This window comes from Salminus brasiliensis, chromosome 12 (genome assembly GCF_030463535.1).
Source record: "Salminus brasiliensis chromosome 12, fSalBra1.hap2, whole genome shotgun sequence".
In the NCBI taxonomy this organism is placed as follows: Eukaryota; Metazoa; Chordata; class Actinopteri; order Characiformes; family Bryconidae; genus Salminus; species Salminus brasiliensis.
In genome coordinates, this window is record NC_132889.1 from 6,437,305 (window position 1) to 6,509,393 (window position 72,089).

The window sequence follows — 72,089 nt, forward strand, 5'->3', positions numbered from 1 at the left end:
GATAGACCATACTCAACAGTGTTGTATGGGAAACAATGGAGGGGTCAACCCTCAGGCCCATCCAGTGACTCACATTGGCCCTGCTGGTCTCTCCCTGATGGCAGTTAACTATCCAGAGTCATGTGATTAGTCATGATGCAGTGTTTACCTGCTTACCAGCCTTAGATAAGTTATTATACTGATGCACAGTAAGCATCACAATACTTTGCAGTTGTGGCAAATTTTACAAACTGTTAATACAGTGATGATGATTACTCCAAATTTGCTGTGCTACTTCTAATTAATAGGCCTAATTATGCTATGATTTTATTTTTTTCTTTAAGTCCTGATCATACCCAGGATTGGTTTAAAGAAGCATATTGTGCATCTGAACACATTTTATTGCAATAATGAAAACCCACCTCTGACTGCTTCAACATTGAGCTGCAATAAGATGCTTATGAGAATTATGGCTAGTAGGAGGGTGGCTCTGTGACTTCTCTGTGACGCTTCTTCAGATATGCAAAGCAAACCCACATATATTTAACTTATTAAACAAAATAAAAATACAGCTCTGGAAAAAATGAAGACTTGTGTACAGCAGCCATTATTCCAGATATTTCACCCAACAAAGCTGAGTTACCTGAATCTGCAGACTATGAATGGCATAAAGTCCCAACAGCAATGTGAAAGACTAGTGGAGAGCCTGCCAAGACAAGAGAGCTGTGATTGGCAGTCAGGGTTATCTCACCATAGTGATTTCTGAATGCTCTCAAAGTTCAAATATTAGTACTGTGTTTAAGTTTCAATAATAACTTTGTATTATAATTATTATGATCATTTCTTTGCATTATTTGAGCAGTTGTCATTTCTGCAAATAAATGCTCCTAATAGTAATATTTTTATTAGGAATTTAGGGAAAATGTTGTCTATGGTTTATAAAATACCATGCAAATGTTAATTTCCCTTGAACACATAACTGATAATGTTATGTGACAATGTTCCCCCGGAGCTGTATATGTTTATGTATTTTTTAAAAAGTTATTTTTGTTAAAAATAATATGCGAATACAGTAGCTTGAAGCAAAACATCGGAAGGGACTCTCATGGTTTCATGTTCACCTTGAGAAACCTCAGGAAGGTTAAAGAAGTAAAGGTAAAGATAATTTTGCTAATGCCGTCTCTCTTCTCGTTCTGCTCCTCTCAGGGTGGCTGTGGTGGGGAACGTGGATGCGGGTAAAAGTACTCTCCTGGGTGTGTTGACGCACGGAGAGCTGGACAACGGCCGTGGTTTCGCTCGGCAGAAGTTGTTCAGACACAAGCACGAGATGGAGAGTGGCCGGACCAGCAGCGTTGGAAACGACATCCTGGGCTTCGATCAGGAGGGGCAGGTGGTCAACAAGCCAGACAGCCATGGGGGCAGCTTGGACTGGACCAAAATCTGTGAGAAGTCTTCGAAAGTCATCACGTTTATCGACCTTGCAGGCCACGAGAAATACCTGAAGACCACCGTGTTTGGCATGACCGGCCACCTACCCGACTTCTGCATGTTGATGGTGAGAGTTGGACCAGTACTTGGACCCCCACAGCCCCCTTGACGGGATTGGTCAAGATGCTACGAGGACGCTATAAAACCTAGTAATTGGTTTTAGGGCTCATTTGCATACAGCCTTCTGCAGATGCCAGTAAAGCAGTGAAAACCTCTCAGCAGTGGTTGTAAATGGTAGCGATGTGTAGAAGATCAGGCAAAACTGCAGTTTTCACAATCCTCTTTCCTTCTTACTCTTTTCAGGTGGGCAGCAATGCAGGTATCGTTGGCATGACCAAAGAGCACCTGGGCTTAGCGCTGGCTCTCAATGTGCCTGTGTTTGTGGTAGTCACCAAGATAGACATGTGTCCAGCCAATATTCTCCAAGGTGAGCATCATACATTGCCAGACTACCTGATGATGACAATATAAATAACAGCTTAGGACAAGGACGTCCAGAAGGTGCAAAACTCACGGGTGCTCGTCCCACAGAGACTCTAAAGCTGCTGCAGAGATTACTGAAGTCTCCGGGCTGCAGAAAGATCCCAGTCCTGGTCCAGAACAAGGACGACGTCATAGTCACCGCATCCAACTTTAGCTCTGAAAGGTATGCCATTGCGCCTCTGTTTGAATTTTAAGTTGGGTCGTATGAGGGGTGCAGGAGATGAAATGTTACTCATTACTGGTGTACATTAGCCTGGAAGATGGGTGTCTTTAAAGGCTGCAATATGCAAATTAGTCCACAACACACAGACTTGTTAAAGAAAATCACATCACATTACCAGCGCATGTCTGATGAGGTCTATGTAAGTATTCTTTGATTTAATCAAGTTTGTAATATTAAACAAACACGTAATTTTATCAAAAATAATAGAGGTCTATCTTTAATCGTAACACATCAAGGCCTTTGGAATACACCATCAGAATTACCTGGATTTCTGCACTTAATACTAATAAAATGTGGTCTGATCTTGTGGGATAGGCTGCCCTCTTCAGGTCAGGTCACAGTGTCTCAAAAGTTTGGCCATTCCAAACCACAAATCTTGATTTTGTCTTCTCAGCTTGAGGTCATCTGGCTGTTGCCTGTGCATTCTCCTGTAAAATATTTTGATACACCTTTTACATTGCTTGTTTCCTCAATGATTGCAAAGCTTCCAGGCCCTGAGGCCCAAACCATGATGCTCCCTCCACCATGTGTCATATTTGGAATGAGGTTTATTTTAATTTAATGGGCAAAGCACCTGTGAATCCCACACCTCCAATCTCATCTCCTTAATTAAAACACCTCTTGTCAGTTAGCACGTGGCGAAATCATTAAAACATAGGTTCACTTACGTTTTCTAGCCTGCACTGTGCTCAATAAAAGACCTGAACAGCAAAGGGTTCACTCACTGTTTCTCACAACTGTAGATTGCAAAACACCAGTATGAAATTCTGCCCATGTGGTCCCACTGAGACCTTGTTTCTCTCTGCACCAGCTGGAGTTCATCTCCTTAACCTTTGTGTATGTTTGGGTTTGCTTTGCAGAATGTGCCCCATTTTCCAGATTTCTAATGTCACAGGGGAGAACATGGACCTGCTAAAGATGTTCCTGAACCTGCTCTCCTCCAGAACATCATTTAAAGATGACGAGCCTGCTGAGTTCCAGATAGATGACACTTATTCAGTACCGGTAAGGGATTTAAAAAATGTATATATTTTTAAATAAAGATGTCTAAGTCTCTGATCTCAGAAAATCTGAAAGTGGCTACATTTTGGCCAGAAATTGACCACATGCCTCACTGGTTATAATAATAATTTTGTCATTTTATACCTTTTCCTCCTCATGTGGAGGAAACACTAAAGACTCCCTCTGTTCCTTCTGTTAGGGTGTGGGCACTGTAGTATCAGGAACTACTTTACGTGGATTGATACGGCTGAATGACACCATGCTGCTGGGGCCGGATCCCCTGGGTGCCTTCATCCCCATAGCTGTCAAATCCATCCACCGCAAGAGGATGCCCGTAAAAGAAGTCCGTGGCGGGCAGACTGCCTCCTTTGCTTTGAAAAAGGTATAACAGTGTTCAGAAAGTCCTCTGTTCTTTTGTACAACTGTAGCACATCATCCCCCTTCATTTCACACTCGCAGTGTCTTACTGACCTCAATCAGTCCCCACTTCATTTTCTCTCCCTCTCTTCCTCAGATAAAGCGCTCGTCAATAAGGAAAGGGATGGTGATGGTGTCGCCCCGACTAAACCCACAGGCATCGTGGGAGTTTGAGGCTGAGATACTGGTGCTTCATCACCCAACGACAATCTCTCCAAGATACCAGGCCATGGGTGAGTGAAAACACGCACGTTATTATGGTCTTTAAAAATGGTTGATTGTTTGATTGGGAGTCATCCATCTGTAGTTGGATGCTAATTGGATGCCCCCCCCCCCCGACAGTGCATTGTGGCAGCATTAGACAAACAGCAACTATCCTGACCATGAACCGAGACTGCCTACGAACAGGGGACAAGGCCACAGTACACTTTCGCTTCATAAAAACCCCAGAGTATCTACACACGGACCAGAGACTGGTCTTCAGGGAGGGAAGGACCAAGGCTGTGGGCACCATCACGAAGGTTAGTGTCACTGAAGAAATGCTGCATTTCATTTCATTGCATGATGTGATCCAAGACCGGCTGAAGCTTGATTAATAATGTTTGTGATAAATGTGAGCTAGTTAGCTCGTTGGTGGTTAAAGTGGACCAGTTAGAGGTGTGCATCCTGGAGCAAGAGTCATTGATAGCAGCCCTGGGTGCCACTTTGGCGCTAGAGCCTTCACAGTGGGGCGAATGGGTGACCTGCTGAGGAGCCTGTTAAACTGACTCTGGTCATAGGAGACTCTATTGTTCAACACATGAAAATAGCTAGTCATTTAAGGGCTTCAGCAGTAACCGTTAGCTGTTTACTGTTTTAGCTGTTTAAGTTTTTACATACAGATGGTGGTCATTCTGGCATGATTTGTAATCCAGTATGAATCTGCAGTGTGGGTAGTCTTTACATTCTGACTGTAATAACAGTGGGGTGGTTTTTAAATCCAGTATGAATATGACAGTTATTAGTTAATGTGTAAAGACAATCCACACTGCATCGTTTTAATCCACTATGAATCTGCAGCGTATTATAGTTTTTACATTCTGACAGTACTGGCAAATTCATACTGAATTAAAATCACTCTGCAATGTGTGTACTTTTACATACCAACAGTAATGCCTGCAAAGTGAATTAAATCCAGTATGAATCTTCAGTGTAGGCAGGTGATTATTTTAATAATCTGCCATGTGGGTAGATTTTATATTTCAGACAGTAGTAGTTGGGACATGAGTAGTTTTCCAAAATTTGCTGACTTGGAGCTCCCTCTGCTGGAGCTTTTCACCTCACTCTAAACAATAAGCTTATAGACACTCTTATTTACATTATTATTATTATTATTATTATTACTACTACTACTACTGTTATTACTACTACTAATAATAATGTTGTTATTATTATAAACATCCAGGCTTTGACAATGTGGTATCAGACTGTCACACTACAGACCCTAATTTAAAACCACTCCAGCTCTGTACAAGGATGATAACCTCCTAATCAAATGAGACAAATAGTAGTTGTCAGAGGTCCTAATTAGCGTTAAATTATCTAGCATGATCAGTTTTAGCACTTATTAATAATCCCATGCCTATTGTATAAATCTGCAACATGAAAGGAAAATGCTGGTGTTCTCCAGTCTTTTATTCTGGAGCAGGAAATGAATCTGCACTGTTGAGGTCTGTGATGAGTGACTTATCTTTGAAGCTTCTCTTTCCTTCCCAACAGCTTCTTCAATCAACAAATAATCAGCCTTCAAACTCGAAACCCCCACAAATCAAAATGCAGTCAACAAAGAAAATCCCACCCAAGAAAGAGGACGGCCCAGCACCGGCCAGCGAGGAGGCGGTTAGCCCTGGGACAGTAGCTAGTACAGTAACAGCTGCACAGCAACAAGTAAGTCTGAAGAAGCAGCGTATTAAAACTAGTAATGAAAAGAAAATCAATTTAAAATAAATACTTAAGCATTTTTCAGCCTCATTTCTTATTGCACTTCCCTGTACTGTGTAGATAAACAGAGGTTCCAAACTGAGTCTCTAAAGTGGATAGAATTGGGGGGAAAAAACAGGGAAAAAAGAAAATATTATGAAATGCATCATTTTAAAACCTCTGGATACAGGTGGATGTAGCCTAGGAGTAAGAATAACCTCTTAAAAGTTCTAAAACAAATCTTTTATCATATTTAAAGATTACGCTCTCATATCTCTACTAGAAGCATGGTACCTTATGGAGGTTTGAATGACCTTAATTACAGGATGCTGTAGGAGTAGCACATGGAGATGAGGTTGAAAAACACTGCTGTTCCATAGTTGCATAGCGCAGATTTTTTTTCAGCTATGCTATCTTTTCTCTTTCCTGTTGGTTTAATGTTTGTTGTTGCACCTCTCTCTCTCTTTCCTTCATCCGAAATTCCCCGTTACCAAATTTTATCTCCCGTTTTATCATTTGTTCAACTACCTGACCCCAAATCTTTCATTATCCACCGTTCCTCCACTCCTTTGTTTGCCTTTATGTTCATACGTTCATCCATGCTTTGCCCTTTCCCCTCGTTAATGCTTCAGACAGAGGGGGAGGAAGACCCTCAGACTAAGGAGGGCAACAAAGAAAACAAGGTAAAAAAAAATGGATCACCACAAAACTCCTCACTCGTTCCCAGCATGAGCGAGCAGATAACAATACTGCTAATCTGACTGAAAGACCCCTAACCTTGTCCTTAAAGGGGAACTCCAGATTTTCCAGAGTTCAGTGGTTAAGAAACCAGTCGAGTCGTTCAGAGTGGACTGATGTGAGATTCTCTGTTCTAAAGAAACTGCTGTGTTCTATGGAACCATTTATTAACATTACTTTTTTTTAATGGCACTCTATGTCCAAATGTTTGTGGACACCCCTTCTAATGAACACGTTCAACTAGTCGCACCCATTGCTGACTGAGACCCAGGCGTGGGCTAGAGGGGTATAAAACTGTGATCATCCTGCATTATGACCACACCCGGATCAGAGCTCACAGCAGCTCACTGGAGCCACGTAGCATAGCATAGCTTTGTTTGTAGCACTGTAGCAAGAACGTAATGGTAATTATTTCCAAGTCATAATGGATAATTTTGTGCCCTTGTCCTCTCTATGTCCTTTTGCCGTGTTCTGCTGTTAGCTAGCACCCATTCGCTTCCCAGGGTTTAGCTATCTCTCGCAATGTAATAGAGTTGCCTTGACGAAGGAGCTGCTGTTGGAGAGAGGAGATGGTGAAAGCTGGTCTGCTAGTATTTGCTTTTAGCCTAGCACGGATATCTGTTCCTTTTCCAGGTTTTAGCTGCCAGCTCTACTCTCTGCCAACCCTACTCTTACTGACTGTTTAACCATCAAACCACTCTGAATGGCTTTGTCCTCTCTTAATGAAATATGCAGTCAGGGGTGGGATATTCCAGTCCTGGAGGGCTGGATTCCTGCACAGTTTGGTAGTTTCCTGCTCCAGCACACCTGATTCATACCCTGTTAATTCCCTGGTCTGATGGAGCAGGGAAATCGGCAAACCGTGCTGGACTCTGTCCCCCGTTGTTTACCCCAGCTCTAGAGCATATGGTCAAAAAACAGCGACAGTAATTACGAAGAGTTCCCCTGCCGTTAGAACAACAGATGGCTCATAATTCAAAACTCCCTTCTAATAGAAGCCAGTGCAGGTGCTGAAACCAGCCGCACCTTAGCTTCTATTGATTGAATGTCTCACATCAACAGCTTGCCTGGTATTGTTTGTATGAGAAATCGTCTGTAGCGACTGAGCATACGTTACAGATAGCCCTCAGACGATGCTTAGGTTTGTAGTGTAGTGGTTGGTGTGGCGCAACAGAGAACACCACTACCTGCCAGTGAGCTACCACACCATGTGGGAGACTGGGGTTTGATTCCCTGTCTGGGGGACTATACTGCTGCGCTACACCAATAAGAGTCCTTGGGCAAGACTCCTCCTAACACTACACTGACCCAACGCTGTAATACGAGTAACCTTATAAGTCACTCTGGATAAGAGCGCCAGCTAAATGCAGTGAATGTGAATTTTGATATTTTGAACAGAAATTGGGAGATGAGAAATGATTGCGATGTTTCAGTTTGTTCCGATGTATTAATACACCCTTACTGACCACGCTAACTCCCGAATCTTTACTCAAGTATAGTTAGTGATTTGTCAAGTCAGACTCTGACTCTATGTTGGTGAAAACATGACCTTCAGATTGTTTAAGGTCCGTTTTCTTAGTATCGTTCCTTAATGTCCATTTTCTTGGACTTCCTAAAGAACATACCAGAGTGTTACAACAGAGCTCTCCAACCACAATCATTGACCATCTTCTCAGAAAAGGGCCAGATGTTCAAATGTTTGTGGACACCCCATTCTAATCAATGCATTCAGCTACTTTAAGTTGCACCAATTGCTGATACAGATGTGCAGACAAATGTGCACACGCAGCTCGTCTAGTCCCTGTAGAGAGGTATTTCCGATAGAATAGGACTCTCTGGAGCAGATAAACAAGAACCAGTTGCCACTGGGCTGAAGCGGGTATAAAGGCCCTCAGCATTGAGCTGTGGAGCAGTGGAACTGTGTTCTCTGGGATGATGGATGGTGCTCCATCCAGTACTTTTGGAATGAGTTGAGAATGATCAGGTGGGGTGGTAATTAAATCACCTCGCAGCAATGCTCCAGAATCTAGTAGAAAGCCTTCCCTAGACCACAGAGACTACTCCAATGGTATTAAACTATATACATAAAAAATACACTTAATTTCAGAAAAGAACAATGCAAGTGCAGAGCAAGTGTCCCAATACTTTTGTCCATATAGCGCGTCTGCTGTAGGCAACCAGCATTGATATGGTAGGTGTTTCTGATAAATTGGCCAGTGCATGTAAATACTTTGCTGCTGCTCTGTCCTTTATGCACATCTTCTGGGGGACGCTTCATAGGAGGTCTGTCCAGAGCTCAATGCGAGGACCATCCAATGGAAATGTCTCTTTATGGACAGGCTTGACGATTGGCTCACGTTCTGGCTAACTGATCAGTCCTCCTTTATGAAATCCCCCCCCCCGGACTGTAGATGGAACTTGGCATGATGTGGACACAGTTCAGGACCTTTCTTGTTTTTCTCTTCTTTCAGCCAAAGTCCGGAGGCAGACGACGAGGGGGTCAACGGCATAAAAGCAAATCTCAAGCTAACGCCACAGCGCCCCCTGCTGGTGCAGTAGGGAGCTGCTAACTTTCTCTCACTCGGCCCTCCTCCTCCTCCTCCTCCTCCTCCTCCACTCCCCATCAAGTGTCTTTGTAACTTCCAGAGCATTGAAGATGTTCATGCGAAACGATGTTTTACAGTCAGCTCCACCCACCCTTTTCTTTTTTTCTATTTACTTTTATGCTTGGTCAGCGTGAACGACACACCACTGCTTCTTAAAAAAAAAAACCTGAGGAGTCCACGGGGAACCAACATGCAGCGCCTGGGAGAATTTAACTTATTATGGAAACGTGTGTTCTTAGACGTTTTATGATGTAGTTATTGTAGTAATTAAGAACATGAGAAACCAAGACGCTGCATGATGGTTCTGTTTCTTTTTATATAATTATTTTCATTTTTTTCTGCCTCTGAAAAAGAAGGATAATCGTCGAAACTGTGGTCAAGAGGAAATGGCCTTTTCTTCTCCCATCGAACATTGGCATTGTGCACTGACTAGGTGACTGGGTAGGTTTGTAGATTATCTTGTTTTAAGAGTTTTTAACATTTTAATGCAATTTTTTTTCTCCCATTTTTAAAGACCAGGAAAATCTCAGTCTATAATTCTAGTTCTAAAATGCCGTGAATGATGCAAAATATAAACTGGACTGGAGCGTACATTGGACTTATTGTCATGATAAAAGCATTAAAGTGTGCACCATTGATTGGGTAGCATTACTAGAATCCACAAAGAGCCTCAACTGACCAAATGTCTCCATTATTTTGCCTATTATTATTATTATTATTATTAGTTTTATTCTATTTTATTTTTTTGGGCAGACTTTTACTGATTTAGGGGCCATTTCTTGTTCCCACTATGATCAGAGTGTATTTTACAACTCCCCCAAATGCACAAGTTCAAAAAAAGATGCATCAAAGTGGTGAAATTTGAATTTCAATTATTTTAGCACATTAGTTCAACGTACAGACATTTTGCGAAATTGCTCAATTTAAAAAGACATTAAAAATGCTCACTGAATAAAGAAGGAATTTCATTGTTTCACAAAAAGGCTTGAGGGTTAATACTGAAGACCAAAGGTAGGGGCTGTGTAATAGAAATGTCCCTCAGCTCTTCTCTTATCAGACAGGCTAAATCAAGGCTGGGCTTTATTAGGGCAAGACGTTTTAGCCTAAAATGCCACCAGTGATCCAAGCCGTACTTCTGTGTTTACTAGTAAAAACTCAAATTCTCTGATCTCTAATGCAGTTTTTCTTTGTGCAGATTTCCAGTTCAGATCTGAACTGTTACGACATTTTTACTAGTAATATTATTGACACATCCTTAATGTAATTTTGACCAGATATATTACCACTGATTTACATGAATCTCACTATCTGTAATTATTTTTTTCTAGTAAAAATTCTAATTAATATAATAATATTTACAATTATTTTTACGGGGGGGAGGGAATCTGTCTCTGTCTCTGTCTCCAACTAGTAACATTTCTAGTTTTAGAGCAGTATTAATAATATTAATAGTAATAATATTATTTCAATATTATTATTATTATTTTCTTTTTTTAATTTGTATTTATACTGGGCAGAATTTAATTTACAGATGTGCAGCTATTTTACTATTTAGATTTCCAGTGTCGATTTCCGGAATTACTATTTTTACCCCCAAAAAATAATTGTAGATATTTGAGTGGAGTTTTTCTAGTAAAAATAATAATGATATTCCATGTAAATCAATAGTAACACAAATGGTCAAAATTATAATTGTTCAACATTGTTCATTAACATTGTTCTGGTAAAATACCCAGAGTGGCTTTATAGATCTGTAGGTCAGAGTTAATACTAGTAAACCTTTCATAGTTCATCTAAAATTAAATAAGACTAGATTTTGGACCAAGGGAAAAACTGCATTACAAAGATCTTGAATTTGAGTGTTTTTGCATTTTAGGCTTAAAAAGAGCTAAAAATAAAAATCATACGCACGTCTGACAACACAGACAGTGCTTTTGGTGAAAGCTGTATTCCAGACCCAGTAGCATGTTAACCAACATTGTGGCAAACAGCATTTCTGCTGGCTTACTACTCGTTTAGTTTAAGCCATCATAGAGTTTAATGGATGGATGGATGGATTGGGGGGGGGCCTTAAATGTGCAGTAGCCCAAAACATGTCAGCTGGGATGTTTGTTTACTCACAGCTGCTTTTTGTTTTTGCATTTAAGCTGGAAAGCCAGTGTAGCTAAAGAATTATGCAAATCTGGCAATTTTTATTTTCGGGGTGACAGACTAGTATTATATTAGCCTGAGAGCTCTTGTAGAAACCTACGGAAGCAAACTTCAGCTACCAAACATGTCTGACTGGCCGATTGACTGCTGTTTTGGTAAGGGACGAAGAAGACTCTGTATATTTGGCCATCAGCCATCCAGTCCTTTGAGGAATTTCAAGTACTGGGACCATCACTGATTACATGTTGTGAAGCTGCACACCATTTTTCCAATGATGTTACAGTGTAATAAACTGGTGGTGAACGAGGCTTTTCGTCTGTTTGCTAGTTTTCCCATGGTAATCTGATCTGCAGGTTTCAGGCTGGGACTGGGCTGTTTTCCCAGCTACAGGTAAGTCGGGCCCTTGTTCATACTGCCCTCCTTTTGCAGTCTCTTTCGCATACAGACACGACATGTCAGAATATTTGTGGACACCCCTTCTAGTGAACACATTCAACTACTTTTAAGTTGACACACACACACTTCTTCTCTAGTCCCCATAGAGAAGTACTGTCTGGAGCAGACAAACATGGACCTAGTGGCACCATGCTGTTGCCAGACATGGGCTTGACTGGGTAGGAAGCCCCCCAGCGTTAAGATAAGTACTTTAGGGATGATCACCACCCTCATCCAACATCCTTGCCTCACTGAGGCTCATCGCTGAATGCAATCAAATCCTAACAGTAACGCACTTTAATACCCTTTTTTTTCCAGAAGAAACAATTAATGAGCATGTGTCCCAATACTTTGGTCAAAAACACCTGTTAAGATGCACTTTATAGTTTTGGCCACTAGATGCCACTGTTGTTTATTTATTAATGATTTATTTTCTACCTGAATGGGAAGGCCAATTACCCAATCTCCGATCATGTGAACTCCCCCTATCACCAGCAATGTCCCAACGCTAAGAGGACAAAGACTAGCACACGTCTAAAAGCGCTACCCTTCTATTAGCAGCAAATTAAAAATACAAAATAAATGCTCTCCACAGTGCAGGTGTAGAATGTCCTGAGCCTGCAGGTAGAAGAGGCGCTGTTGTGCCGCCATCACCACCCACGTGGTGTAGTGTTCCGTCCATGCCAGTTGCTCTGTGATGTGAACACCCAGAAACTTGACGCTGCTGACCCTCTTCAGAGTGGTCCCATTAGATAGGGGTGTGCACTTTGTCCTGCTTTCTGAGGTCCACCATCAGCTCCTTGGTCTTGCTGACATTTAGAAATATGCTATTTCGCAAACCTCCCCTCTGCAGGCTGCCTCGTCAGCTTTGGAGATCAGGTCCACAATTTTCGTGTCATCACCAAATTATTGAGGACATTGGGAGAGTACAGGACATTGGTACAGGGAGTACAGCAGTGGGCTGAGCAGGCCTTGAGGGCCAGTGAGGAGGATGTAGTGCTGCCCATCCTTACTACCTGCGGTCAGGACGTTGTGTAAAAGTAGACATTATTGGTATGACCCACGGTGACGGTGCAACAGCAACCAGAACATGCTAGCATGTCAGGTAAAGAGACAACAACAGAAGATTCTCATGTAGAGGTTTATTTAACGTATGCATTGTTCTCCATTTATACACAAGGTGAGAACCATCCAAAGCCCCCCAAACAGTGCCCATGACCCTGTGTGGCAGAACTTTGGTTCAGGGAAGGGGGAGGCGTTCCTCAGGAAAATGCACCCAAAATCAATTTGGAAGAAAGCAACAGCAGCAGCAGCAGCAGCAGCAGCAGCAGCAGCTGGAGTGTGGATCTAGTACCAGCTCTAGTACCAGACATAACTGGTATTCAGTGGAATGTAATAAATAGGGATCATACACTCACTGGCCACTTTACTAGAAACCCCTCCGGTGTCGCTCCACCATTGCTGCTGTGCAGTTAGAGACCATAACCAAACATAGTTTGTGCTGGTCATCCTCTACTGGCGGTTCCTAGTTCTTGTTCTAGAGAGAGTTCTCCAATATCCAGCCCGGTTGCCAACAATTTCCTTGCTCAAGCAAGACCAAGGTTTGGCAGGAGCATCAGAAGCATGGAAACCCCAATCCCGAAGCGTGCTGGATATCGGCTTTCTAGGACATATGAACTAACATTCTAGCCCTGCATCAGTGGTCTGTCCCTGACCACAGTGCCATTCTTGGCTGTATACTTTTTGGGCGGAGGACCTTGCTAAGATTGGAGAGCAAAGGAGGGTGGGTGCGGCACAGTAGATACCTTGCACACCAAAGACAAAGCCCTGGAACAACGTAATTTTATGCTAAAATCTGGTAAACTGTGGCCGTGTGGTCGAGGGGACTGACAAACTGCAGCGACGGGTGGTCTACTTCTGTAACTTACAATCGGGAGGCGGAGCACATGAAGTGTTCAACAGGCGTAAGTACAAGTAGGGGTTTATAATAAAGTGGACAATCACAGTTGGACACAAACCCATAACCCCAAATCACACTCTTAAAAAGGGTCAATCAACTTCTTTAAACCTCACAGCAGTGCTCCTCCAAAATCTAGTAAAGGTCTTTTTTTTCCTGGACATTAGAGACAGTTACTCCAACAAAAGCAGGATGAACCCTTTTTAATGGCCTTGACTTTGAAAGAAACAATGAACGAGCAGGTGTCCCAATACTTCTGTCCATATAGTGTGTCAAAAATGTCAAGGCTGTACTTAGTGTAACTTTAATGAACTCATTTTAAAAATAATAACAAGAAGGAAATAAAGGAACAAAAAAAAACATTACTTTTAATATAAGAATAGATTTTAATTCCAAGTCATTTTGGATCATCTGTTGGTCCATGAAATGTTGACAAGAGGACGAGGGGCACCAGCCGACCCAAAAAAAAAAAAAGAATACAATGGCGACACAATTCTGGTTCTACTCACTACGTCCACCACCAGCTATATTTTTTTTGGTCGTTGTTTTTCAGCTTCTTTAGGCCTACAGGTAATACGGAAGGAAAGTGCAGAGCAAAGCCGGCGGGATGTTGTTGTTGGTCGTTAATACAATCCATCTAAACACTCTTACAGGATCTTTAAAACAGGCTCTTGAAAAGTGGTCCGACAACCGTGAAAGGTGACTGAACACAAAGCGTATAATTCAAACCATATATACACACACGCACTATATACAGTGTTCCTGGTGCGAATCCGAACAACCCAAAAAGAGGTAAATGTGCAAAGAACCAAGGCAAGCACTGGCCACTGGGCTAATCCTACGCAAACACTGGTAGGACTGCTATCTAAGGAGCCGACCAAACTAGGTGTGTGTGTGTGTAGATGTCTGTGGGGAGGTGTATGTATATCCACAGGAGTGTAGAAACTGTATAAACTCATTCATCGCTCTAGGCATGCCCTTAATAGTGCCGTCCCGGCCAACCCTGCGCATCCTGGGTAGAGGAATTTCAAACTCTGACAGAACTCTGTGAAGGTGATTTTGGAGATTTTTATGCATTTTGAAGCAGTGTGTGCGTGTATGTGTGTGTGTGCGCTCCTGAAGTGTTTAAGTCAACGGCAGTCATGCGAGCACACATGGAAGTGGCCACTGGTGGTATCTACACACTCAAATACTCACTATTTCAACATTACCATGGAAAGCGTCTCACTCAATCATTTTCTTTTTAGCCCTGGGTAAAATGAGTGAGTGTGTGTAGCAACTGGTGTGTAACCTCACATGCTGTGGGCTCTAACTAGGGTCTACCCATCGATGTCCCAGCTGAAGAGGTGATGTTTCACCAGCATGTCCTGAACACCCTCTTTCAGAGGCCTTTGCTCTTTTTCCTATAGAAAGAAACAGAGAGAGAGTATGAATGAATGAATGTTCGCTCTTCAATGCAGCCATAGCAGGCTCTGTCCACTTAAGGCTCAGCGATATGGCAAATAATTTACATCACGAAGCTTCAGAACATTTTCATGGTTCATGATCAGCATCACAATACTTGGTTTATTATACTTAGATATGTATAAAGGTATGTGAACCCTTCAGAATAGATTTTTTGGACAGATCTAGACCTTTTCTAGATGTCTACATGGCTTAGATGCTTTACTTATTTACAAGGTCTACCCTTTGTTGATGGTTCTACATACAATCACCAAGCACCGTATTAAGAAGACCTACTCAGCCAATACTGTGGCAGAATGCAATGCATACAATCCTGCAGGTAACAGGTAATGTTCACATCAACCATGGAAACTCAGATCTCTGTGATTCTGAGAGTGGCCTGATTGTTGGGATCAGAAGTGGTGGTTTGAGTATTTCTAGAACTGCTGATCATCTGGGATTTTCAGCACAATCGTCTCAAAGGGTGTCATTTTTTTCTCAGAATGGCGTAGTAAAGAAAAATCATCCAGTGAGCAGAGAATAAGGTCAGCAGAGAATAGCTAGACTGGTTCAAGCTGACAGAAGGGCTCCAGTAACTCCAATAACCACTCTGTACAACTGTGGTGAGCAGGAAAGCACCTGACGATGAGCTACAACACCAGAAGGTTCCAGACCACATCAGATTCCGATACTGTCTGCCAAGAACAGAAAGTGGAGGCTGCAGTGGGTCTCCAGTGCATTGGGCGCACCAAGACTGGAAACTTGATGAATTTTGATATCTGCTGAGGCACAACGGTGATGGGGTCAGAATTAGGTGGCGACAGTGTGAATCCAAGGACTCAAGTGTCCAGACTGGTGGTGGTGTTATGGTGCGGGTGGGGTGCCCCTCGTCTGCCAATCAATCACTGCTTGAATGCCAAGCCTGTTTGATTACTGCTGCTGACCATGCTGACTACTCATCATCTAACTCATCAAAAAAGGCATGAACAGGTCGACTGGTTTCATGAACATGGCAAGGAGTTCTTCAGTGTTCTTCAGTGGCCTTCCCAGTCACCCAGACCTGAATCTAGAACAACACCTTTGGGATGAGGTAAACATGAAATCTGCAGCATGAAGGTGCTCATGAAATGACGGATATAGCAAAGGGAGGCCTTACCCAGTATTAGTATGGTCTTCCTAATAAACTGCTTGGTGAACAGAGCCTTTTAACCAACAATGGTTCCACCATCATTACGAGTCAAACAGCAATCCTACAGTCCACTTTGATTTAAGCCATGACGACCAGTGCACCCGATCATGACAACTAATGGTGGTTTGCTCCATCAGTCAAGCAACGGACCCAAGACACGGTACTGCGACAAAGCCCTTCATTCAACCCAGGCAAGCCAGCTAAGCTAAATAAGCCCCATTGCCTCACAATGCGGATAGCAACCATGGCAGAATGCAGTGCGTTTAGCTAAAGGTCACTATGGAAAGCCTTCTGCTAATGGAGGCGTTTTTGCCTTGACATTTAAAGTTGCCGTTCTCAGGTTTCCCCAGCGGACAATGCTGATAATGTGCTGTCCACATCCCAGCAAGCTTTTCCAGTTTAATGTGTGCTGATCCACATTCCATAGGATCTTTGAAGAGGAGAACCATTCATTATGCATATCTGGTTTTCTAAGGACAAACTACTCTCTTAAAAAAAAAAAAAAAAAAAAAAAAAAAAAAAGGTGCTACAGATGGTTCTTTGAGCGATGCTAGGGAAGGACCTCTTTGTAATGGAGATGTTAGTGTGAAGAACCCTTTAAAAGGTCTAATGAACCTTTGCTCAATGTAAAGGATCTTTACCAGCTTCAAAAGGTTCTTCTGTGATTCTGGAACCAAAATTGGTTCTTTATCACCTTTATATATTTATTTATTCCTTTGTTGGTCAAAAGTTTTCCCTTTTCTTCCAATTTGGTACTGCCAATTAACCCACCCATTCATAGCCCCCCCTAGCACACAGTTAATCTACAGTAGCAGTGCTAGCCAATATATAATCTATACCATGATATGGACATACCTTATTTTAAATATTTTTTATCATCAATCAATCAACTATCAATATTGGTCAGCACTACTGCAGCGCACACAGAAGAAGCTGATATAAGGTACAGCAACCGACCCAAAAGCTACAGCCACTACCACCACGGTTACTATGGCAGCGAGTTACTGAGGAGCAGGCTAACTGGTTGCCAGAGTTACCTAGAGGTCCCAACTAAAGAGGTGATGTTGCACCAAGACATCCACCACTTCTGATTTCAGATAGGGTGACTTCTGGAACAGCAGACACACACACACACACACACACACACACACAAATACACATTATTCTGCGTCCGTGTGTGTTTGTGTGTGTAAAGGACAGAGAGTGTAGACAGGTCAAAACAACTCACCTCTTTTTTGGCAGGCAGTTCACAGTCTTGTGAGAGACTGAAGGCAAACTTGGAGAGAACTCTGAAACAGAATAAACACACATGCAAAGATAAAGTAGTGGAGTTGTGCAGGTTATCGCTTTAAAGGTCACTTTGTAGCAGGTTAAAATCACACACACTGCAAAAGAAAAACAATCTGTGTTGCATATGTAACACTTTATTGGAATGCTCCATTGTAGATGCTTTGTGGATGCTCACCTGCCTTTCAACTAACATTCAACTAAATGTAAACATGCAACTTAACTTTTAGGGTTAGGAGTCAGGGTTGATTCAAGCATAAGGGTAAGGTGAGTTTGCAGTTCAACTGAAAAGGCATTAAGTTGGACATCAGGTGAGCATGTGCGAAACATCTATAAAAGACCATCCAAGTAAAGTGATACCCTTTTTTAAACCCTTTTCTCATCAAAATTGTGACCACTAACAGTAACCCATGCTGAAAAGGAGATATTACTGATATGAGGGTCTTCACCTGAGCTCACACTTGATCTGCACCCAGCCGGGGCTGCGCAGGAATGACCAGGGCTGGTACCACTTCTCTACTGCATTTATACTGGAGCACAGCACCTCCAGCCACAGGTGCAGGACCTGCTCACTGCAGAAGATTCACACACACACACAGGATATCAGAAATCTGGTTGTGCCACACTGACAAGGAGTCATTTATTTTCAATGCGAGCCAGCAACACCTTGCGGCGTTCAGCAGCAAAAGGAGGGCGAATTCAGCAATGCACTCAATCTGAGCTTTGCAGCGACACACGGTGGTGACTACCAATCAGAAAACAGGATCTCACATCCCTTAAAAAAACGCTCCAATGACTTTGGTTCCTACTGAAGATTTGTTCTTTTCAGAAAATGGAGACTCATCATCATTGCTGCGTCTCGACAGAATAATGGTTTCGGGAAGGGTTCGGTATTTATACTCTCCTGCTACCTGTGTCAGACCAGCCGCCAACCCTCTTGCTATTAGCCTATCGACTATGCTGAAGTTTACATTGACTATTTGCTTCTTCTACTACTACTACTATTATTATTATTACCACCATTAACCATCATCATTACTTTCCTATTTTACCGTCTCTATTATGCGCTTATACTAACCGCTTGTCTGGTGCATGCCACAGTTCAAAAGGCAGTGCTCACACTTACTGCAAATAGAGCAGATCACACCAGGGTTCCTATTCATCAAACCACAGCTGACGAATACAAGTATAAAAGACACCCTACATTAGCACAACTGAGCAGAGGAACAGTCTTACATGGTGGTTTGGTGAGGTTTATCAATAATTTTGAAGTAGTTTCGAACTGAGGAGGATGGATCCCCCTTTGTGAGTCTTGGTTCCTCCCAGGGTCTCTTCCTACAGCTCTGAGGGAGCTTTACCTGCCACTGTCGGCTTTGGCTGCTAACTGTTTTTTTATTTTTATGTTTTGTTATTTTGAATCTTTGAAATTCACATCACCTGGTGTTTCCTGAAAATGACAGGGAACAATGAAAAACAAGCGAAAGCACCATAACAAATTAATTAAAGACTGAGCACCTCCCTCGATGGAAATAACATGAGGATCACTTTTAGACATCGCCCAGCTCTTGCATGTGCGTGTGTGAAGCATCAGTAAGCAGTATGAAGACGGATGAAAGGAAAAATCACACAAGAAAGGAAAAGCTTACTTCAGTCCAACACATATGAGAGAGCGGAACTTGACGTCCATCTGAGCGTGAGCGGAGTCGTGGCTCATGTTGACAGACTGCACGGCCTGAGGAGACAGACAGGAGGGAAAGGTTTCATTATGCAGCGTGATACTCATTATGGGACGTGACTGAGATGCATTAGTGAGAATTTGTTACTCACTCTGTACAGAAGTTCCTCAGGGGTGAGCACCTTTCCATCTTCATCTAACCTGCAGTGAGAGAAATCCATTAAACTCCTTTATAAAAATATAAATAAATCATAATAAATGAATAAATAAATAGAGCCTTTATGCTGGTTCTCCTTCAATTCCTTGCTCTCATAACTACCGAACTTATATGCTAGTATATAATAAGTAGAAGTTACTAAGGAGTACAGTATATGGACAAAAGTATTGGGACACCCGTTTCTTGATTTTGGAAGAAGCAATGAAGGGTATTAGAAAAGAGATTATCCGGCTTATGTTGGACTGTCTACGGTCCAAGAAAAGTGTTCTTGATTTTGGGCCACTGTTGTAAAGATCTGACTGCATCTGTGTCAGCAATGGGTGCTCAGACTTAAAGCAGCTGAACACATTCATTAGAAGGCGTGTCCAGAAACATTTGGAAACATAGTGCACTACTGAAAGGAGCGCAATAAGCCAAAAAAAGTGGGAAATGCTAGACTAAAAATGCTGGATTTAAAGTTACGTGAACAAAAACAAACTATACAGGAAAAGTATACGGACACACCTGCATATCAGCCGCATAACATCCCACTTTGCAGCACTATTACGCTTTCACACTAGGTCACAGTGTGCAAAAACGATGAACTAGATGTCCAAATGTTTGTGGATACCCCTTCCAAAGAATGCATTCAGCTACTCCAAGTTGCAAGTACCGCCAATAGAATAGGACTCTCTGGAGCAAGTAAACATGAACCTACTGGCACCATGCCTCCTAATGCCAGGCGTGGGCTAGAGGGGTATAAAGCCCCCCCCCCAGCATTGAGCTGTGGAGCAGTGGAACGGTGTTCTCTGGAATGATGGTTGGTGCTCCATCCAATACGTTTGGGATGCGGTGGGGTGTTAATCACCATCAGCCTGACCTCACTAACGCTCTTGACGCTGAGTGAAATCAAAACCTCACAGCAAAATCAGTCACAAAAGGATGGATCAACAGCCAGTTGGAATGACAAGGAGATGAGCTAGAAGGCTGGCTTAATTGTCTGTTGGGACGCTCTGTAAAAACACTGTCAGTTCTGAATGTGACTCACCTGTACGTCTTGCACAGGACCAGTCTGGAGTAGACAGAGTTAAAGTCCCTCTCCACCTCCCTGCTGGCTGCCTGTAACCAGCAAATACAGATTACTTAACAATAGTACAGCTTCAGCAGAGTCTCCCGAGGTGTCTCAAGTTCTGAAGCGTCTATTCAATGCCAGGCCACCTCCTTGAAAAGCACTTGAATGAACTCATTAAAATCTCTTATTTCTGTAAGGTCTATTTTTCTACCTCTGGGCTCCAGGGTTCTGCAGACTAATCTTTTTGCACTATAGATATAAGGTCTATGTGGGCAACAAAGCATGGTTGTAAGCGGTTGCTCTGTACGTACACACATATTCTATGTAAATATAGTAGTGGAGGAGATGTGAATGTCTAGCCACGGTACCTCTTCAATAAAGAGCCAGGGGTGGCAGGGTCCTCCAAGTATGGAGGGCTTCTTCAGGCCGTGCTGGAAAATAGCTTTCAGTGCTGGACACAACGTCCCCCGGACCAAATCCGTTATGGCCTCTGTCACAGAGTCGTCTCCTGCCAGGGAATACTGACACGAGCACACAGAACCATCGCTGTAATTAAAAACCTACGGTGCAGAAATGCAGCCAACAACCACTCTGCTCTTCTACCGGTACTAAAGCTCAGGAGTGGGCAATTCAATGATGAATATCATCAACCCTGGTTGCTAGGTTGTTGCTATGGTATTCTGGTGGTCGGTAGGATGTTGCAATGCAGTTGCTATGGTATTACAGGTGGTAGGTGTTGCTAAGTGGGTGCCATGATATTGCTAGGTGTTCCTAGGTGGTTGCTAGAGCAGTTGCTCAGATCTTTCAGATGGCTGCTATGATGGTGGCTATGGTATTTTAGGTGCTTACCAAGCTTGATATGATGTGTTTGGTGGTTGCTCAGGTATTCTATGTGGTTGCTATGGTAGTTGCCCAGATATTTCAGGTGGTTGCTATGACGGTGGCTATGGTATTTCCAGTGATGGCACTTTAGGTGGCTGCAGTGGCAGTTGCTATGGTATATTTATATTTTAGGTGCTTGCCAATGTGTGGCTAAATGGGTGAGATGGTGTTGCTACGGTGTGTCTTGGTGGTTACTCAGGTGTTCCATGTGGTTGCTATGGCAGTTGCTTAGATATTTCAGGTGGTTGCTATGACAGTGGTTGCTGCAGCAATTGTTATGGTATATTTTAGGTGCTTGCCCAGGTGCTGCCAAGTCAGTGACATGGTGTTGCTATGATGTCTCTTGGTGGTTACTCAGATATGTCAGGTGGTCGTGAAGACGGTGATGGTACTTTAGGTGGTTGCTGTGGCAGTTGCTATGGTGCCTGTCAAGGTGCTGCTAAGTGGGTGACATGGTGTTGCTACGGTGTGTCTTGGTGGCTGCTCAGGTGTTCTGTGTGGTTGCTGTGGCAGTTGCTAAATTGTTAGTCGCAGGTGGTTGCATGCCTTTGTAAAGCACTACCATACAAATAATTTAAGACGAGGTCTTCACCAACCTCTTTACTCCGTTCATCCAGGACTTCAACAAATTTAGCTGGAAACCAACCTGAACAGAAGGATTGAAGATCAGCAGGTTTACAAGTACGAAAAGTGGTGTTTTCACTCCGAAACCAAAAGCTTGCAGTGAATAGCTCTCACCCCTCAGCCCATTCAGCTCTCCTACCCAACAGTGCTCATCCTTCTGTGAAATTATCTAGAAGAGAGCACAGAGACGGGACGATGAGTTGAGAACACAGTGTGAGATCTGAGAGTGAGGCACACTGTGGGTTTACAAATGAAGCATTAGAATAATAAATATATAACAATCCACAAATGATGCAGTCAGGAGGCACTAATCTGAAGCTAAACTCAATCACTATGGATTATGATCATTTTTTTAAATACAAACAACTGCTGTTTTGGTAGGAGGGATGGGAACTGGCAAACACCACAGAGGGAAAGAAAGACCAAAAATCGAACGGGGAAAAAAAACTTGTTCTGATGTTACTGTAGTCTGCTTTGCACTACGGTGAAGCGGGACAGTAAGGCAGAACCCATCCGCTAGTTATTTTAGACTGAACGTGACCCATACGTGTCAAGCAGTTTTGGCTTGTCTTTACAAGATGTTGCTTGTGTTGGTTTGGGTCAATTTCCAGCTGGAAAAAAAAAAAAATCTCTGTACAATGTGACTACTGTAAACCAGACTAGCCTCCCTAGCACAACAGCATGATGTCAATGCTTCAGCATCTCAACAGAGAGCATCCAGTCAGTCACTGGTTTAAAAAGGAGAGTATTAATTAATATAGACGCGACTTGTCAAGAGGCGTGTTTACTTCGTCCAGAGAGAAAGGGGCTTAGGTTGTACTTCCAGGGCTTTAAGTGTGTTTTTAAAAGTCATTGTTAATTATGTTTTTTTTTTTAGCATTTCTCAAAATATCTTAGGACATTCATTTACAATCTGTCACTGCATCTACTGTTAGATACTATTGTACATACAAGCATACATAGCATACATACAAATAAGTGACCGTAGCTAACCATAACCGCAGAACAAATGCTACGGTTATGCTCATTTTCGGCTGTAGCCTTACCGTGATGATGTCATTCTTCCGAAAGCCCAGTTCATCATCATCGTGCCGCTCAAAATCCAGCAGGGCCTTAGCCCTCCTCCTGCGATTCCGCGAAACAACAAGGAAGTTCTCGTGGTCTCGCTGGTGGCTCTCCATAGAGTAATCTGGAGTCAGGTCCTAGGGGTCGGAAACACAACAGTGCTTCATTATTTACTATTCAAACTGTACTCGATGTTCACTAGGTGATGCTGTAAGTTCCAGTCCATTATACGAAGAGGAACGGAGTGGAAGATAAAATTGTGTGCTCTGATCATCAGTGTTTTTCTGGAATGTTTCCTATGTGCTATACGATCTGCTACCCTAAAGGGTCTCATCTGGCGTGTGGTAGCTTTAGCTGATGCTTGCTTTAAGAATCATCTCTGTGCTACGATGCTTTTGGAAAAGCCACCCACACATCCACCCTCAAATACCCCCCTACTAATTTATTTCAAAAGCTAACAGCCGCCTGTGCTGACCGGTGCTGGGATTTTAAACCAGTGATCCTCGGATCCAAAGCCTTATTGCTTATTACATAGAATCAGAACTGATTCACTCTCTTTACCTTCTTGAAGTTAATGACTGCCCACTTATACAGTCTGACCTGTTGGAAGACTGGGCTCCCCTGCCATCTGCGTCAGACCAGCTGCACACCCAGCAGACTGACCACCAGGCTCCCCTGCCATCTGCGTCAGACCAGCTGACCACCCAGCAGACTGACCGCCAGGCTCCCCTGCCATCTGCATTAGAATAGCTGCCTACCCAGCAGACTGACCGCCAGGCTCAGCACACCCACTACGATATGCTTATTTTGCCCACCTGAGCAGCAGAACAGTCTTATGCAGTGGTATGATGACTTAAGCAATACTTTATAAATAGTTCTGACCAGAGGAGGATGGGTCCCCCTTGTGGGTCTTGGTTCTTCCCAAGGTTTCTTCCTCCAGCTCTGAGGGAGTCACCCCTGCCACTTTGGCGTTTGGCTGCTCACTGGGGGTTTTAGGGTTTGTATGTTTTGTTGACCACTTGTCCTCTTACTGATGACCTTGTCAGTTGTAAAAAGCGCTATACAAATAAATCTGATTTGATTAGATTAGCCTTAGTCTGCTGGACCACTCAGAGCCCCCCCACTTACATCTCTGTTAGAAAAAAAAATGTTTCAATCAATAAAACCAATCAAAGAATCAAAAACACTTCCGCAGCCTTTTTATTTTAGGAGTGTATTTGGGCCCAGTTTCTTAAAAGCATCTCAGAGTCTTGATCATCTTGGTAGAGGGAGTGTTTAATGTGACGCTTGCTCCAGACTAAAAAAATTAGTAATGGTAAATATGTCGTGATGTTATATTTTGGCCACGTTACCCACTTGATCAACTCTGTAGAGAACGAGAGAGGGAGGGAGTGAGTGAGTAAAGTGACATTAGCAAAATTTCACTGGCTGCAAAACGGACAGTAATGATGTGTCTGTGGGCGTATCTCTGGCAGCTGCCTAGCAGTCTAGTCAATTATGAAACCTACACGTTATGTTTAAAGCTGGGGGAGGGGGAGGGTCATATTTGGTGACTCATCTGCACTGACGCTTTGTGGTGACTCACACTGCTGCAGTGGCCAGGGTGCCGCCTGACAGCCGAACCTAGAGCTGGAGGCTGGTGCATTATAAATAAAGAATTCAGTGATTCACTGATTCGGTGTGCTGACTACAAATGACTCACAAACACAAGTGCGTTCTATACCCTTCAGCAGACGATGACGACACCATCCTTTAAAAGCTTGGAATCACTTATACTGAAACATTAAAACCACTGACAGGTGAAGTGTATAGCACTGATCACCTGGTTACAATGGCCCCTGTCAAGGGGCGGGGACTACATATTCGCCTATATTCATAGGATGCCCCTTTGTGGATCAGAATTAGGGCGAATCCAGGATTTTTTTAATGGATCAGGTATCAGCTATTTTAAGGCCATGGTGTTGTAGCAGAGCACCCTCAAGACCAGCAGGGGTGTTTCTGAAGAACTTAGAGGTGCACAGCTGTACTCCCCTGCTTGCCTAATAATATATATATATATATATATATATATATATATATATATATATATATATATATATATATATATATATATATATATTTATTTATTTATTTATTTATTTATAGCACCCTATAAATATTCTGGAACCGATCATACCAGTATCATCCTCTAAAAGGAACTGCAACCAAACTGGTCTAAAAAACATCCCAAACCTAAGAGCGATCGCTAGAGTGGCGTAGTGTTGGGTGTGGGTGGACTGACCATGCTGCAATGTCGTGGGTCCAGGCAGTGGAAATGTTCTGCTGTGCGGGTGATTGCCTCTCGCAGTGCAGCAACCAGCTCTGTCTGTTTGATGTTTTTGGCCTTCAGTGCTTCGGCCTCGTCCTCCCCGAACAGCAGCGAGCTCAGAGTGGACTTCCTACGCAGGCTTTGTCTGCGAACCACCTGCGTATTCACAGTTACGTTCCTTCATTAGAAACATACTGTAGGCAACACATAACATGGAGGTTTAAAGAACACACCTTTTTATCTCCTAAAGCCACACATTTAGTGTGCAGCATGTGTTTCTTCACTTTTTGCAGAGGCTATAAGGCTATTGTGGCTAAAAATCAAGCTTATAAAGCTTATAAACCCCTACTAGTATTGTGTGCCTGAATGCATTCCTTAGAAGGGGTGTCGACAAATATTTGGACAAATAATATGTATGTATAATATGGTTGTTGTTTTTTTGGGTTTTTTTTACAGGTTTATTTACCACCCTGTTATTTTACATCTGAAGGAGCCACTTAACATATCACTGTCTACGCTATGTACATGTATATATACATATTGTATATGCATTCATTCAGTAATTGCCTTATTAAGGTTGGTGTTCAGTGTATGCGAGTTGTTGGAGTTGAGTTGGGCCTGCTCGGCCAGGATGTAGGCCAGGTGTTTGCGTCTGTGGGAGTCCAGCGTATCCTGAGAGAGTGTACCAGCCAGTCTGACTGCTTCCCCTAGCACAGCCGCCCCGTCCTCCAGCTGACTGGGCAGATCAGACAGTGTGTTGAAAATGGACGCTGAATTCTCTGATGACACCAGCTCCTCTTCCTGCAAAGAGAATAAGAAGAGAATTTAAGGTTATTAAGCGTTAGATCAAGTTCCAAAAAAGTTTATGAAATTAAATAAAAAACCCTAATAAAACTAATATGGATGTGCTGCAAAGAACGTAAGTGAACCCTTTAGAATTCCCTGGAGTTCTGCATTACTAACAAAATGTGGTCACAAACTGGCAAACCAACTAAACTAATAACACAGGCAACTGTACTGTTCACTAATTTCATTGAACGCATCGAGTAAACACCCAGTGTGTAGGCTAGAAAAAGTAAGTGAATCTCTGTTTTAGTTTAATTGACAAAAGATGAGATTGGAAGTGTGGGTTTCCCAGGCACTTTTACAGTTACTGACAGATCTGTTCTTGACAAGAAAAGACTGGTTAGGGAGAACAATGCAACTTTCAACCATATTTGTGTCTCCTGAACGACAACTCCAATATAGGGATAAAGACTCTACAGAGTAAAGTATAGTTTTCTGGATTTACTGCAGCTAAAAAGGCAATCCTACAAAACTGGATTACCCCTCGACTTCACTTGGAATCATTCCGCATTGTTAACTTACTTAACATAGCAAAACGTGAATGTACAGCTGCGTGAGTTGACCATGCTAAGCACAGGACTGTTGAAACATGGCAAATCTTTGTGTTACATGTTATGGTATATGGTATATGTTAAATATGGACAACCCTTATTTAATTTTGTGATGTTGCACCTATGATCATTGTAACTGATCACCAAAAAAAGATTAACCCTAAAAGATGTTATAGAGACGCACAACACTGGAAAACAACACTGGAAAAGCTACAACAGCATTTCTAAAATTGTACATCAATACACTGTTAGACAAAGTGTAGCTAGTTTAAGCTGTCTTTCTCTTTTCTCTCCTTTCCCTGCCTTTATCCATCCCTCCCTCTCTCCCTCCCTGTCGACAGGGGCATATAGGTAAAAATTTAAAGCCCTCTGCAGTTTTTTTAATTGGAATTTTTCATGACATTTCATACAATTCTGAAGCAGCCCGGCAGTAATATGGAGCGGGAACTTAGCAACTGATTGTGTGTCATTACTTTAGTAAGATTGTGCTTGTCCATAAATGGGACTCAAATCATATTCAGGCCACATTTTATTAATAGGAATCAATGCAGAAATGCATTGTATGAAATATAAAAGCAAGCAATCAATAAAAGTCACTATTAATCTTTCTGCTTTGCTCTTTGTAAAGTATTTTCCAAGCTATAAAGCCCTACTTGAACCACCAAACTAAAGCACGTGTGGCCTTGGCAGATAAAGACGCATTGTTTTTCATTTTCCAAGGCACTGCCCAGGGGTCTTCTAAATATATGCACTGCCAATGTGGCCTTGAGAGGGTGAGAAGTCCCTAATACAGATACAGACATAGACAGCGCAAAACAAATATGAATAAATAAAAAAAAAATATATATATATAAAAACAATTACTCATTACTTTTCCACTTAACAGACTGAAACTGGTCAAACCCAGATGCTATATAGAAGCCAATGACAGGAGTGCAGTGAAGGCTCACCTTGATTTTGAGCATGCCCAGCGTAACCTGGAAAAGCACAATAGATCCGTCGTAGAAAAGCAGATCCCAGATGCGCAGCAGGATTCGGATGTCCACCACACTGGCGAAGGAGGTGAGGAACCAGTGAAGGGTGATCAGGGACAATTCTGTAGTGAAAAGGAACATAATGAAATGCTTTAAAATAAAGACTGAAGTAGTGTGGTTAGGCCAGCTTTGATAGCCAATGTTAGAACTAACATTCTTCTGTTCTTCGCTGGTCGTTGTGGGCCACTGTTCTGTTGAAACACCAGATTGTGTCCAATTGTGTCCAAGTCTCAACCGTCCAGCTGATGGTTTGAGGTTATGCTGAGGAATTCTGAGGTAGTCCACCAGTTCCAGCACTTGCAGCAAAACAGCCACAGAGCATAATACTACCACCACCATGCTTAACAACTGTACTGTATATTCCATGCTTATACAGATACTGTACTTCTCAAAACATACGCCCGGTCATTGTGGACAAACAACAAGGTTTTCGCCTGATCTGACCATAAAACATTGCTCCAGAAGGATTTTTTTTCTTCAAACTTATTTCACCATCTGCAAACTAACCTCCGTGCTGAATATGAAGATTATAAAAAACTTTGGGAGTCCGCTGCCCACAACAAGCCAAAAACAGCCAAGGACCTATTGGACCGTAATCTGTGACCATCGGATTCTGTGCCCTCAATGGTTTAAAAGTTTCTGAGATTCTTACTTGTGTGCAGATTATGTGACTGTACAGTTTCTGGGTGACAAAATGTGCCGCTGTCAGAAAGTATGACCCGTTTATACTTCTATAAGAAACAGTGCAGTCCCGTAATTTACAGTTTAAGTAAAATAGATTTTGAATGGGTTAAGATGTGTAAACATACATAAAGTATATTTATAAAACTTAAAACCTTTAAAAATGATAATAAATAACATGAACTATAAATATAATGTAATATAAATATAGTATATTCATATTAAATTACAATATAAAAGTGGCAAGACGTTAGTAATGTCAGTAACACTTGCATCGTTGTTGTTTGCATTAATTTTACTCAAATGCTTCAGTTTTAAGTAAATAAATAAAGTAGAGCAAGCTAGTGCGATGCAAAACTTACGAACACATTTTGATGGATGAAAAGTATAATCTAATTATCGTCTAAATATCGCAGAATCCCATAAATCATCAAGATATCATTTTTTGTCAATATCGCACACCCCTATCTCAGGTTCATGGCAGGCCTCTGTCTTGGTGGTTTTTGGTTTGTCCCTAATGATCCCATGCCAATGGTGACCGTTTGGGTCTTCTTCCAGACCTTGGTAAAGTGGCTACACCTTCCAATTACTTATCCACTTACACACATGCTGATCAATCCAAGAATCCAAGAAGCTACCAGTTGTAGCCAATCATGAGCACTAGTAGGAAGTTAAGAGGACTTGGCAGAGTAAAAGACATATTTTTGAACTTCCAACACCACAGAGTTAATCATCAAGTGGGTCTATGTATATTTTTGACCCAGTTCTGATTTCAGAAAGTCCAGGACATCATACAATTTCAACTAATCGGTGTCTGATTCAGGCAAATGACATTAAATTGAGCAATGGTTTAGTGTGAATTGATAAATCACAGAAAAAATGAATCATTTACATGATCTTTCATCCTGGTCCACTATTCATGTGCGACCGTCCCTCTTACCAATGTCATGCTCCTGCAGCAGTCGGTCCAGGCGGGGCAGGTACTGTACTATAAGCTGGCAAAGAACGCGCTGGTCTGTTTGCACACCCAGCAAAGTGGAGGAGAAGTAGGATGGAGGCAGTAGGTCCTCAATCAGTGCACACATCATCCACAGAGCATCCTCCTCCTCCAGAAACAACAGCAAGCACGACACCACCTGGATCAGGAGTGACCAGAGACAGCAGTTAAAAGTGATAAACTGCTGCTACAGGCAAGATCAGATTTTGAGGAGAAATCCAAAGAGAAAGCTCCACAAGACAAACAGTTCTATAAAGAATACTGAAAAGAGGGTTTGTAGAGAAAATCTCACCATGCCTGTTCCTTGGCAATAGCCAATGTCCGGGTAGAGCCACGCCAGCCCTCTCAGTACCCGCCTGAGCCTGGGCACACCAACACTCATCAGTGTGCTGAAACATGCGTTAGTGGGCATGGTCCTCAAAAGATCCTTCTCTATCTGAGGGAATAAAATGAAGCACAATCAAGACAATGAACATTAAAGAAGCAGTATGGGGATCATAATGTATTTTTTAAGGTAAAAACAATATATGTGCTCAATATGATCATTAATTAATCAGGATTCAATTTGTAGTTTTCATTCACACTCTTGTCACAAATAATATAGTGCAGCCACGTGAAAAAGATGATGCTGCAGTATAATTATGTACAGTGGCAAGAAGATTTAGCTGAACCCTTTTGGAATTCCCTACAACAGTGAATACTGATTAGATGTGGTCTACAAAAACATTGCTGAAGATCTGAGTGAAAATTCAGGACTGTTGCTGCAGCTCTTAGGAGTGGGCGTCCTGTTAATATCTCTCCATGAGCACAACGGGCAACCCTGAAAGAGGTGAGAAAGAACCCAAGAGTAACAGCAAACCGCAAAACCAACAGTTTATGTGTCCACTACTAGAAAACACTGATCAAGATTGGTGTTCATGGAAGGACACCATTGGAAAAGCTGCTGCTGCCCCCTCCTGCCCCCTCCTGCCCCCCAAAAAACCCACAAAACTTCAGTTTGGGGCTGATTTGCTGCCTCAGGACTTGGATATCTTGCAAACATTGAGGAAACAATGAATTCAAAGGTGTATCAAAAGAGTATAAGGGCAGCAGTCCATGACCTCAAGCTGAAGAAACACAACAACATCACAATGCAACAAGACAATGACTCAAAGCACACAAGCAAGTCAACAAAAGAATGAAAAAGTCACATTTTGTTAATAATCAATACAGAAACAGATTCACTTAGGGTCTGTTTACACCTAGAATATTTTTTTGTATTCGGATAGTAAACCTGATTCGTTTTACACTTGTCATTTAAATGCGACCCCAATGAGAACCATTTCCGGTATACTTCCCATAAGCAACAGTTTCTCATCAGACTTGCCCTGCTCTGGGAGACTGTGAACAGTTTAGAGGTACAGTGAGGGTTCTTCTGAAACGCTACTTTCTCGTAACAGCTCCATCAGACAATACGACGGACTATTTAAACCGCAAGGGAACAGACTCTGTAATACCGCCCTCATCTAAATTTCCAATATTTCTTTACCCTTATTAAAAGTTTTGGGCTTCTTCCCTTTTTACTTTGCAAAACTGTTCTACAAAAGCAACAGAACACCCGAGGCAATGTGTTATGGCTAATAAAATCATAGCTGTGATGATCCACTGTGACCAAATTACAACTTGATGATACCATAAAGCATCACTTCACATGTTTTATTGCTTTAAAAAGGCTGCGAGAAAAAAACAGCATGACCTGAAGTGTTTTCACAACGCAGAACCCAACAGTGTACTCATTATCCACACCCATTACGACCAGGGTTTACATGTGTTTGTGTCTCTGTGTCTGTCTGTGTGTCTGTGTGAGAGATTGTGTACGCAAGTGCATGAGAGATCAACAGTACCTGTTTGGCTGCGGTAGTGTCATCGTTTGAGCTGTTTTTGATGATTTCTCTGTAAGAAATCTCTGAAGTTCTCTTCTTCTGCAGGGCTCCCGACAGGCGCATCCATAACTAACAGATGGAGATAAAGAAAAAACAAACACAAACAGATCATTACAGAAAAGCCCATCAGCTATTTTTCTGTGATCATGAGCATCAAACCGTGTTCTTATGTACTAGGATTCAAAGCTTGGTATTGCAAGCATCTGTCAAGCATGAAAACGGTTGCCATAGAGAAATTACATGAGCATATGACATGGAGCGGCCCGATTGCCCATAATAAGCTGCAAGCATTGTCAAATCCCTCTTGGATCACAAGCCAGGTAGGTATACTGATGAAAAGGTGAGGCCTAAGCTGATTAGCTGGTTACACCCTATAGATCCACAACAATCCTGTGGATTCCTGCCGATTTCCAGAGAAACGTGTTATTTCTACAAACTGCATTAATGTTTAAGAGTCGGTGGTGGGCAAAACTGCCTCCCCAGTGGCAGACCAGGGTTCAAATCCTAGGCCACACCAATAAGACTCCTAAGACCCTACCTGTGAAATGTTGCCACTACCACACACCACTTTCTGTTTTCTGCAGCGGTGGCAGACCTACACTGCCCTAGCCCCCCTCGCTAGAGCGATAGAAAGACTGGGTTGGGAGTCATTGCATGTCTCCACATCTTGTATCCATCATTTTAATTTAATTAATTTAATTAAATTAAAAGCCCTCTACTCATTCTGAAGCAGAGTGCCCCACCAACTCCGCCTCTTGGCCTCCACCTCCTCACAAAACACAACAGTAGCAGTAACTGTACACAAACAGGTACACACCTGTGGTCTCATGCTGTGTGGTATGCCTCCCAGTACCAGGGATCGGAGTCGCTCGGAGCGCGGCAGGCTCGGAGAAATTTTATCCCAGGTGAGGTCTCCCACTGTGTGGTTGTGGGTAAATTCCAGGTGGGCCTGCCAGCGCAGCCTCTGCTGAGGGTCTTCTCTCTGCGGAGCACCCTCACCCCGGAGCCACTCCCGGGACTCCACACCATCTGTAAAAGCACACAGTGGTAGATGCTTAATGATCCCTGTAAATACGTGTGTCTAATGCCTTTAGAGTATTGATCTGAAGGTGATGACCCAACAGCATCAACAGTCGTAGTGATCGTAGCCATGACGTTACTATACTATGCTACATAAAATGTTAGGTGGCTGCTAGGGGGTAGCTAAATGGTGGATAAGTGGTTACTGTGGTGTTGCTGGGCGGTTGGTATACCTGGTAATTGCTATTGTGTCATTGTGTCTCATGTCATGTTTGCTATGTTTTTGCTAGATGGTTACTTCAGTATCCCAGGTGGTGGATATAGAGTAACTAGGTAGTTGCTAGATGGCTGCTGTGGTACTCCATGTGGTTGTGGTTGGAAACCAATCAAAATATTATAATAATGACCACCATAGGAGTATTTGACTGCAATCAGATGTGCAGCTTTAAAGTCTTCATAGTCTCACACCTACCTTCATTGTCGATCCTGAACCCAAACTCATCATACTGAGGCTCTGTTTCCATATTCTGGTCTTTCTGCAAGGGATCAATAAGAAAACACAGCAATGAATGAAAATATGATCACACCAGCCAATGTAGATATTTAAGTTGTCAAGTGGTCTGATGTATAAACAGAAGTATGTGTCTTATTGGCACTGGGGGGTTGGGGTGAGAAATGCTCAGATGTGGTTTTATGCCTATTTACCGCCCTGTTATTTTTCTTCTTCTAGAGTGAAACACACTGGGGGATTTTCAACGCAAAGTACGACAAGTTCGGACTGGTGTACTTGGGAGTGCGGATTTGGCAAGTTCGACTCCCAGGTACAAACTCCCAAGGACAGGAGAACATGTACTTGGCTAGATGTGAACTTTTGAATGGAGCAGAAATTGGGCAACAACTGATGATAACCGACAAGAATGCACTGAGAATCGGCCAGTGATTTTTCTTTTGTGGCGGGCTTGTGGGCTAGTTCCTGAGTCCTAGCTGAGGGAACTGTAGCTAGCTGGCTGGGTTAGCCTTTAGCCTTTTTGTCCCTCCTCAGTTTCCAGCAAGACAGTACCTCGGCTTCTACGCACCACAACATGATCCCCCAGCTTTCTCCAGTCCGGCTGTCTCCAAATGATGCTTTGCACAATTGGCCTAGCGCTAGTGTTTAACCTTTTTAGTCTCACTTCTATATTCTTGCACTTCTCCTTGAAAAAGACTTTTGCTAGTGGGCTGGATGTATGTAAAATGTAAATATTACAAAACAAGACTGCTTCTGTATTTTTATTTATTTTTTTTAATTTTTTCTTAAATAAAAAGTCACCACTAGGGCCAAGAGACCACTAGGGCCCTATTCTGAGTTCTTACCGGAATTTGTAGACTCCTTCATCAAACCTAGCATTGTGTACCGATAATAATCACAGCAGATTTTAATAATCATTTGGAAGCACGCAATCCACTGAGAACAATATCTGGCAAGTACCACAGCTTGTAAATGCTTTTTGTAGCCAGCAAAGAGTCTCTCTATTCTTCTATGGGGGATTTTCAGTTCTTCTGCACCATTTCTTCATCAAACATGCCTCTGTGTGTGTGTGTGCATGTGTGTGTGCACGCATATTACCTGGCAGTACTTGGCCAGGATGTCCTGGGGCCACATACTGGGTGTGAGAGCTGAAAAGGGCCCCCCAGGGGTCGGAGTGTAGCTACCTGTAAATTGGTAAATTGGAAAGAGGTGAGACCGAACACGTGTGAAGAACGATGATCATTTTAATTAGAATTGATTTACAATCTAGTTACTTATTCTAAGACTTTAGTCAGTAATTACTATAAATAATTCAGCAGCTCAGTAGCTACTGCAAAATACTCAACAGTGTCTTCAAAATACAGAACACTCGGCAGATACTACGAAAAACTCAGCAACTACTACAAAATACAAAATACTCTGCAGCTTCTCTGAAATCCTCGGCAGCTGCCTCGAAATACGCCATCCTCGGCAGCTGCCTCGAAATACGCCATCCTCGGCAGCTGCCTCGAAATACGCAATCCTCGGCAGCTGCCTCGAAATACGCAATCCTCGGCAGCTGCCTCGAAATACGCAATCCTCGGCAGCTGCCTCGAAATACGCAATCCTCTGCAGCTACCTCGAAATACTCAATCCTCTGCAGCTACCTCGAAATACCCATCCTCTGCAGCTACCTCGAAATACTCAATCCTCTGCAGCTACCTCGAAATACTCAATCCTCTGCAGCTACCTCGAAATACAAAATCCTCGGCAGCTACCTCGAAATACAAAATCCTCCACAACTACCTCCAAATACGAAATCCTCCGCAGCTACCTCCAAATACGAAATCCTCCGCAGCTACCTCCAAATACGAAATCCTCCGCAGCTACCTCCAAATACGAAATCCTCCGCAGCTACCTCCAAATACGAAATCCTCCGCAGCTACTACTAAATACTTGAAATAAACAGATGAATGGAGTATACTTCAATTGCCTAGTTTAAATTGGAAAATTTACTGTTACAGATGAAATAAATCAATAATTCAGTAATTCAGATTCCATAGCAATGTGAATCGCATTTTAAATATGAGTGCATGCTCGCTTAGAAACTACTGCAGAGCATCCAACAATAAAGACAGCACAGAGCTTCTTCTATACAGTGATAGCAAACTGTAGAATTCTGATCCATTTTATTACAGCCAACATAAACCGCAGGGCGTTTCAGTCTTTTTGTTTGGCAAATATTGCAAAAGTTTAAGAAGAGTACCTGACATGCTGGCAGAAGCTGTAGAGCGTTCAGGGTTTGGTCAGAGGAGCCGGACTGTAGGTTTCTTCCAGCTCTGCAGAAGAGAGGAGGACAGAAAAAAAAAAATCAAAGAAAGTCAAAGGGAGTTCCACTGACCCACATCACAGATAACACAATCTTACACAAAGAGCTAAATAGGTTAACCAACAGCAAACAAACAGACACACAACTGAGACTGTGCTCTTCTGGTAGAGCCTGAAGGCTGAGAAGAATCTCCACTGCACTGCACAGCACTGTCCCTCAGCTCCTCAACACCAGCAGCAAAAATTGAGAAACTTCTTAACTCTGAACTCTGATCCGTGTAGTTACCATGACAACAGTATTCAGAACTGTAGCTGCTACAGAAGCGAATTATCTTATCCTAATTCCAGATAAGTTAAGAATTACAAGACTTTGACAAAATTCCTTTCAGGAACTTCGGGATAACCCCCGCTGGAGTCTCAAGCTTTCATTTGTACTGCTGGGGTAGGTTCACAATACGGGCTTAACGGTACATCATGGTACACCTCTGAGCGTGGTACGACGGATCTGATCGCAATCCGATCACAGTGCATCTTGGGGGGGGTGTTACATCTTGGTTTTCATGAAATCTGAACGAGATCCAATCAACAAAAATGCATGTTAATGCCAGGCGTAAACAGACACTAATACTTTTAAATCATGACAAAGCAGCAGAGTTACAGTGGCATGCAAACGCTTGGGAACTCCCGGTCAAAATGTCTGAACGCTGTGAACAGCTAAGCAAATAAGCCATTAGGAAAGGCCAGGGGATGAAAAATTCAAAGCTTTATAAACACTCAAATGGTACAAATCCTCAAACCCTGTACCATCAGTCAGCAGTCATTGGCTCCTCTAAGCAGCTGCCTAGCACTAGCAATGATGCCCACAAAGCAGGAGAAGACTATAAGCAGAGAGCAGTGTTTTCAGGTAGCCTTTTCCGTTACAAGAGTTTTTGGGTTAAGAAATGAGAGTTAACAGGAATAGTGGAGTTCAAGTTGAGGTCTGGAAGATCAAGAAAACTGCCCTTCACAGAATTTAGCAGACTCTGGAGTGGTGGTGCACTGTTCTACTGTGCAGCAACACCCGCACCAATATGGAAGCGTCATCAGAAGAAAGCCTTTCCTACATCTCTAAAGCTCTTTTAACCCTCAAATGTGATCAAAACTGTCCTCACTCTACAGTAGGGCTGCACCTAACAATTTATTTTTTTTCTATTAATCTACATTTACATTTATGGCATTTAGCAGACGCTCTTATCCAGAGCGACTTACAAAGTGCTTTGCTATTTACCCAAGAAAAGCCTTAGCTAGTTAGAATAGTCTAATAATTCAAAAGATACCTCTAAGCTTAGACATTGCTAAATACAAGACAATAAGGCGACCATAGTACACTATTCGTCCAAGTACTCTCAGAAGAGGTGGGTCTTCAGTCTGCGTTTGAAGACAGCGAGGGACTCGGCCGTTCGGACACCCAGGGGAAGCTCGTTTCACCACTTCGGTGCCAGAACAGAAAAAAGCCTGGACGCTTGTCTTTCGCGGATTTTGAGGGATGGCGGGTCAAGCCGAGCCGAGCCGTACTTGAAGCTCGAAGGGCTCTAGGTGCGGATCAGCTTTTTATCATTGCCATCAAGTATGGAGGGGCTGGTCCGTTCTTGGCTTTGCAGACCAGAGTCAGGGTTTTGAATCTGATGCGGGGAGCAGCTACAGGAAGCCAGTGAAGAGAACGCAGCAGTGGAGAGACATGTCTGAAATCTAACAATTCAACTAATTTTTAGATTACTTAATGTAAGTGTGTTAGGAATTAAAATAATCCTTTAATATTGCAACATATTCTTTAATCGTCTTTTCTTAAACACAAAGAATGCACTGAAGGCCACTATTCTGTAACAAGAAATACTTTAGTGTTATCAAAGCTTTACAGTCAAACAAAATCTCCACCACAAAAGATATAATTCAAGTCAAAGAAATTAAGTACGACACATTTAACAATCTAACAAAAAAAATAAAACAATGTACAATTCAAGTCACTTCCCAGAGAACCACTAGAGCAAGTTTTATAGTCCAAAAAAATATTTTATATATATATATATTTATTTATTTTTTTTTTTTTAAGTAAAGCCGTTTTTTTTTTTTGTTGTACTAAAACCAGTTCATTCCGACAATATATAGTTCCAGCTAGGGATGCATCGATCCAATATTAGGATCAGATATCGGTCCCGATATTACCCAAATTAGCTGGATCAGGGATCCATGGATCCGATCCTTTCACATTAATTTGTTGGTGTGAGACTGCGCTTAATGCGCTAATAAACAAATGCCAATTTACATCTTTACATTATATCTGTGTGTTAATTTGTTGTATTATATAAAGTAATGTTTAAGTCAATCCTGATGCCTTAAGTCTCTCCACCATGCTGAGGTATACGGTTTATTAATTCAGCAATGGTATCAGACTGGGTATCAGGTATCGACCGATATGCAAAGTTTGTGTATCGGTATCGAAACTGAAAAAGCCGGATCGGTGCATCCCTAGTTTCAGCATCGTCATCGCAATGTGCACATGTGCAATATTGACATAGCAGGATGTGCAATGTCACTTAACACAAAGTAAATCATATTCATATTGCTACAACTTTACACAAAAGGAAATTTCACACTGTTCTAATTTTCCTATCAACCAGAGGCAGATTATACCTGCCCCATACCATTTCTTTTACTCCAAGCATTGATTCACAGAAAGCATTATTAATATTACAACATATCATGCCGGATTATTGACTCTTGTCTCTTGCTGTATTTTTTAACATAGCAGCTTATATCGCAGAACAACAAAATATCGCAATGTCTGTTTTTTCCCAATATTGAGCAGCCCTAATTCTCAAAGTAAAATAAATGACGTTTCAGCAAAAGCCTTAATGATTTATAGTAGTGCAGAAATCAAAACATTCAGCTCATAAACAGTGCATGGCTCTTCAGGTCTCTCTCTCTCTCATAATTTGTTCTTGAAAGAACAAGGGGGAATGGGAATTGATGCCCCTTGCGCTGGGGGGGGGGGGGGGGCCTCAGAAGCATGACTTAATGTCTAAAGGAGTACCTTAAACAGACGTGATCTATAAATGGTTAAAAAGACTACGCTCTGACTGGACTTTTAGAGGCACAAATGACACGTAGCCCTCAGCACACCTCACAGACAAGCCGTCGATTTCACCCCAGCCCTACTCTACAGTCCTCTACTACTCGCCAAGCCAACTTTTCTGATGTAGCTCTGCTATCATGTGGGTACTGATGTGGTCATGTCATCTACTTTGCACTAAAATACACAAAAATAAAAACTAAACAACAAGTCCCCACTTTCAGATAAGCTGCATCTTGATGAACCTCAGAGCCTTCTCACACCCCTACTCATCACATAAGAGCCGTACTGTTCCCACAGAGAACTCATGACAAACCCATTGGGAATAGAGAGAGCAAGGAGGACACAAAGACCTTCATTTACAGAAGAGAGGAGAGTGAAGGAATAAAGGAGAAAGGCCAATCAGATGCTCAGTCTGTGATTAAAGAGTCTTCAATCTTATCTCTATCTGTAGGGGATTGTGGGGCACAGCCTACCATGGGGTAAAACACAACAAACAGACAGAGCTTCTGGTCATCGGAGATACTTCACCCTTACATCATGTTAATCACTTCTTTTCGTAGACGTAATAGAGCACCATCTGAAGCATGTAAACAGCTCTCAGTAAGAGCTAGTTAGGACGACCTACAGCCACCATACAACAGGGTTCTTACAGTGGGGTTCATAGATGCATCTCGATGCGGACGTGTACGATTCTCAATAGGGCTGCACCTAACGACAACGATATATATTTATATTTATATATTTTTTTTAATCGATTAATGATTTTTTTTCTCAATTAGTCGATTCATTTAATGTGTTAGAAATAAAATAATTTCTCCAATATAATGAAAAAAAATCCTTTAATATTTCAATATTTTCTTTCATCGTCTTTGCAACAAACAAATTAGGCCACTACTGTGTAACAAACAAATTTAGTCAAACATAAAATCTCCACCACAAGAAATTTAATAATTTAAATAAAAGAAAAGTGCAACACATTTACCAAGATAACAAAATAAAATTAAAAAAGGTCTAGAGCAAATGACAACATTATTTTTAAATTCTTTAACAGTATTTTCTGAATATTTATTTATTAATTTATTTATTTTGTTTTGTTTAGTTTAGTTTTTAACTAAAAAAAAGAAAAATTTTCAAAAGAACACAAGGGGCAGTGGAATAGATGATAGATGCGCTGTGGGGGCTCAGAAGCATGACGAAAATGCATAGGGTACCTTAAAAGCATGTGATCTATAAATGGTTAAAAAGACTAAGAGACTCCGCTCTGACTGGACTTTTACAAGCACAAATGACATGTAGCCCTTAACACACCTCATGGACAAGAGATTACACTTTTTTTGGATTAAATATGTTGGCAGAGAGCGATTTGAGAACCAGTGTGTTTTAAAGCTCCCGCAGTATCGAGAAAAGCCTTAGGTATCTACACTGAACGATTAAGAAATGGTTAGCGATGTGACTTTCAGTGTGAAATACTCCCACACTGTAGATGCACGCAGGCGATGTTTTGGAGCTGCAGCCTGCGCTCCGGATAAATCCATGCTTTCAGTAGGTACTGTCATTTTTGCGACGCACCAGCGCACTTTATGCAAATCGACGTAATTTTGTAATCGTAATCAATGCAATCATTGATTGTAATCGATTGTAAAAGTATCTATATGGCCACAAATACCTGACAATAAAAGCTGTCGCCCTTTCAGACATCGCTTGCCCGATGGTGCTTTGGTTGGCAGAATGTTTTTCGTAGTTGCTCACCAGAAGACCATCAAGCAAACAATGTCAAAGCTTCCACCCAAATGGAAAGGGGCAAAGCAAATTACAGCTCTCAACAACTCGATCATGACTTTTATTGCCAAGGATTTGTGTCCATATTAAGGCAGGCCAAGATATAGCAGTGTCCGGTCTCGAAATAATAATTAACTGACACAGTATCGGAGAAGACGTGTTAAGCCTTTACCCACCTAGTGTCAAGAGCATTGTTAGTGCTAGCGGGAGGGTGGGTTAATTAGCAGTACCAAATTGGGAGAAAAAGGGAACAATGACAAATAAAGAACAATAAAAATAATAATTAAAAAAAGATTGCTAAAATTTTATATACAGTAAATTACCATGATTCACATGATCGGACTAAGGTCAGCTATTTTTCTAAAAGGTAATACTTTTGATCTTAAACCCGGTCACACTTTTGATTCACTAATGTGCATTTAATGAACTTTAAAGTGAACTGGAATTATAATATGTAGCAATACAACAGCAATACTTCTTCGCTTTTCGCTCATCTCATACAACCCGTAGACACATTTAGGCCTACCTAACCCTAAAGAAAACAAAGCTTCCCCAAACAAAAGCCAAAGAATGAAAGTTGAATGGCAGTTTTTAGGGGATTTATAAGACAGACTTCCCTGTTTATCTTCCTTGTTCTTGTTCTCACAACCTCCTTTCAGTATTATCTTTGGTACAGTGCGCACATATTCAGTGGAAACTGAGCAGTGGAAACCACCAGATGTTGTGTTGCGATATCTCCTCCATCTCAGTGTTTTGGTGGAAAACTACTGGGCCGTACAATCGGAAAGGCTCGGAAGTTGCTCAGTAAGCTCTATAAAAGATTCAGCAGTAATTGTATGAGCCAGTGACCAGTCATTAGGAGACTCTATCGCTGGGTGGGTAGGATGGTCCTCTCTCTCTCGCTCACCATAACTCAGCGCAATGTTATCCAGTGCAGGCAAATGCTAGCCTATCACTATGCTTACTGTCTTAGTTCTAGTAGAACCTGCCTGGCCGATCCCAAGTGACACCTCAGCCATCCGTGGCTGGGAGCCCCAAAGAGCACAACTGGCCTCGCTCTGCTTGGGTTGAAATGGTCCGTCCTCATCTACGACATCATTCAGCGCAGTGTTAGCCAGTCAGCTGTCCAGGCAATTTAGAAAGCTGCAGGTGGCTGGCGTCTGATGACGTGGAGAAAGCAAACGCTAGCCTTCACCTTCCACCTCAGCACTGGTAGCATCTGCCTAGTCGGCCAGGAGTCCAACAGAACACAACTGCACTGGCTCTTGCTGGGTGGGTATGGTCGTCCTTCTACCCTCATTATTCATTATTAGCGCAACGCTAGCCAGTGTACTTAGTCAGGATACCGGTCAGCTGATGGAAACAGAACAGGTAGTTAATGTTCGAGAAGACATGGTTAACTCTCTTCAGGTGATCCAGAGGAATCATCTGCTAGCCTTCACCCTGTTAGGGGGAGTCCCAGAGTCCTAGCTAGTGGACGGGCATAGGAAATGAGAGAAAAGGGAAGAATACTGGGATGAAATGTAAGAGAAAGTATAATTTTGCTGTTAATTATGTTTTTCTTTTAATCAGCAGGAACCCACACCCACCCTGAGGCAGAGAAGGGACAGTGATTCATTCACCGAGCCAAACCAGGAGGCTAAATTAGCGCCCGGTAAGAGAGGGAGGGGTGGGGAGAGGGAATGCTGTAAATGACTCACTGAGTGTTGTGACTACAAAAGCACAAGAAGGAAGGAAGGAAGAATGGAGATTTGGAAAAAGGGATTTACTACTTTGATGTGGCTCAGCTCATTAAAGATACCTGATCAAGCCAAACCCATACACCTGATCAGTGAGGCAGACTGGGATTTGACCTCAGAGGTAACCAACTTATGGTGATAAATGCAGGTTTCTCTCCAAACAGAGAACGTTTAATCAGGTTTAAGTGGATTTACTGCAGCGCAGCGGGTCAAACATTGAAAACTCTGCTTGCTTCCAGCAGGAACTTCTGGCCTGCCCTGTGTTCTCAAAGAGAAGGGCGTGAACCAGCATGGACAAACAGAGCCCAACCTAACCTGCTATATGCAAAGAAGCAGAGTGCAAGTGCACGCAATTCCAACCCATATGGAGGCCTAAAAGAAACATCTAGGAAAGACTGCAAGTAATTCAGAGATCTTCAGGCCCATCCAAATGTAAATCTACACACTTTCTACACACTCTAAATCTAAAAGCCAGCCAAAAGTGGTCAAGAGGGAGCTCGCCAGACTCCTCAGCAGAAACAGAATAAAACAAGCTGAACATTTCCACTGAAAGAACATTTTTAAGTAAAAAAAAAAAATAATAATAATAATGGTAACACTTGCTGATGTTCGCTTTGTCTTCTGCCATCATGAATAGAAATATATATTTATGAATCTAAGCTTCACATAGATTACACTAGGCTTGATTACATCTATTTATAATGAGTTTCACCAGACAGTTCATTAACAGGCCCTTCAAAGTAGCCGAATTTCCCACTGTTAGCCATTCAAAACATACTATTCCCTCTCCAGCCCACATATGGAAGCTAAGGCTACGTTCACATTTCCAGGCTGAAGTGACTCAAGTCTGATGTTCTGTCTTAATGTGAGACAGATCTCCCAATGAGACTAGGGTCGCTTTCATATGTGGTCCTAGATTGGATTTGTTGATCGGATTTGTTGGCATGCAACATTTTAAGCCCCTTCTGACTGCATGCCAGGAATTAGTGCTGTTGGTGACAGAGGCCAAAATCCTTCTGTTCACTTGTTGGTCATCTTTGCAAAGCCGCCGGGCAGTTATTTCCAGTCACACAAGACCAGGCTCTGAATTCCATTATTGGGGAAAGAGGAAACTATGGTCTAGTCACATTTCTGAATGTGGACTATGAAGATAGCAAAATCCAATCACTGACCGTCGTTCAGCACAATCGTCTGATCACCCATACCGATCGAATGTGGGGTTAAATGCCACATAAACCTTTACAGGCATTACTTGCTAATGCATAATCATGCAGGGCTGGTGAACTCCATGCACTAGCCACGACAGCACGTAGTCCTGGTGCAGAACTGCACCGTGTGGTTCAGAAGATCTTTAGCTGTCTGTGCTAGCTCTGCTGATATCTGGGCTGAGTGATGTACTCCCAGGAGGGGTATCCAGTTAGTGGTGTTACAGGTCTTTACTTTGCTTTCACCGCAAAACATGTTAGTTTCAGTCAGACACAGTAAAAAAAAATAATTTATTAAATTTATTGGGTTTCAGCAGCCGTGAGTGGCGTCTGTCTTGCCATCTAGCACTTGATGAGGTCCTGTGACCTCAAGCAGAGCTGCAGCAACTGGCTAGAAACGAACTAATCCATTTCTTTCTGTTCCGACAGAGATACCAATACATTAACTTTGCATATTGGCCGATATCCAATACCGATCCGATACTGTTGTTGAATTAATAAACCACATACCTGACCATCAGGGAGAAACTTAAGGCATCAGGATTGACGTAATCATTACCTTACTACCTTTGTAAAACTATAACACATTAACACAGATATAAATGAGCCCAATCTCTGTTTATTGGTCACTAAAATGAATAACTGTGCTGGACCTCGACACAGTGTTGTCTGGGTTCAGGACTTTTATTTTGAAATACAAACTCTGTGAGACTAAAGAAGAGCAAACAGCTCCTCCCTTCTCGAGTCTCCTTATATAGGAGACAAGGTTCTGTGAATGGACCGGTCCCGCGGATCAGACTAATTATCCCATACCCAATCCAGCTAATTTTCTTAGTACGTTAGTATCCCATCCTAGTATCGGATCGGTGCATCCCTAATATATATAGGGCTGGGCATTATGGTAAAAATACTATATCACGATATTTAAAGACATACTGCACGATACATGTAATCACAGACTAAATACATCAGCAGCGACAAATACTCTCCAGTACTGAATACAGTGATTTTTATTCAGCATCTGCTGCGCTTCATTTAATAAACCAGTATAATTACACTGTTTGTAATGAAACCTGCAGCTGTTCGGCGTTTAAGCACTGACAATATCCTCGATAGGATCAGAAATGCATCACTATGCATCATGATACGCTAAAATAACGTAAGTTGCCCAGCTCTAGTTTAAGTACAAAAGAATTGCGACTGTTTTCGGTACATAAATACACAGATTCCTAGATATTTTTTGCAGGCCTATTAAAGTGACTTTAAATCTTTAAATCTAAGAACTGACAAAAAGTGGTCAGACAAGATCTTGAAGCCTAGTGTGAACAAAATATATGACGCACATATATGACGATATAAAAAAAAAAATTATATATATATATATATATATATATATATATAGGGCTGGGCAATATGATGACATTTTATTATATTGTGATACACAATATACATTTTTAAGCATATCAAAGATATTGTTGGTGCCTAAGAACTTTCATTACAGACAGTGTGAAACTAGACTGCTTTAATTACATGAAGAGCAGCAGATGTTGAATATAAATCACAGTATTCAGTACAGGAGAGTATCTGATTAGCAAGATAAGATAAGATAATCCTTTATTAGTCCCACAGTGGGAAATTCTCAGTGTCACAGCAGCAAAGGGATAGCAAGACACAAATTACCACTATATACACACACAATATAAATAACAGACGTAAAAAAACTCAGAAAAAACAACATTATTTACAGATTATTTACAGATCTGTAAATAACAGTTATCATTTTTTTCTCCGTTTCTTTTTTACTTCTATTATTGATACTGTGTGTATAGTATAAATAACAGTTATAAAGTTTTAAAAAGCAGTGTTTAAGAATCTGTTGCTCCTGATATATTGAGTCTGTGGTCACATGTATCATGATGAAAATCGTGTATCATGAAAAATATATCGCCCAGCCCTCAGCCAATATCTATATATTAAAATGAATATATTTAATATCTAGCCTTTTATATATAAGCGTATTATGTGACGTCACAATAAACACCACAACAGCCCCTCCCACTCAGTCTGAAGTGGTACAGAGTGTTTAAGCCAATCACAACAAGGATCATTTACATATCTTAAAGCTGAAGTAACCCAAAACAGCCTATACATTGCTAAGTACTGCAATTCCCCAAATGTTGGTCAATTGTAAGCTAAGTAAAAATGAATTACCGCCGTTTTCTGTACAATAATCTGCACAAACGACAAACATGGACCCTATATGATCTCAATGGGGGCTTTCAAACAAAGTGTGGATCCTAGTAAATCCAGAAAAGTGAGATTTAAGGAAAGACTTGAGCTATAAAACAGAGATATGACCCTGACCAGCCTTCCTCTCCATTACACTGAAAGAAAGCTACAGGTGCTTCGTGTCCAGGTAGCTTAGTGCTAGCTGAAGTTGTCAAAAGGAGGTTGGGGGGGGGGGTTTGGGGGGCTGCTCTTCTCCACACACACCTCGACAAGTGTCAAATAGCTTAAAACAACAGTTTCCTTTCGTGATACGGACAAGTAGACTGACTTTATACTTACAAACCCTGCAAAACTGCCGAAATATTAAGCGTCGCCCCAACAGTCAGTCAGGTCAACAGGGCTGCATCCTAGGCGTTTCAGCCAGCTGGAGGAGAAGCAGCGAGTCAACAAACCCTGGATAAAGACGGACAACCTCCAGCCGGCTAACTAACCAGCAAACCACACGACATACTCAGTACTTATTTTAGTAAAACCACGAGAAATATATTTCCTATATTTGCCAACACACACCTGCCTTCGACATTCACCGTTAGCTCGCCCAGATAACTAGAGCGCTGCAGCTGGTAACGTTAGCCACGTCCAGGGTTAGCACTCAGGCTAGCTCGCATCCCTCAGAATTTAGCGCTGTATTACCTTTTAAACCATGTTTATCTCCGTGCCAAACACCTCGACCGTCGTGTCCGGCGGTGGATATATTTTCTAGCTGGCCCTTAAGCTCTGAATTCCCCTCAAACTGAAGGTTTTGTTGCTGGTGTTCGTGTTAGCTCTACACTCGTATCACTGAATGACTGAATGCTTTTGCGTCACGCACCTGTTCGTGCTCCGCGATCTCAGGCCGGTGTCCCTCCGCTCACAGAAAGTAGTCCGCACGCAGAGAGCACCCGAAACGACGTGTGAGACCCTGGCTTAGGCTGGTTTCTTCTCAGCTAGATACTGTGAGTGTGCAAGTGTGCGAAAAAGGCAACGCTAAAGTCAGGCCTGGAGTTGTTTACTAGATTTTCCTTCACCGACTCGTATCCCTCCGCCTTGTCTACAACAGCTCATGACGTCAATGCTGCCCGTTTGCTGATGTGTTCATTCATTTTCAGCACAAGCTTGACTGACTATTTGCTCACTGGTGTTGCCTCATTCTCTGTTGACTGTATATTTTTAGTGCTTTCAGTCTTTCCTCTTTCAACACACACAGATTATTGATTTATGATCAATGAATCTGAACTCAAGCCTTTAAAGCCAAATGGATCATATTTTATACATGAGATATACATGTGTATATTTTTGGGACCGCTGAGTAATTATTAAATACTATATACAAAAATATGTGCCCATCTACACAGTCATGTCAGAATATTATGCCCACCTGTTGGAATAACCACCCTTGGCTCGGATGACACTGTATTAGTATGGGCTGTATTAGTTGACGAAAGGTGTTTATTATAGAGGTTAACAGGTCCCAGTTGTTCTGTGACACTTGCCAAAGTCACCGTTCCCCTCTGTCATCAGTTGCCCATTGTGCAATCCTAAAAAAAAAAAAAGTCCAGTTACGTCCACTGAACTCTGTAGCTCCTCCAAAGTGATTGTTGTGACCCTTTAATAAATTTAATCACAGGTTTTCTCAGCACTACCTGACAGTTCTTTAACAAACTTCAAACCATCAGCTAGACGGATGGACGAATGAATAAGTCAGGCTAACAATAAGCCCCCCCATAGTAATATCCTTAGCCAGGCGCTTCCTGTAGCTGTGGATCAGACCTGCACTTCGTTCAGGAGGGGTTTTAGCCCATTCGTCCTGACAGAAGTGCAGGTTTTGGTGTTTCACACTGTTTTGGGTCATTGTCCTGTTGCATCACCCAGCTTCTACAGAGTTTCAGCTAATGCACAGACACTCTTACATTATCCCGTAGAATTTTTTTGATACTTAAGAATTGATCTTTCCCTCAATGATTGTAAGCTGGTCAGGCTCTGATGCAGCAAAGCAGGCCCCACTTTACACATTGGGTTGGATGATATTTTTATGGTGATGTGCAGTGCCTTTTTTACGCCAGTGGAGTGTCAGTGTGCTCTTTCGCAAACTTCAAGCATGCAGCAATGTTCTTTTTAGTAAAGCAGCAGCTTCCTTCGTGGTGTCCTGCCATAGACACCCTGCTTGTTCAAGGTTTTATGGACTGTAGACTCATGAACGCAGGTGTTAGCCTGTACCAATGACACCTTCAAATCTTTGGCTGTCACTCTGGGTTGTTTCTTTGCCTCATTGATGAGTCTCTGTTCTGCTCTTGGGGTCATTTTGACTGGGCGCCCTCTTCTTGGCAGAGTAGCCACAGTCCCTTTTCCAGCTTTATGTAAACCAACAATTGTTGATGGTAGATCCTCTGAAAACTCTTCTTGGTCTAGTCCACATCTCCAAATTCTTTTTCCTAAGAAGACTCCAGGTAAGCGAACATTGACTCCAATTAGCCTCAAGGGTTCACATACTTCATCCACTAGCACTAGGAGGTTTTGTGGTTGTTCTCAGATCAGAATGATCAGATTTTTTGTATGTGATTATTTCAGGCTCATTATATTTATCAATGCACTTGACTTGGATGAGGATCACATCACATTTTATGACAAATAAATGCAGAAAACTCTAAAAATACCAAAAAGTATACACACTTACTGCCACTGTATGTACACTAAACGAATATGGAATACCCATAATCCATTGTGTTGTTTGGTTTGAAGATTCACGAGCAGCTTCTGTGAGGAAGCCCGACGTTCAGACTGTTTATGCGACCAGTGTTGCCAGATTGGCATTAGGGTCTTTTACAAGGACCTGAAAGATCACTGTGCAACGAGCAAACGCTCACAGTGTCGCGACCTAGGTATCAAGACTCTGATTGCTGGGGAGATTCGACCCCTCCATGGATTAGTTAACCTGGCAGAGAGTGCACAGTTCTGCAGTATACCTGTACACAGGTGCGCTGTTGGGAAAGGGAATGCCCAGTGATGCTGCACTGCTTGTAAGTTCATCTTATTCATGAAGTTTTCTGATTGTGTAGAGTCACGTGTTCTATCAGAACAAATGCATTAAAAACACACCTGGAAAACATCTGGGTTGCTCCACAAAAAAAATCTATAAATGATCAAACGAATATACACGTACAAATAAAATGAATGAATGTCCTTCTTAATTTCTAATTGATTTGCACATTTTATGATATGGACGGTTTATTATTAGGCCATGCTGGTCCGTTTCCGCCCTGCCCTCCACCCCTCGGTCGGTTTCGCCCCCTATGGACGGTTTATTATTAGGCCATGCTGGTCCGTTTCCGCCCTGCCCTCCACCCCTCGGTCGGTTTCGGCCCCTATGGACGGTTTATTATTAGGCCATGCTGGTCCGTTTCCGCCCTGCCCTCCACCCTTCGGTCGGTTTCGGCCCCTATGGACGGTTTATTATTAGGCCATGCTGGTCCGTTTCCGCCCTGCCCTCCACCCTTCGGTCGGTTTCGGCCCCTATGGACGGTTTATTATTAGGCCATGCTGGTCCGTTTCCGCCCTGCCCTCCACCCCTCGGTCGGTTTCGCCCCCTATGGACGGTTTATTATTAGGCCATGCTGGTCCGTTTCCGCCCTGCCCTCCACCCCTCGGTCGGTTTCGCCCCCTATGGACGGTTTATTATTAGGCCATGCTGGTCCGTTTCCGCCCTGCCCTCCACCCCTCGGTCGGTTTCGGCCCCTATGGACGGTTTATTATTAGGCCATGCTGGTCCGTTTCCGCCCTGCCCTCCACCCCTCGGTCGGTTTCGCCCCCTATGGACGGTTTATTATTAGGCCATGCTGGTCCGTTTCCGCCCTGCCCTCCACCCCTCGGTCGGTTTCGCCCCCTATGGACGGTTTATTATTAGGCCATGCTGGTCCGTTTCCGCCCTGCCCTCCACCCCTCGGTCGGTTTCGGCCCCTATGGACGGTTTATTATTAGGCCATGTTGGTCCGTTTCCGCCCTGCCCTCCACCCCTCGGTCGGTTTCGGCCCCTATGGACGGTTTATTATTAGGCCATGCTGGTCCGTTTCCGCCCTGCCCTCCACCCCTCGGTCGGTTTCGGCCCCTATGGACGGTTTATTATTAGGCCATGCTGGTCCGTTTCCGCCCTGCCCTCCACCCCTGGGTCGGTTTCGGCCCCTATGGACGGTTTATTATTAGGCCATGCTGGTCCGTTTCCGCCCTGCCCTCCACCCCTCGGTCGGTTTCGGCCCCTATGGACGGTTTATTATTAGGCCATGCTGGTCCGTTTCCGCCCTGCCCTCCACCCCTCGGTCGGTTTCGGCCCCTATGGACGGTTTATTATTAGGCCATGCTGGTCCGTTTCCGCCCTGCCCTCCACCCCTCGGTCGGTTTCGGCCCCTATGGACGGTTTATTATTAGGCCATGCTGGTCCGTTTCCGCCCTGCCCTCCACCCCTCGGTCGGTTTCGGCCCCTATGGACGGTTTATTATTAGGCCATGCTGGTCCGTTTCCGCCCTGCCCTCCACCCCTCGGTCGGTTTCGGCCCCTATGGACGGTTTATTATTAGGCCATGCTGGTCCGTTTCCGCCCTGCCCTCCACCCCTCGGTCGGTTTCGGCCCCTATGGACGGTTTATTATTAGGCCATGCTGGTCCGTTTCCGCCCTGCCCTCCACCACTCGGTCGGTTTCGGCCCCTTTCGGCCCTGCCCTCCACCCCTCAGTCGGTTTCGGCCCCCCGCCCTCCACCCCTCAGTCGGTTTCGGCCCCTTTCGGCCCTGCCCTCCACCCCTCAGTTGGTTTCGGCCCCCCGCCCTCCACCCCATTGTATCTGAAGAGTCGCCAGATCCCACGTAAGTTGTTCCATACATACAGTCATTTTCTGGATCAGTTCGCAGTCCCTCTTTTTCTTCTGCAGCCTTTCTTCTCTTTCACGCTCTTTCTGCCGAGCCATCTCCTCAGCCTTCTGCTTCTTGCTGGCTTCTCTTCTTTGGGGTCGCCGAACTATCCTGGCCTTCAGATGGTAGAACCAAGCGCAGCATCCCTGCGCCTCCTCCATTTCTACCAGCCTTTCCGCGGCCCTCCGCTTCTTTTGGGCGTTTCTCTCCTGAAGCCATTTAATGTACCCCTCTCTCTCCTCCTCATCCCTATTCTGTCTCTCTCTCTTTTCCAGCATCTCCCTCACTTCTTTTTTAATCTGGCGACTCTCTCTTTCTCTCAGTTTCACTTCAACAATGCCAAAGCCTTCCATCCTGAACTCTGCCAGCAGCTGTTTCAGTTTATTCCACCCTGTCACAGGGGCGGCGCTTTCTGGACGTTTTGCCTGGGTCTCCACGAAATCCAGGCGGCCTAAGTTCAGACTGACCCCATGCAGGAACTTAAGCTCCTCCATGAGGGCATCGTCCTTACAGAGGTCCATGTCTTTCTCTCGGTCTCTATCAGCCAGCCAGCCGTCTTTCCCCAGCCGCTGCAGGGCGTTCTTCACCTTCGGAGCGACGGTCTCGATCTCCACGTCCGGCTGTGTTGGGACCCTGTAGAGTTCCAGGTCCCTCTCGGTCACCGCCAGGGCTGCTGAGACCTTCCACACGCGCCTCTGAAGGGCCGCGCAGCGAGCTTCCTCCAGGTCTCTCAGCCTCTGAAGGTGCTCCAGCTCCCCCTTCAGGAAGCCCACCTTCTCCTCCACCTGCTGCGTGAGATCCGCCCCCCAAACTCCTGCCTCTTTGAGCTGGTGTGCGAGTCCTGTGAGCTCCGCTCCCAACTCCTCCAGTTCCATCGTTCCGCTGAGCTGCCGACGTCACAATGGCGGGATTCGCGCGCAGCGTCCCTCCTTTATCACCTCTCGTTTATATACGATGACGTCATCAAACGTAAACCCCCAAACGCGCGGCTCTTTATCATTTTTACACCATAAAATTCTGCTCGTTTTCTCCATTTAAATGTGTTTTTGATTTTACTTAATAATAATAATAATAATAATAATAATAATAATAATAATAAATGCTTAAAAATAAAAACAAATAAAATTAATTAACCAAAAAAACAAATAAAAAAAATTAACAAAAAAAACTAATCAATAAAATAAACAAAAAACAATGAAATAAACTAATAAATAAATGAATGAATAAATTTGCTTCATCTGAATGAGATGTTTTTGGCGGTTGAGACATAACTGCGCATGTGCAGCGCAGCTTTTGCCGGGCAGACTGCAGACATTTCACACACACATCTCTCTTCTGGGAGGTAGAGTTAGCGCATATGAGAAGACTCTGTTGTTGCACAGTTACACAGTAGGATAGTTTATTTTCTTTGTCTTTATGAATCCACGTATATGCTTGATATTTCTGCTGAGTTTATGGGAGCACTTAGCATAGCTAAAAGGTCGCTAGCTGGCGCTGTCTAACTGGCTGATCTGCGTAAATGAATGCAGATTGAAGTAACAAATAAAATTGCACCAGGCGTCCACAAACTTTTGGCCACACAGCATCAGTTTGTGCTAATGGTACTGCGTCAGTCACAAGCACCTTTGAGTCTAGATTTGGTCCTGATCTGAGAGGCACAGGAGGGTTTTATTAAATGCTCTGCACAGACTTACAGCACTCCTGCTAAAGGAAGCCCAATATTCCCAACATCATATTTCCACGTTTAGCAGCAGAAGCTCACAGTTCATCACTGTAATCAGACACTAAATGTTTTAGAGGAGAACAGTTTCTTCATACAGCATATAGAGCTCATATAGCTAGCATATGCAGCTCTGATAACCATGTTGACGAGATTCAGATGGAAATGAATTTGAATGTAAAATTGTCATTTGTAAAGCTTTTAGTTTTTAACATATTGTAAGAGTAATAAAGGACCTTCCACATGCCAAGTTAAACCATCAGGATAAAAAGAGATGCTCAAAATCAAATGTATAGAAATGCTATTTTCTCCATAGGTTGAAACTCTTGTGATGGACTGCTGTTGTGCTGTTTTTAAGGATTCTGGGACGTGTCCTAAGTCATTGGTAAGTGTGTTTATTTAATCAACTGCTTGTATTTAACAAATAGGCTTCATAGAGCTGCTTTTTATTTATTTTATTGATCAGATTAGTTATAAATGCAGTTTGATCCAGGCATGTAAATGTCATTTTTACAAAGATCATGAACTTGATGTTCATATTTTTCCTTCTGTATGTTGTTTGTTCATTGAGAGTCAAATGAATGAATGTAGCAGTGGTAAAACTGCCATTGTAATGTCTAAGCAAGCTGAAGCAGTATAAATTAGAGCAGGCTTTCAGCATCATTTAAGCCTCAATCGTACAACAAAGGCCAATTCTAAATTGTGGAACCACAACTGCAGTTTTTTTCACTGTTGAACGTTTTACAGGTACCTTTAGGCAATAATCACATTCCTGATAAAACCTTAGACAATCACCTTCTATCCGCGGTAGGACAACAGTCAAGTCATTACAATATACAAGTCATTTTGTATAATTTACAAGTCATGTGACGAGTTGTGTTTCGAAAGCAACAGTGTTGTGTTGGGAGATGAGCTGCTAGTATTGCTGGATTTATATGTAGATGACATTGACATAGGTAAAAAACACCAAGTCTGTGTAGTATATTGAAATCCCAGCAATTTAACATCAGCTCGTAATTCCTTTTGTCATCTATTTATTTATCTTCACTGTGCAAAGCAGATTATGTCAAGACATATGGAGATATAAAGGCTTTAGAGCCTTTGTTGCAAAGTCAGGGCATTTTCATTGCACAGCTTGGTGGTTTGTTAAAGGCATAGAGCAGAAGGCCATAGCAGACAGTTTGGTTTGGCTACTGTGGGCATGATTGTTAGAAACAGTAAATACTTTTCTCTCCAGGTTATTTTTGTAAATGAAGTTCAGGATCACCTCCAGCATGGATATAAGCCAGTCACAGACTTAAGCTCACTATTTCACTGTCAGGGGTTATTTCTCCATCAGATCCTCCAAGAGTTCTTTCTTCTTCTCTCTTACTGCAACATCATCCTCCTCTTCAAAAACATCTTCAGGTGGATGCTGCTTGGGCTTGACCCCCGAGAGAATACGACTGGGGAGGCTTCCTCTTTTTTCACTGGCAAGAGAGAACAGAGAGCATGAGTTCTGAATGACGGACTGCAGTGTTTGGGTCCTCAAATCCATGTTGCAGCTCTTACTGCATGCTTGAATACCTTTACCTTTTGTTTTATGTTTATGTTTATCTGTTCCAGAAAGTCTTCTTCTGTTAGCACTTTGCATATCTGTGTGAGCAATGGATGCAACTGGAAGTAGCTGAATGCATTCATTAGAAAAGGTGTTCACAAATATTTGGAATATTAGTTAAACGAGACCGAGTGCTATTCTAATCCTAAATTCACCTCCTCAGTGTTATTCTACCCAGACAGCCAAAGACTTTGGCCCAGACCCGGCCCAAACCAGACAGCATCCTTGGCTCTGAGTCTCACTCAGAAAAGGCGCTGGCCCACAGCTGGCCCAGTATGGCTTTTCGGAATGGTCTACGTGAGTTTGGCAGTCTGGTGCTGGTGGTTTTTGTGAACACAGCTTACATACGGCAGACGACCGTTTCCAGCAAAACTGCTCCCCGGGTGCTGAGGTGGCTGCCCACCCTGTTCTCTGCCCTATTCACTAAAAGAGGCTCAGGTTGGCTACTTAATGGTCAGGTCCTTTTTCGGATTTTCCTGTACACATTAAAACATTGCAATATCAATATTCCACCAGTAGATGGGCATAATTTACCACTTTGCAAAATCAAGCTGTTTAGAAGTGAGATGGCATATTTAGCGTGTTAACTGGATCCGGACGACCAGATCTTACACTCAGAATAAAAGATCATTAAAAGCGAGGTTTATAAGAAAACCTCAGCCAGCAAACAATGGAGCTGACCAATTCATTCTAAACCAGCTTTTATGCTCAACCAACAGTGATTGTACACTGTGAGCAGATTCAGAAGATCAAACTCAAGAATATTAAACAAGCTCTAAATATTACTGAACCTTTCCTTTTATTCTGACCATCTGAACTTCACACATGAGAAGACTGAATGAGAACTAATTCTTTCTGCTGTTTATTTCCAGTAGTTTTAACTCTAGACTCAACAGTCTATAAATTCTGACTCGATGGAATAACACCAATGGGTACTATATCATAATCCTGATATATCCAAAATTCTTCTATATCCACTGTAGTCATTTTTGTTCTGAATAAACTATTATGCACACCCATGGGTGCTCTGCGCTGAATGAGCATTTTCAGTAGTCTTAATTCTAGATGATCACATAGTCTGTTGAACATGACACCAGCTTAATAACTGAATAGAATGAATTACAAGAAATATTACTGTACTGTTTTTAAACCCAAACCCTCTGAACTTGGCATATGAAAAGTCTCATATCATTGTGAGAGTTTTGAATAGTGAGAGAGCAGCTTACATTACAGCCAGTTGCTACAGCATGTAAACCATTTAAATGATTTTTTTCTTGAACTACATTGATGAAAATACATCTGCCTCCAGTACATATTACCCCAGTGATTAAATAACTATGATCATTTGAAGTAGTATTTAAGTAAATGGTTGCAGGGACCTAAAACAGAGTTAAGCTGTTAACACTGGGTTGTATCTTGTTGCAGATTGATGCCCTGAATGTTGTTTAGTTCAGCTGTTCTCCAAAGCCAAATCACTGGAAGCAGCTAGCTGGCATTTGTAGACTAAACCGGCTAAAAACTCATGAGGCAGTAGAAAGAAGGTGGTAAAAATCAGGTATGCTACATATTTCTGTTTGGTTAGGCAGTGTATAGTAAACTGCAAATACATTAAACATTAATGTGCTTTATGCTTTTCATTTGTTATCAGTCCCTTCGTTTGCTAGGTGCAGCGCAGCAGCAGAGTTCCCCACCTCCTTCCATGATCAATTCTCATCCCTACGATCTGGTTTCTGACTTGAATCAATGTTGAATCACCTTAAATTAAACAAGAAATCAATTTTATGGTATTTAGATTTTGATTTAGAAATAGTTGACTGTGTTTTTTTTCAGTGTTCATTTGGTAATACTTTATAATAACGTTAGTTTATAAACATTTATAAGCTTTTAATTAAATGAAACTTATTTCTATAGCACTTTTTACAACTGTTGTTGTCACAAAGCAGCTTTACACAATCAGTAATTAGTAAGGGACACAAAAAACCCCACAAACATAAACATAAAAAGACATGAAAAATGTAAGACCCCCAATGAGCAAGCCAATGGCGACAGTGGCAAGGAGAAACTCCCTCAGAGCTGGAGGAAGAAACCTTGGGTTGTCATTTAATAATATATTAACAATACTTCATAAGACACGTATAAACTCTTACTTCATGATTAACAAATAATAGATCTGGAATTCAGTCAGTAAGGAATTTTATTTATAAATTATAAAACCTGAATTAAGAGAAAAAAAAGGTAAATGTGTCATTAAGCCATACCAGATGAAAATGTGAGTGAGAGGATGATGAAGATGAAGTCATACAGATAAACAGTCAGAAGCATAGTCATGCAGAGAGGTGAGGAATTAATGCGAGGCCCCAGAGCAGGACTGCGGGCAGGAGGGTAGCGGAGAGCCAGGTCAGGCGGAACCAGGATGGAACAGATGGAACCGGGCATCTCAATACATGTGAAGGAGACAGAAAGAAAACACAAGGGGTTAGGAGGAGTGCAGGACAATGTCATGGGGGAGTAATATAGCATGAAAGGATCCAATAAATTGACTTGTATCAGCAGCAAGCAGACAGCAGGGGGGCAGCTCAGCACATGGGGGAGAGAAAAGAAAGGAGAGAATTATGATGGGCTTAGGAGTTTCAATAGACTGATGTACGGCATGTAAAGCTGCTCTTCTATAGTTAACTTTCCATATACATACAGAACTACAGCTCTTCACTATAATCTTGCCATAATCGCCAAATTTCAAAAACTGGCTGGTCACTCAATATGCAGAAGCACAAAGCTTTGGTGCAGTTGATCAGTTGGTGTGGATGATCGGTTATCGTTCTGGACTATTACATCTGAAGAACTCAACCTTTTCACCCTTTTTTTAAGTCAAATGTATTTGTATAGCTTTTTATAACTGTTGTCAGAAAGCAGCTTTACATAATTAGTAACAAAAAAAGCTGGAGGAAGAAACCTTGGGAGGAACCAAGACTCACAAGAGGGACCCATCCTCCTCTGATCAGAACTATTTATAAGTTATTGATAATTACCAAACCATCTATTCTGTTAAACTGCTCTGATCATAATCATAATATATTAATCATGGTGTAGATAGTTGGATAGATGTAGATAGATAGTGGTGATATTAATAGTGGCAGATAGTTAAGAGTGCATTTAGGTTTTAACATTCAGGTCATTAGACAGGTAGCAGGAGGGTGTGCCGCTGGTCTGGTATGGGTGTTGGTGGGTGGGGGGTGGCTGGTCTGACGCAGGTAGAGGGGACTTCAGCGGGCAATCTTCCAGCAGGTCAGGCTGGGTGGCCATTTACTCGGAGAAGGTAAAAAGAGAGAGTTAGTTCTGAGAGGATTTTATAGAGAGCAGAGAATGTTGAGCAGTATCAGAATGTGTCTGACGACTCCGGCAGGTCTGACTATAACAGCCTAATTAAAAGGAAAGAGCCAGAAGGTAACACGGACACGGGAGCTCCCTGAAACGCTAGCGTCCATCTGCTCCACCATCCACAAACCTGAATGACCGTGTGCAAGCAGCGAGACAACAGCTCCAGCATCTCAGTGTGCTACAATTCCCGGTATCTGCGAACCCCTGGACCTGCAACCTTTATCTAAAAACATTAATTACCAAAAGCTAAACTAAACAGATGAGTTTTCAGCTTAGATTTAAAGATTGAAACTGTGTCTGAGTCCTGAACATTATCTGGAAGGTTATTCCAGAGTTGGGGGGGGGCTTTATAAGAAAAGGCTCTTCCTCCTGCTGAGGTTTTCTGAATTTTGGGAACTAGAAGCCAGCACCCTGAGATCTAAGTAATCTTGATGGTTCGTAATATGCAATAGGATCCCACAGGTACTCAGGAGCGAGGCCATGTAGGGCTTTATATGTTAACAGAAGAATTTTGTATTAAATAAGGAATTTAACTGGGTGCCAATGAAGTGCTGATAGAACTGGACTGATATAGTGAAAGGTTCTAGTTTTAGTAAGGACCCTGGGTGCAGCATTTTGAACCAGATGAAGTTTATTGAGGTTCCTCCTGGAACAACCTGACAAAAGTGCATTACAGTAATATAGTCTTCAGGTAATAAAAGTGTGTACTAGCTTTTCTGTGTCCTGTAGAGATAAGAAGTTTCTTAGTTTGGCAATGTTTCTAAGCTGCATAAAGGCTGTCCTACTAATATTGGCTATATGTTGCTCAAAATAAATAAATAAATAAATAAATAAAAAAGTCAATTATGACGTCAAGATTTTTAGCTGCTAGACCAGGAATAATGGAACCATCAGACAAGTCTAACATTAAGTCTGATAGTTGCTTTCTAGTGTCTTTTGGACCTAAAAGGAGAAGCTCGGTTTTGAAGGAAGTTTTGTGACATCCAGAGTTTTATATGCTTTCCACAGTCCTCCATTTTCTGTAATCTAAATTTATCGTCAGGTTTGGCTGATATATAGAGCTGTGTGTCATCTGCATAACAATGGAAATTAGCATCATGTCTGCTTATAACTGAGCCCAGTGGTAACATGTATAATGTAAATAACAGCGGTCCTAAAACTGAGCCTTGCGGAACTCCATATCTTACTTCTGTGTAATTTGAAGATAAATCTTTTATCTTTACAAACTGATAGTGTCCCGTTAGATATGATTTGAACCACGATAGGGCTGTTCCTGTGATTCCAACCATTTTCTCTAATCTTTCTAATAATATAGTATGATCTATTGTGTCAAAGGCTGCACTAAGTAGGGCTAATCTAGTAGGGCTAATAATATAGCCTTGATCAGAGGCAAGAAGGAGATCGTTTGTAATCTTTACTAGGGCTGTCTCTGTGCTGTGACTGGGTCTGAATCCAGATTGGAATTTCTCATACATGTCATTCTTACTCAGGTATAAGCAGAGTTGTTGGGCCACAGCTTTTTCTAATATCTTGGATATAAATGTTAAGTTGGAGATGGGTCTGTAATTAGACAATACGCTAGGGTCAAGGTTTGGTTTCTTGATTAAAGGTTTTATGACTGCTACCTTAAGGGTTTGGGGTACATGCCCGAGGCTAAGGGATGAATTTATAATTGTTAAAAGAGGTCTGACTGTAATTTAACAATTTAGAGGGAATTGGGTAGAGTGTACAGGAAGTACAATTTGATGAGGAAATCATTTTTTCTAGTTCTGGCTGTGGAAGTGGGTAGAAGGCTTCCAGCCTTTGTTCTACAACTAAGTTATGTTCTAAAGCAGCTCCACGAGGTGAAGGCCACGTTTGATTTAATAAGCAGGGTTGGATTTGTTGTCCAATTTTCTATTTTATTATTAAAATAGTCCATAAAAACATTACTGGTTAAAGATGTTGGAATCTGGGGTTAAGAATCTGCCTGGCTTTTAGTAATTTATAGATCTCACTAAAAAGTATTCTGGGGTTGGTTTTGTTTTTCTTAATCAGCGAGGCCAAATACGCTGAGCGAGCTTTAATGAGTGCCTTTCTATACTGACTAAGGCTGTCCTTCCACGCAGAGTGGACCACCTTTAGTTTGGTCGTCCACCATTTACGCTCTAGTTTCCGCACTGTTTGTTTTAAGGTACAAGTTTGATCACTGTACCACGGTGCGAGCCTTTTTTGCCTTGTCATTTTACTTTTAAACGGTGCTACTTTGTCTAAGGTTGATCGAAGGGTATTTTCTAGATGGTTTGTTAATTTAACGAGCTCCGTTTGGTCCCACGGAGTGTAAGCTAAGGTCGATAGGGGTGGGAGTTTTGTAGTAAACTGTACAGCTGTCACTGGGGTTATTGTGCGCTTTAGACAGTGTTGGGGGGACAAATGAACATTTTGCCTAAGATGTAGCTCAAAGGAGATTAGATGGTCTGATATTACTGAGCTTTGAGGTAGAATATTTAGATGATCAATGCTAACACCCAGGGTAAGGGCTAAATCTAGGGTATGATTACAGTAATGTGTGGGTACGTTTTGTGTGATGCCGACAGAATCTAAGATTGATACAAACGCCTTTGTTAATGGATCGTCTGCTTTTTCAAAATTAATATTAAAGTCTCCTACTATTATTACTGTCACTGCACACTGCCACGTCTGCAGCAAAATCACTTTCACAAAATCACAAAATTATTTTTTTAAAAATCAGAATACGGCCCTGGAGGCCTATAAATATTAATTTGTTTTAATTAGTTTGTTCAGTTGCCCGTCACCTCAAGACTACACTACACAAGGCCAGTGACAAGAACGCAACAGGAGTAACATGGCTGAACCTGGGAACACTGAAGACAAGTCGTACTGCCATGTTCTGGATCAGTTGTGAGGGTCTGATGGTGCACATAGGAAGACCAGCCAGTTGCAGCAGTCAGGTCTTGAGATGACGAGAGACTGAATGAGCACCTGAGTGGCTTCTCTAGGCTGAAAAGGTTGAATTCTTCAGATGTTGAAGTATAAATCGGCATGACCGAGTCATCCACAGCTATACCAAGGCTTTGTGCTTCTGCATGTTGAGTGGCCAACGAGTTCTGGAAGGAGACAGCAAGATTGTGGTAAAAACCTGTAGTTCCTGTAGTCAAAGGTGAAAAGCTGATCCCTAACAAGAGACAAGTTCATTTTACCAGCAGTCATTCCACATAAATCAGTGTTTATTATATATATTTTTAAATATATATAAAAAATAGACACTAAACTACAGGTTTTCCTGTAATTGAGATATATATTACTACCGTTACTACCATCTTCTACTATGCAGAGCTTACAGATAACTACATTGTTGGGTCTCTGTCAAAATACTCCTCAGTTTTAGATGCCTGGGTGCCAGTGTTTGTAGACAGAGCTCGCTCTCTGGAGAAATCAACGTGTTCAGTGGACGTGGCCATTCTTGCGACACACGTTATGCAAACCAATGTATTTCATAGACAATGACGTCAACGAGTCGCCAAAAACCTGATAGCTAAATACAGTACACTGTCTGTATTAACCACTAATTCATACTGTAGATAAGCATCTAAATACAGCAGCTACAGAAATGTTTCTCGGTATGTCTGTCTCTGCACCACTTTACCATAAAACTCCTACTTCATATTTTTAAAGATTCAAGTAGCAGTGAACCAGTCAAGATACAAGGAATTACCACAAAAACAGAGTCTAACAATATTAACACCACATTCATGTGGAGCAATTTCATTCATACTGTTAAAAATCTACTCCACTTTAAATGGCCCAGTTTCACTCTGGCGCCTCCACACCACCTGCAATAACTGCAGTACCAGCCATCACTGATCAGATCATCAGAATAAGAAGCTGACGGATAAGAAAACGACTCCAGACTCATTAAAAAGAGGAAAACGGGAACATCCAAGGTCACCATGAAGGAAACTTGGAGCTGTAAATATGTTTAACTGGTTAATTATGGTGCATCAGTTCAGTCCCGCGGTGGGAGACGAGGGCCCGAGTCGACTCCAGACACTCAAGCCGCCTCAGTAGCACCAGAGCCCGCAGCAGAGCCCGCAGCAGCGCTAGGGCAGAAGAACCAGAGCATTTAGCACAACTGTATTCACCTAAAGAAACAAGGTCTACCATGACGGATAGAGCAGTCACCTTCACTTCCACTGGCTCACAGACTCCCCACCACTGTACATCACATTTACTGTTAGAACAAACTGGTTAACTACAATAGGAACCGGCCCCAGACCTGCTAGCACTAGTTAGCTATAGCTAGCATGACACGCCACATGATTGATCAACATTTCACCTCTAATCATTAAAACACACAAAAACAAATGAACCAGCCTGATTTTGATTAATCCAGGGATCAACGTTAACCATGAAGTGATGCTTTATGGACATGTTTAAGCGTTAACGCGCGAGCGCTTTAGCAGCTAGCTAGCTAATCCCCACAAAACCCATAAGAGCTTGTAGACAGGATCGCTATAAACTAGTCCTCCATCCCGGCTCTAGTCTCTCATTTGATCTGCCTTTCAGAAGATGTGGGTTTTCATGCTGAAGCTGCATCTGCTCTGTATCAGCTCTGAGTGCTAGCCTGCAGGGCTAAGAGCAGAGCAGACTCCAGACTCTCAGACTGACGCGGACACACAGCTGGATTAGTGTTTGGCTAAAGTCCAGCTGACTGTCAACCTACACATTTTGAAGTGACTCGCGTTTTAAAGGCAGAAACTGCTCCGTTCAGTAATTCCTCTTTTCTCTCTGACTGGGTTTATTACAGCGAGCTCTTCGTCTGAATGGAAACAGCTGCTAACTCGTTTTAACGGTCTTCCAGCACTGCAAGAGAGCTCCCGCTGGAACAACCAACCAATCACGGGCGGAGTCAGGCTGATGCAGTCCCGCCCCCGCCGTGTTTTCATTGGTCGGGAAGTCTGTCACTCAGCTTGTCTCCTCTTAGGTCGATTGCTGTTCCTCCTGCTCTTCTGTGTTTATTAAGCTCCGTTTGGTTCATTCAGTACCTGTAAGCTCTGCATAGTAGAAGATGGTAGTAACGGTAGTAATATATATCTCAATTACAGGAAAAACCTGTAGTTTACTGTCTATTTTTTATATATATATATAAAAAAAAAAAAAAAAAAAAAAAAAAAATATATATATATATATATATATATATATATATATATATATATATATATATATATGTATATATTATGACATGTGTTTGGTTTATGTACCAATATGCACCCACAATGCAAATAAAAAATGTTACATTATTTTTATTTATAATGTACATTTTCATGAATATTTTTCATCATCTTTTTATCTATAGCAAGTAAACAGGCTGTTGTTATTACTGTGCCTTTAAGAACGATGGATGTTTTTTGATTGGATGCCCTGTACTGATGCCTTATTCAAAAACAGTATGGGCTGAAACACTCCTTATAACTTCAGTCTGAATGGGCGGGGCTACAATGCTGAATAGGGGATCTACTGTACTACTGTACTACCTAGTAGCAGTCAGATTTAAAAATATCCAACATTTCCAAAATATCCAAAAGAGCAACTTTAAAGAAGAAGAAAAACCTTTGAAGATTTTATTTTAAGTCATTCTGGAGCGTATTTGGCCTCGCTGATTAAGAAAAACAAAACCAATCCCAGAATACTTTTTAGTGAGATCTCTAAACTTACTAAAAGCCAGGCAGATTCTCAACCCCAGATTCCAACATCTTTAACCAGTAATGTTTTTATGGACTATTTTAATAATAAAATAGAAAATTGGACAACAAATCCAACCCTGCTTATTAAATCAAACGTGGCCTTCACCTGGTGGAGCTGCTTTAGAACATAACTTAGTTGTAGAACAAAGGCTGGAAGCCTTCTACCCACTTCCACAGCCTGAACTAGAAAAAAAGATTTCCTCATCAAATTGCACTTCCTGTACACTCGACCCAATTCCCTCTAAATTGTTAAATTACAATCAGACCTCTTTTAACAATTATAAATTCATCCCTTAGCCTCGGGCATGTGTCCACCTAGCGGAGAACCTCACCTGGTCCCTGAACACCAGCTCTACAGCCAAGAAAGCCCAACAGCGTCTCTACTTCCTCCGGAAGCTGAGAAAGGCCCGTCTCCCTCCACCCATCCTCACCCTCTTCTATAGGGGAACCATAGAGAGCATCCTAAGCAGCTGCATCACTGCCTGGTTTGGGACCTGCACAGCCTCTGACCGCAAGTCCCTCCAACGCATTGTGAGGACAGCTGAGAAGATCATCGGAGTCTCTCTCCCCTCCGTCATGGACATTTACACCACCCGCTGCATCCGCAAAGCAACCAGCATTGTGGATGACTCCACCCACCCTTCACACAGTCTGTTCTCCCTCCTGCCATCAGGAAGAAGGTACCGCAGCATCCGGTCCAACACGACCAGACTCTGCAACAGCTTCTTCCCCCAAGCCATCAGACTCCTCAACACAACTCAACTCCTGAACTGATATCTTACACTCTCCCTCTCTCTCTCTCTCTCTCTCTCTCTCTCTCTCCCTCTCTCTCTCTTTCCAACCATTTATCCCAGATAACATGGGAAGCATTTTTTGCACAAGCATTTGCACTGATAACTTTACTACCTCACTGGACTCTATTTATCGCACATTGCACAACTTGCACACTACAGTCATTATTTATTATCCTCTGTCTGTACTGTGTTGTCTGTCCGCACTTGTTTGTTTGTGTTGCACTTGTGTCTTGTATGCACTGTCTATGTTGCACCATGGTCCTGGAGGAACGTTGTTTCGTTTCACTGTGTACTCTGTATGTAGTTGAAATGACAATAAACCCACTTGACTTGACTTGACTTGACAAACCCTTAAATTAGCAAGCTGAAGCAGTATAAATTAGAGCAGGCTTTCAGCATCATTTAAGCCTCAATCGTACAACAAAGACCAATTCTAAATTGTGGAACCACAACTGCAGTTTTTTCCACTGTTGAACGTTTTACAGGTACCTTTAGGCAATAATCACATTCCTGATAAAACCTTAGACAATCACCTTCTATCCGCGGTAGGACAACAGTCAAGTCATTACAATATACAAGTCATTTTGTATAATTTACAAGTCGTGACGAGTTGTGTTTCAAGAGCAACAGTGTTGTGTTGGGAGATGAGCTGCTAGTATTGCTGGATTTATATGTAGATGACATTGACATAGGTAATCATTTAGACACATCCAGAAAAAACACCAAGTCTGTGTAGTATATTGAAATCCCAGCAATTTAACATCAGCTCGTAATTCCTTTTGTCATCTATTTATTTATCTTCACTGTGCAAAGCAGATTATGTCAAGACATATGGAGATATAAAGGCTTTAGAGCCTTTGTTGCAAAGTCAGGGCATTTTCATTGCACAGCTTGGTGGTTTGTTAAAGGCATAGAGCAGAAGGCCATAGCAGACAGTTTGGTTCGGCTACTGTGGGCATGATTGTTAGAAACAGTAAATACTTTTCTCTCCAGGTTATTTTTGTAAATGAAGTTCAGGATCACCTCCAGCATGGATATAAGCCAGTCACAGACTTAAGCTCACTATTTCACTGTCAGGGGTTATTTCTCCATCAGATCCTCCAAGAGTTGTTTCTTCTTCTCTCTTACTGCAACATCATCCTCCTCTTCAAAAACATCTTCAGGTGGATGCTGCTTGGGCTTGACCCCCTAGAGAATACGACTGGGGAGGCTTCCTCTTTTTTCACTGGCAAGAGAGAACAGAGAGCATGAGTTCTGAATGACGGACTGCAGTGTTTGGGTCCTCAAATCCATGTTGCAGCTCTTACTGCATGCTTGAATACCTTTGCCCTGAGTTTTATGTTTATGTTTATCTGTTCCAGAAAGTCTTCTTCTGTTAGCACTTTGCATATCTGTGTGAGCAATGGATGCAACTGGAAGTATCTGAATGCATTCATTAGAAAAGGTGTTCACAAATATTTGGAATATTAGTTAAACGAGACCGAGTGCTATTCTAATCCTAAATTCACCTCCTCAGTGTTATTCTACCCAGACAGCCAAAGACTTTGGCCCAGACCCGGCCCAAACCAGACAGCATCCTTGGCTCAGAGTCTCACTCAGAAAAAAAGGCGCTGGCCCACAGCTGGCCCAGTATGGCTTTTCGGAATGGTCTACGTGAGTTTGGCAGTCTCTAGGCTGAAAAGGTTGAATTCTTCAGATGTTGAAGTATAAATCGGCATGACCGAGTCATCCACAGCTATACCAAGGCTTTGTGCTTCTGCATGTTGAGTGGCCAACGAGTTCTGGAAGGAGACAGCAAGATTGTGGTAAAATCCTGTAGTTCCTGTAGTCAAAGGTGAAAAGCTGATCCCTAACAAGAGACAAGTTCATTTTACCAGCAGTCATTCCACATAAATCAGTGTTTATTATATATATATTTTTAAATATATATAAAAAATAGACACTAAACTACAGGTTTTCCTGTAATTGAGATATATATTACTACCGTTACTACCATCTTCTACTATGCAGAGCTTACAGATAACTACATTGTTGGGTCTCTGTCAAAATACTCCCCAGTTTTAGATGCCTGGGTGCCAGTGTTTGTAGACAGAGCTCGCTCTCTGGAGAAATCAACGTGTTCAGTAGACGTGGCCATTCTTGCGACACACGTTATGCAAACCAATGTATTTCATAGACAATGACGTCAACGAGTCGCCAAAAACCTGATAGCTAAATACAGTACACTGTCTGTATTAACCACTAATTCATACTGTAGATAAGCATCTAAATACAGCAGCTACAGAAATGTTTCTCGGTATGTCTGTCTCTGCACCACTTTACCATAAAACTCCTACTTCATATTTTTAAAGATTCAAGTAGCAGTGAACCAGTCAAGATACAAGGAATTACCACAAAAACAGAGTCTAACAATATTAACACCACATTCATGTGGAGCAATTTCATTCATACTGTTAAAATCTACTCCACTTTAAATGGCCCAGTTTCACTCTGGCGCCTCCACACCACCTGCAATAACTGCAGTACCAGCCATCACTGATCAGATCATCAGAATAAGAAGCTGACGGATAAGAAAACGACTCCAGACTCATTAAAAAGAGGAAAACGGGAACATCCAAGGTCACCATGAAGGAAACTTGGAGCTGTAAATATGTTTAACTGGTTAATTATGGTGCATCAGTTCAGTCCCGCGGTGGGAGACGAGGGCCCGAGTCGACTCCAGACACTCAAGCCGCCTCAGTAGCAGCAGAGCCCGCAGCAGCGCTAGGGCAGAAGAACCAGAGCATTTAGCACAACTGTATTCACCTAAAGAAACAAGGTCTACCATGACGGATAGAGCAGTCATCTTCACTTCCACTGGCTCACAGACTCCCCACCACTGTACATCACATTTACTGTTAGAACAAACTGGTTAACTACAATAGGAACCGGCCCCAGACCTGCTAGCACTAGTTAGCTACAGCTAGCATGACACGCCACATGATTGATCAACATTTCACCTCTAATCATTAAAACACACAAAAACAAATGAACCAGCCTGATTTTGATTAATCCAGGGATCAACGTTAACCATGAAGTGATGCTTTATGGACATGTTTAAGCGTTAACGCGCGAGCGCTTTAGCAGCTAGCTAGCTAATCCCCACAAAACCCATAAGAGCTTGTAGACAGGATCGCTATAAACTAGTCCTCCATCCCGGCTCTAGTCTCTCATTTGATCTGCCTTTCAGAAGATGTGGGTTTTCATGCTGAAGCTGCATCTGCTCTGTATCAGCTCTGAGTGCTAGCCTGCAGGGCTAAGAGCAGAGCAGACTCCAGACTCTCAGACCGACGCGGACACACAGCTGGATTAGTGTTTGGCTAAAGTCCAGCTGACTGTCAACCTACACATTTTGAAGTGACTCGCGTTTTAAAGGCAGAAACTGCTCCGTTCAGTAATTCCTCTTTTCTCTCTGACTGGGTTTATTACAGCGAGCTCTTCGTCTGAATGGAAACAGCTGCTAACTCGTTTTAACGGTCTTCCAGCACTGCAAGAGAGCTCCCGCTGGAACAACCAACCAATCACGGGCGGAGTCAGGCTGATGCAGTCCCGCCCCCGCCGTGTTTTCATTGGTCGGGAAGTCTGTCACTCAGCTTGTCTCCTCTTAGGTCGATTGCTGTTCCTCCTGCTCTTCTGTGTTTATTAAGCTCCGTTTGGCTCATTCAGTACCTGTAAGCTCTGCATAGTAGAAGATGGTAGTAACGGTAGTAATATATATCTCAATTACAGGAAAAACCTGTAGTTTACTGTCTATTTTTTATATATATTAATATATCAAATCAAATCAAATCAAATCAAATTTTATTTGTCACATACATAGTCATACACAGTATAACTTGCAGTGAAATGCTTTTTTGACAGTCTGCTCACATCAAGCTATACAATAAAAATCTACATTTAAACTTAACTAAACCTTAACGTAATGAAGTAAAATATACATATATTTCTAACATGTGTTTGGTTTATGTACCAATATGCACCCACAATGCAAATAAAAAATGTTACATTATTTTTATTTATAATGTACATTTTCATGAATATTTTTCATCATCTTTTTATCTATAGCAAGTAAACAGGCTGTTGTTATTACTGTGCCTTTAAGAACGATAGATGTTTTTTGATTGGATGCCCTGTACTGACGCCTTATTCAAAAACAGTATGGGCTGAAACACTCCTTATAACTTCAGTCTGAATGGGCGGGGCTACAATGCTGAATAGAGGATATACTGTATTACTGTACTACCTAGTAGCAGTCAGATTTAAAAATATCCAACATTTCCAAAATATCCAAAAGAGCAACTTTACAGAAGAAGAAAAACCTTTGAAGATTTTATTTTAAGTCATTCTGGAGCGTATTTGGCCTCGCTGATTAAGAAAAACAAAACCAATCCCAGAATACTTTTTAGTGAGATCTATAAATTACTAAAAGCCAGGCAGATTCTTAACCCCAGATTCCAACATCTTTAACCAGTAATGTTTTTATGGACTATTTTAATAGTAAAATAGAAAATTGGACAAGAAATCCAACCATGCTTATTAAATCAAACGTGGCCTTCACCTGGTGGAGCTGCTTTAGAACATAACTTAGTTGTAGAACAAAGGCTGGAAGCCTTCTACCCACTTCCACAGCCAGAACTAGAAAAAATGATTTCCTCATCAAATTGTACTTCCTGTACACTCGACCCAATTCCCTCTAAATTGTTAAATTACAGTCAGACCTCTTTTAACAATTATAAATTCATCCCTTAGCCTCGGGCATGTACCCCAAACCCTTAAATTAGCAGTCATAAAACCTTTAATCAAGAAACCAAACCTTGACCCTAGCGTATTGTCTAATTACAGACCCATCTCCAACATTTATATCCAAGATATTAGAAAAAGTTGTGGCCCAACAACTCTGCTTATACCTGAGTAAGAATGACATGTATGAGAAATTCCAATCTGGATTCAGACCCAGTCACAGCACAGAGACAGCCCTAGTAAAGATTACAAACGATCTCCTTCTTGCCTCTGATCAAGGCTATATTATTAGCCCTACTTAGTGCAGCCTTTGACACAATAGATCATACTATATTATTAGAAAGATTAGAGAAAATGGTTGGAATCACAGGAACAGCCCTATCGTGGTTCAAATCATATCTAACGGGACACTATCAGTTTGTAAAGATAAAAGATTTATCTTCAAATTACACAGAAGTAAGATATGGAGTTCCGCAAGGCTCAGTCTTAGGACTGCTATTATTTACATTATACATGTTACCACTGGGCTCAGTTATAAGCAGACATGATGTTAATTTCCATTGTTATGCAGATGACACACAGCTCTATATATCAGCCAAACCTGACGATAAATTTAGATTACAGAAAATGGAGGACTGTGGAAAGCATATAAAACTCTGGATGTCACAAAACTTCCTTCAAAACCGAGCTTCTCCTTTTAGGTCCAAAAGACACTAGAAAGCAACTATCAGACTTAATGTTAGACTTGTCTGATGGTTCCATTATTCCTGGTCTAGCAGCTAAAAATCTTGATGTCATAATTGACTTTTTTATTTATTTATTTATTTTGAGCAACATATAGCCAATATTAGTAGGACAGCCTTTATGCAGCTTAGAAACATTGCCAAACTAGGAAACTTCTTATCTCTACAGGACACAGAAAAGCTAGTACACACTTTTATTACCTGAAGACTAGATTACTGTAATGCACTACTGTCAGGTTGTTCCAGGAGGAACCTCAATAAACTTCATCTGGTTCAAAAGGCTGCACCCAGGGTCCTTACTAAAACTAGAACCTTTCACTATATCAGTCCAGTTCTATCAGCACTTCATTGGCACCCAGTTAAATTCCTTATTTAATACAAAATTCTTCTGTTAACATATAAAGCCCTACATGGCCTCGCTCCTGAGTACCTGTGGGATCTTATTACATATTACGAACCATCAAGATTACTTAGATCTCAGGGTGCTGGCTTCTAGTTCCCAAAATTCAGAAAACCTCAACAGGAGGAAGAGCCTTTTCTTATAAAGCCCCCCCAACTCTGGAATAACCTTCCAGATAATGTTCAGGACTCAGACACAGTTTCAATCTTTAAATCTAAGCTGAAAACTCATCTGTTTAGTTTAGCTTTTGGTAATTAATGTTTTTAGATAAAGGTTGCAGGTCCAGGGGTTCGCAGATACCGGGAATTGTAGCACACTGAGATGCTGGAGCTGTTGTCTCGCTGCTTGCACACGATCATTCAGGTTTGTGGATGGTGGAGCAGATGGACGCTAGCGTTTCAGGGAGCTCCCGTGTCCGTGTTACCTTCTGGCTCTTTCCTTTTAATTAGGCTGTTATAGTCAGACCTGCCGGAGTCGTCAGACACATTCTGATACTGCTCAACATTCTCTGCTCTCTATAAAATCCTCTCAGAACTAACTCTCTCTTTTTACCTTCTCCGAGTAAATGGCCACCCAGCCCGACCTGCTGGAAGATTGCCCGCTGAGGTCCCCTCTACCTGCGTCAGACCAGCCAACACCCATACCAGACCAGCGGCACACCCTCCTGCTACCTGTCTAATGACCTGAATGTTAAAACCTAAATGCACTCTTAACTATCTGCCACTATTAATATCACCACTATCTATCTACATCTATCCAACTATCTACACCATGGTTAATATATTATGATTATGATCAGAGTAGTTTAACAGAATAGATGGTTTGGTAATTATCAATAACTTATAAATAGTTCTGATCAGAGGAGGATGGGTCCCTCTTGTGAGTCTTGGTTCCTCTCAAGGTTTCTTCCTGTTGACCGAGGGTGTTTTTTTAAAAAGGGATATATAAATAAAATATAATTGCATTAAACATCAAAGCCCATTGTAACTACACTACTTATTTATAATTATAATATGTACATAATTTATAAATAAAATTCCTTACTGACTGAATTCCAGATCTATTATTTGTTAATCATTAAGTAAGAGTTTATACGTGTCTTATAAAGTATTGTTAATATATTATTAAATGACAACCCAAGGTTTCTTCCTCCAGCTCTGAGGGAGTTTCTACTTGCCACTGTCGCCATTGGCTTGCTCATTGGGGGTCTTACATTTTTCATGTCTTTTTATGTTTATGTTTGTGGGGTTTTTTGTGTCCCTTACTAATTACTGATTGTGTAAAGCTGCTTTGTGACAACAACAGTTGTAAAAAGTGCTATAGAAATAAGTTTCATTTAATTAAAAGCTTATAAATGTTTATAAACTAACGTTATTATAAAGTATTACCAAATGAAAAAACACTGGAAAAAAAACACAGTCAACTATTTCTAAATCAAAATCTAAATACCATACAATTGATTTCTTGTTTAATTTAAGGTGATTCAACATTGATTCAAGTCAGAAACCATCTTAGTATAAAACAATACCCACCTCCTAAAAAACACCCCACAGTTTAGTTGATATATCACTACTCTTATTGCCTAAATATGAATATAATAATGATAGCAACAACAATAATTACCATAAAAACATTGAAACACTTTTACTTTCAGTCCTAATGGAAGATCGTAGGGATGAGAATTGATCATGGAAGGAGGTGGGGAACTCTGCTGCTGCGCTGCACCTAGCAAACGAAGGGACTGATAACTAATGAAAAGCATAAAGCACATTAATGTTTAATGTATTTGCAGTTTACTATACACTGCCTAACCAAACAGAAATATGTAGCATACCTGATTTTTACCACCTTCTTTCTACTGCCTCATGAGTTTTTAGCCGGTTTAGTCTACAAATGCCAGCTAGCTGCTTCCAGTGATTTGGCTTTGGAGAACAGCTGAACTAAACAACATTCAGGGCATCAATCTGCAACAAGATACAACTCAGTGTTAACAGCTTAACTCTGTTTTAGGTCCCTGCAACCATTTACTTAAATACTACTTCAAATGATCATAGTTATTTAATCACTGGGGTAATATGTACTGGAGGCAGATGTATTTTCATCAATGTAGTTCAAGAAAAAAATCATTTAAATGGTTTACATGCTGTAGCAACTGGCTGTAATGTAAGCTGCTCTCTCACTATTCAAAACTCTCACAATGATATGAGACTTTTCATATGCCAAGTTCAGAGGGTTTGGGTTTAAAAACGGTACAGTAATATTTCTTGTAATTCATTCTATTCAGTTATTAAGCTGGTGTCATATTCAACAGACTATGCGATCATCTAGAATTAAGACTACTGAAAATGCTCATTCAGCGCAGAGCACCCATGGGTGTGCATAATAGTTTATTCAGAACAAAAATGACTACAGTGGATATAGAAGAATTTTGGATATATCAGGATTATGATATAGTACCCATTGGTGTTATTCCATCGAGTCAGAATTTATAGACTGTTGAGTCTAGAGTTAAAACTACTGGAAATAAACAGCAGAAAGAATTAGTTCTCATTCAGTCTTCTCATGTGTGAAGTTCAGATGGTCAGAATAAAAGGAAAGGTTCAGTAATATTTAGAGCTTGTTTAATATTCTTGAGTTTGATCTTCTGAACCTGCTCACAGTGTACAATCACTGTTGGTTGAGCATAAAGGCTGGTTTAGAATGAATTGGTCAGCTCCATTGTTTGCTGGCTGAGGTTTTCTTATAAACCTCGCTTTTAATGATCTTTTATTCTGAGTGTAAGATCTGGTCGTCCGGATCCAGTTAACACGCTAAATATGCCATCTCACTTCTAAACAGCTTGATTTTGCAAAGTGGTAAATTATGCCCATCTACTGGTGGAATATTGATAT

At 41.9% G+C, this 72,089-nt stretch overlaps 3 protein-coding genes across 7 annotated transcripts in view; 1 reads left to right on the top strand and 2 right to left on the bottom strand.

Moving 5' to 3' along the window:
• Positions 1-11,353, top strand: part of gtpbp1 (GTP binding protein 1) — a 14,688-nt gene extending 3,335 nt beyond the window's left edge. For 2 of the 3 annotated variants that reach the window (XM_072693568.1, XM_072693570.1), the window contains exons 4-13: positions 1,186-1,534; positions 1,771-1,894; positions 1,999-2,113; positions 3,034-3,178; positions 3,375-3,557; positions 3,690-3,825; positions 3,935-4,113; positions 5,351-5,518; positions 6,184-6,234; positions 8,761-11,353. In XM_072693568.1, coding sequence (XP_072549669.1) covers positions 1,186-1,534; positions 1,771-1,894; positions 1,999-2,113; positions 3,034-3,178; positions 3,375-3,557; positions 3,690-3,825; positions 3,935-4,113; positions 5,351-5,518; positions 6,184-6,234; positions 8,761-8,859 — 1,549 coding nt within the window. In that variant the 3' untranslated portion in view covers positions 8,860-11,353. The remainder of the gene's footprint in view (positions 1-1,185; positions 1,535-1,770; positions 1,895-1,998; positions 2,114-3,033; positions 3,179-3,374; positions 3,558-3,689; positions 3,826-3,934; positions 4,114-5,350; positions 5,519-6,183; positions 6,235-8,760) is intronic. The other variant, XM_072693569.1, reaches the window with a different exon arrangement.
• Positions 11,354-12,608: 1,255 nt separating this feature from the next.
• Positions 12,609-46,115, bottom strand: sgsm3 (small G protein signaling modulator 3). Of its 3 annotated transcripts, XM_072693753.1 has the most exons (22): positions 45,680-45,772; positions 45,449-45,533; positions 34,984-35,056; positions 33,837-33,922; positions 32,703-32,766; positions 32,028-32,239; positions 31,172-31,279; positions 29,581-29,724; positions 29,232-29,427; positions 27,527-27,672; positions 25,747-25,980; positions 25,153-25,335; positions 22,853-23,008; positions 21,921-21,975; positions 21,779-21,828; positions 20,669-20,821; positions 20,277-20,347; positions 19,185-19,233; positions 19,004-19,089; positions 17,807-17,929; positions 17,299-17,359; positions 12,609-14,841 (listed from the first exon to the last, which is right to left on the bottom strand). In XM_072693753.1, exons 3-22 carry the CDS (start codon positions 34,988-34,990, stop codon positions 14,758-14,760), a joined length of 2,268 nt encoding a protein of 755 aa, XP_072549854.1. In that variant the 5' UTR covers positions 34,991-35,056; positions 45,449-45,533; positions 45,680-45,772; the 3' UTR covers positions 12,609-14,757. The 3 variants fall into 3 exon arrangements, with proteins under 3 accessions (XP_072549854.1, XP_072549855.1, XP_072549853.1); XM_072693754.1 differs by lacking the exons at positions 45,449-45,533; positions 45,680-45,772 and adding an exon at positions 45,981-46,115; XM_072693752.1 differs by lacking the exons at positions 45,449-45,533; positions 45,680-45,772 and adding an exon at positions 45,803-45,969.
• Positions 46,116-46,624: 509 nt separating this feature from the next.
• Positions 46,625-50,918, bottom strand: LOC140574496 (uncharacterized). Its single transcript, XM_072694345.1, has 2 exons — positions 50,019-50,918; positions 46,625-46,686 (listed from the first exon to the last, which is right to left on the bottom strand). Exons 1-2 carry the CDS (start codon positions 50,916-50,918, stop codon positions 46,666-46,668), a joined length of 921 nt encoding a protein of 306 aa, XP_072550446.1. The 3' UTR covers positions 46,625-46,665.
• Positions 50,919-72,089: the final 21,171 nt, after the last annotated feature.

Excerpts from the sequence above, each read along its gene's own strand:
- sgsm3 (XM_072693754.1), bottom strand. Across the intron at positions 32,240-32,702 it reads GTTCAGGATCGACAATGAAG|ATGGTGTGGAGTCCCGGGAG; the intron begins GTAGGTGTGAGA and ends GTGCTTTTACAG. Across the intron at positions 23,009-25,152 it reads ACCCACGACATTGCAGCATG|GACCTGACTCCAGATTACTC; the intron begins GTCAGTCCACCC and ends TCCGACCCCTAG.
- LOC140574496 (XM_072694345.1), bottom strand. The coding sequence starts at position 50,918 with ATGGAACTGGAGGAGTTGGGAGCGGAGCTCACAGGACTCGCACACCAG. Across the intron at positions 46,687-50,018 it reads AACTGATCCAGAAAATGACT|GATTGCACAATGGGCAACTG; the intron begins GTATGTATGGAA and ends TTTTTTTTTTAG.